General features: G+C 44.4%; 2 protein-coding genes across 5 annotated transcripts in view; both read left to right on the forward strand.

Annotated features, from left to right (window-relative positions):
* Positions 1–1,273: 1,273 nt before the first annotated feature.
* On the forward strand, positions 1,274–45,878 carry LOC133343472 (nucleosome assembly protein 1-like 1). 4 transcript variants are annotated; one of them, XM_061553138.1, is made up of 15 exons: positions 1,274–1,317; positions 5,888–5,942; positions 8,625–8,704; positions 9,753–9,858; positions 13,230–13,371; positions 14,875–14,961; positions 18,676–18,804; positions 20,040–20,111; positions 28,074–28,213; positions 36,904–37,049; positions 38,178–38,197; positions 43,479–43,598; positions 43,779–43,808; positions 44,614–44,670; positions 45,646–45,878. In XM_061553138.1, exons 2-14 carry the CDS (start codon positions 5,926–5,928, stop codon positions 44,665–44,667), a joined length of 1,143 nt encoding a protein of 380 aa, XP_061409122.1. In that variant the 5' UTR covers positions 1,274–1,317; positions 5,888–5,925; the 3' UTR covers positions 44,668–44,670; positions 45,646–45,878. The 4 variants fall into 4 exon arrangements, with proteins under 4 accessions (XP_061409122.1, XP_061409130.1, XP_061409113.1 ...); XM_061553146.1 differs by lacking the exon at positions 1,274–1,317 and adding an exon at positions 1,334–1,352; XM_061553129.1 differs by lacking the exon at positions 1,274–1,317 and adding an exon at positions 1,366–1,534.
* A 16,064-nt stretch (positions 45,879–61,942) lies between these two features.
* The window catches only part of LOC133343823 (pleckstrin homology-like domain family A member 2), a 10,922-nt gene continuing 775 nt past the window's right edge, over positions 61,943–72,089 (forward strand). The window contains exons 1-4 of the mRNA XM_061553709.1: positions 61,943–63,793; positions 66,704–66,972; positions 68,774–68,984; positions 71,403–72,089. The exon at positions 71,403–72,089 is cut by the window's right edge and continues 775 nt beyond it. Coding sequence (XP_061409693.1) covers positions 63,624–63,793; positions 66,704–66,972; positions 68,774–68,970 — 636 coding nt within the window. The 5' untranslated portion in view covers positions 61,943–63,623 and the 3' untranslated portion in view covers positions 68,971–68,984; positions 71,403–72,089. The remainder of the gene's footprint in view (positions 63,794–66,703; positions 66,973–68,773; positions 68,985–71,402) is intronic.

Genomic DNA, 72,089 nt, shown 5'->3' on the forward strand with positions numbered 1-72,089 from the left:
ATCCTGTCAATAAACTGTGTTACTGTGGTGTGTGGTGTACTCGTTTATTCTGCTGGGTGGACAGAGGTGGGAGACGTTTAATAAATTTGCCTCATTGGGTAAATTAACGAATATTCTATCAGATCTGTCAACCCCTTATCAGTGCCTAGCTTATTATAGACCAATTCAGACCTTAGTGGTCACCCCGTGCCATCATAAATCTCAACGTTCACCCTACAAAGTCTCATGACAAGTGTGAGAAACACAAAACATACACAAACATTTTTTTACTCAATTTCCCTGTATCGTATGGGTTAATAGCTGTGTTATTGTACAGGACTGCACCGTACACTTGCATGCATGTGCAGTATACCCGTGCATTGATGGTTTTGTGTAATCGGTGAATTTGATTTTGCATTAATGTGTACATCATGCAGCACCTGTAAAGTTAACACCAAACTAGATTTGAAGCTTTCGTGACTGCAAGGATTAATACTCTTAGTTTTTTTCGGTTCAAGTTCAAGTTCATTTATTAGGTATAGCCCTGTGAGCCATTCGGCTCTTGAATCGGGTGCAACCGCAACAAACAAAAAACAAAAACATGAACAAAAAACATCTTAAAGTGAATATATGACTGAGTGCAAACAGAAAATCCAAGAAAAGACAGCAAAATATTGCAAGTCACGTAGGGGAAAAATAAGTAAATAATAAAATATTAGAAATAATCATATTATTTAATTTCTATTATCTTATTATTTACTTATTTTTCACCTACGTGACTTTACCGAAAAAACCAAAGAGTATTAACACCAAACGTCGCGCATTGTAAAAAAAAATCACTTCTAATTAGTCGCGAATTCGACGCTTGTACGCGCGAGTCTATGTACAAGTCCGGCTGCACAACCCCTGCTGACACCCCGTGGCGTGGCGAGGTGTTCAACTTGAAGGCGAAATTATCAAATTAAAAAAAAGTTAATCAAAACAACGAAAAAAAATATTCCCAATCTTAATTATGGAGCTTTCGTGACTGCAGGAATTATTCTTTGGTTCTTTCGGTTAAGTCACGTCTAAAGATAAAATAATAAATCTAAAGATAAAATTTTAGTTTATTATTTTATCTTTAGACGTGACTTAACCGAAAGAACCAAAGAAGAAAAATATTCCCACTCAAGTCCCTTTAAACGCGGCGCTTGACAAATTAATGTTGAACGGAGTCTCACGCGGGGTCAATTAACGTGCGCCTCTAAACCCCGCCCCCTTCGCCTACGTCACGCGACCTCTGGGCCAATGGGAGGTGGCGTTGCTGCTTTGCCGCCATTTCTTGTCGCCCGCGGCCTGGTAAGAAGGAGGTGGAGGCGGCGTCGCGTTAATTTGTTGAGTGCCTCCCCACACCACCACCACCCCGCTTCTAAATTAACGCGAGTTTGTTTTGAATTCATCGTAAGCGTCGCAAAGTTGACTAACGTGCCCGCAGCAACCTGTGCCGGTTGTGTGACTTGTTACGAACGTCCCCACGCCAACCTACCACCACCACCACCCCTCACGCCGCCGCGAGGTTTGAGAATTTGTGGAGCGAGGCGCTTGCGATGATGGTCGGGTTCAGTGTCAAAAGTTTGACATTTATATGTTGCTAAACGTAAAGTGTATTTATTTGAATGAGTTAGAAACGAAATAGTGTCACGTGCCAGGAGTGCGGGTGGATGGGGGGGGGGTGCGGTGGTGGCTACTGCGTTGGGGATTAGGCCTTCATCCAACAGTGTGTAGAAGATGTGTAACTTTTTACTGTGCACCTAGCCTGGCACAAGCGGTGTGTGGTGGTTGTTTGAATGTGTACCGTGTGTGTGCGTGAGATGGGGAGTGACGAGGTCAGTTACTTCACTTGACGTGAGGTCGATCGCGGAATCGCAGCTTCGTGAATAAATGGTGACATCGTGGCGAGGCCTACAAGCAGTGGATAGAGCATGCCGATGGGTTAACTTTGAAAGAGTACATTTATGATAATTGGGTACCTAGAGACTTTTTTTTCCCCAGCAGAATTTGTTCAAGCAGGCAAACTGACAGGTTTCGATTAGTCTCAGAGACTCGGGCTGTTACATTCTGTTAGGTTACAGTTCTAAATGCACGCGATTGACCAACGGAGTTATGGTCGAGTGAACTTTGTACATGTGCGTTTGTCCAAGCGTGTCAATTATACACAAGGCATATGTATATATAAAAAAAATGTGTAGTGTGTGATATATACCCGTCATCGCTACACCGACATCAAAACACAGAAGCCTCCGCATTAGAAAACACTCATTACGGCTACGAACAAATTAAAGATATCCGGTCCACAGACTTCCATTTGCTCCAACAACAGCCGCCATTCGCCACTAAATGACGGGGAGCGGTGGCGCAGTGGTTAGCGCACTGCTATGAACCAGACCACAACCGAGTTCGATTCCCGCTCACAGCCAACATTGGTGGCGAATATCTCAACCGGTGCTGGGCCCTCCCAAGGCCTGTAATGGGTTCTTGGTGTGTTGTGTAGATGCCAGCACTGAGAAGACAGGCGGTGTTGGTGATGACTAATACCTCGTGTGCCGTTCCGGCCTTGATAGCTGCTCCAGATCAGCACTTGCCCCAAGTCTATTAAGGCTATAGAAGGATCGTACTATACAGTACATCTGTACGTGTGTGTGTGTGGGGGGGGGGTGTTCTTCAAGTGTACCTAGCCTGGAACAAGCGTCAGTGGGTGATGTTACCGTCATTTAGTGGCGAATCGCGGCTGATGTCTGCGTTGGAGCAAATGGCATTCTGCATGGGTAGACTAGAGAACTTTAATTTTATTTGTGGCTGTTTATACGGTGACTTTCCTGATGCCGAGGAGGCTGCCGTGTTCTTTGGGTCTAGTGATGTAAGTCTAGTTAGCCAGGTTCGGAGTTGGGGCTGATTTTGCTAGTCGTAGTCTTCACCAAAGTGGTGCAACAAGGTTAAACGTGGCTGTCTTTCAGGGTAATGTCCAATTTATGACACAATTCTTACAGCGATTCGCCAACATCAGTCGGGTGGACTGCGCCCCTTCATAGGAATGTGGAATTTCCGCCAATGAAGATGAGCACAGTGCACCGTTCGTTTGAGCATGAGGTCACATTGAATTAACTTTATTTACATTAAATCATTGCAGGTAGTCTACTTGTATAAAACATGCTTTGCACAATTGCGTGTAAATTCCATGCAATAGTGTATGTGTATGTATGTGCTGTATGTGTATTGTGCATATGTTTATTGATGTGCACTATACATGTATGTCTAATTAAAGTCAGTACTGCTTATGTAATATTTAATAGGTTAATTTGATGGTGTCATTAAAATCATGTGTTGATTAGAACAGTAATGTTATAGGTGTATTTTGATGACATCCATCTTGTTCATATGCTGCCTGTATATTACATGTTATACTAATAATTAATCGATTTGTTATATTGAATAATTATCGATTCGTTATGTTTGATGTATTGATTGGCTATTTGTGAAATCGTATCATATTACACATTCTTTTGTAAAAAAATAGAACGCGGGCACATTTTTCCCAGTGACTTAAGACCTTTCGCACATGCACCCACTGCAACTTTTGAGAGCTCGTGTGACATAACTGACCGTTGGCAGTTTTTAACTGGAACCCACTGTGCACGCGAACAGCTTACACGAGCGATTTCAACATCTGCATGCATAGTATTACAGCAACTATGAATAACTGCATTTTAACTGTTTTCTGGATCACCAACAGGGTATATAATGCCGTTGTGAAATATGTGACTTGCATTTTTCAAAGTACGTATAATTTTTAACGAATTTTGCCACCAACCATAATGGAAACATGGTACGGTTAAAAATATGAAGGGTACCAAACATCTGATAATATAATTTTTGTTTGGTTTTAGTTCTTCCCGTTTTTCTCTGGATACTCTGGTTTCCTTCCCCATGAATACAATACTCGTAAGAGGAACTTCCATTCATATCCGAGACAGAAGCCTCCATTGAATCCTTATTACTGTTTGAAAGACGTGCACTCCAATTGCGTAAACTTTTCTGAAATGTATAGACTCAAAGTCAAGTCAAATGGAGTTCTTGCTCAAATTGGCAGAGGCAGTGCTCATCTGTATTTTATTATGGTTTGCAGTTCTGAGCTATTGGTGGAAAGTCGACATTGCTAATGGTGGGGTTGAATCGCCATCAGACAACCACTGTTGATTTCTCCACAAAGTGTTACTGTATCAATCCTGGAAAGGTGATGGGTTCAGCTCCTAACAAGACTTTAAACTCCCAGCCTCCCTGTATGGTTGGCACACATCTGCCATCAGTCATTTTGGAGGTGCCTGGGTTTTGCGTCCGTCAGCAGGCGCAGCAAGGTGCCTCTACGAGTCAATAAAAAGCAAGTAGGTTACAGATATAAATAATCCACTGCTAAATTAAAGTCTTCCCAAGCTGTCACCATTTCTCATGGTCCTGTCATGTAACCATCCACTATATGGCAGGACCAGAATTTCGCCACTACATTTGTGCGGCAGATAGATAACCTTTCAGACGCGTTTTCTTTCTTGGCTGATTCTTGGTTGTTCTTATCAACCACCAGACATTATAGTTCCTCATTATTCGAATGTTTTCTCCAGCCACCTAACTGTACTCCCACGTGCAAAGATGAACAAATAAGTGAATTGACCTTGCATCCCAAGCATAACCCTCCTGAAAAAGTCTTGAGACTCCATAAAGCTGTTCTGGGTAAACATTTGTAGTATTCACAATGCAAGTACATTAGCTCGTGTTGCAGCTGTTATGCGATTTGCCTTTGTTAATGAGAATATATTTGAATATAGGCTATTGAAAGTAGACATCGATGTTTATTATTATTATGGTACAGCATGACCGCAGTGGATTGACATTACATATCAATGTGGAAACTCTTAACGCCAATGCATTTATTCTTTTCAAATGTGTATATTCATTACTTAGAGGTAAGAATTGAACATTGCCCAACGGTTATGTTGATGTAACCTTTTTTCCCATATCTTACAGAGCCTCATGGTGTAAGCACAAATTGTGGTTCATTTTCTGTTGGCCCCCACAATTGATTTGTATCTAAGCAGCGTATGTTAATGTATCACAGTTCTGTTCCTGGTGACGTGTGTATTAATGTAGATGTTCTGTCCGCAATCAGTTTTTCAGATGTTTTAATTTCATATGCAACATCTTTAACTGCATTCCAAAGGGGAGCATTCCTTCATGTCAAGCAAGGTGTTCTATTTAAAGCCCTACAGCAAGTAGGTTACATATGTAGCAGTGCCAAATTGGAGTGCTTTTTGTATGGATTCTGGTTTAAAATGCTAAACTTGTAACCATCTCAAGAAGGAATCTCCTGAAATGCTTTTGAGATTCAGCGTGCCCTTCCTGGGTAAATAAAGGACTTTTATTAAATATGGGATCTGATCGTACTTCCAATCATGTGGTATTGTGTGCGGTATGAAAATATCCGTTCAGCTGCTCCAAGCTGATAAGCTTCAATATTTGAAGTTTGTTCCTGTTTGTTTTCTGTTACATCTCTTAAATTTCACGCAATCCAAATTGTTCTACGAAGAAGGACCATTGCCCAATACATTGCCTTTTTTATTTTTCCTTTTTAGGCAGTGGAGAAATGGGCCAAGCCGTCCTGATTGGTTGCTTTCTATTGTTACCAGTGGCCCTGGTTGCAATCCAAGCCTTTGGTTTGTCCTCTTCGCATCATGTCCATGTTAATGGCCACAACTCCAGTTACACGAGTGAACACCTTTATCTGCAAGCGAAGGGGCACACAGTGCTACTGTTGCCAGGGTTACTGCTGACAGCTTCGACTGAGGTCACTTTAACGGCTTTATTTTATCTTTGCCCACAGGTTTTGTGAAAGAGAACCACACGGCGCTTACACCTGTAATGGCCAATCAAGACAGGTGCGGTCCATTGCAACGCATGCCACCGATGACTTTGGACATTACCACACTGCGCGACTACTTGGCACGAATGAAGGGCAATGTCCACTGTTCCAAGGGAATACGTGTAATTTTGCCTTCGATAAGATCACGCTGAATTTGCCCGATGTCGTCAGAATCTCGGATGCTCAGCAGGGCTAAGCCTGGTTAGTACTTGGATGGGGGGGGGAAGCTGCCTGGAAATATCAGGTGTAATACAAGCAAAAATAAGTCACCATTGCCTTATTGACTGCTTAAAGTGATAAAATTAGTGGTGTCTGGGCAGAATTATGTCCGTGCATTTAGTCATGGTTTCTCATGATTTGTTTAAAATATAAATGAAAGACTTACCCAGAAAATAATTTCCTTTTCTATTTAATAATTATTTTTAACATGCTCTGGTTTTGTAAACGGTAGGTGGATAATTTTATTTCCTAGTGATTTTATGAATTTCTATTCTTTGAGAGCGTGGTATGATGCAAGAGTAAGTTTTTTTCTTGTTAGTACTGTTTAATTTGTATTGTGTGTTTTGTCTTGTTTATGTTGCATGCCTTGTATCTCCTGTTTCGTTTTTCCTCATTCGTTCCATTTCCCTGAAGCTGCATTAGCACATGATTTGCATAAATCGTAAACTAATGATTTTTTAGAGGCTTGATTTGATGCATGTATTGGGAGCATTAATTGATTCACCCTTGCGTCTAGTACACAGCTACCTTAAAATTTCCCCGTCCGAAGTTCATGAAAGGGAATTAGCGCAATCCACACTTAATTTCTTATTCCTATTTTAAAAGGCACTAATTATTGTGTGTTACGAGTGGCAGGCACGCGGTTGTTTGGAATGACACCAGTGTTCTGCAATTTTCACACTGTACACGACGCTCTTTGATGCAAATGTGTGGGGCTCGAGTATTTGACAATGCAAACGTCGGCCGATTTGTAACGATGCTCACGCACTGAATGTCCGGCGGGAGAACAGAGAGCCATTGATTGTGTGGAAGTGGTCCTAAGCACATTCAGTCCAGCATTTTCCAGCATACGCGCTTGGAGTTTAACGTTGCAGTTGCATGCGTGCCCTTCCAAACCCCTGAATATGCTTACTGCCTGTATAGGTCTCGGTGCACGTGGTCGTGATTCAGTGACTTTGAGGCAGGGGCAATTGGTTGTTCAAGGATGTTGGTAAAAAGGGAGGGCGTATTTATCTGGTGGCGAGCTGCTACCAAAGTGTTGGGTCTCCATGCAACTGTGCAGCGATGGAGCTGTACATATTTAAAAGTGCTTGTTGTTTAGAGAGCACACTCCAAAATACGTTTATTAATTTACCTTTAACAGATTTGTCTTTGGATTGCTTTGCTTGCAGTTTGATGTTCTCATGATGGCTTGCTTCGTGATTCTTGTAAAGAATATTTCTAAGTTTCACGTCACGGTGGACATATTCGAAAAGCAGTTTTATAATAATTAAAATTTATTATGCACATTCCATCCCAGGACCATCCCAATGCGCAATGCATGAAAATCAGGAAACAAAAACAGAACCAGGACAACTGACCAAACTAAAGAGGGAAGGCCAGTTTAATGAAATGGCTTTCAAAGCACACTTAAATTTATCTACCTACTCTGATTGGCTATTTTCAAGTGGCAAGGCTTTTCATAGCAAATGGGTGCCACGCAAACAAAGAGAGCAATCTAGACCTGGACGTGCTGAACAGTTGGAGATCAGCATATCTTAAGGACCTTGATGAAATATATAAATGCATTTTATGGGTTTTATTTGTTCACAACAGAGGTGAACTGTCAGTCTCCCTTCTGTTTACCTGTTGATTTATCTCAAGTAAATGTTTTATTAATGTTTTTATATGTTTCACGGTGTGTTTGCTGTGCATCAGTCAACACCCTGGACATCCTTGCAAACCAAATGGGTCCATCTTGAGGGATTTTTGTCATGAAATATTTCATAATAACAAATTGTGTCCATATGAGCATTGGGTGGCATTGTCCCCATAGCATTGAACTCCTCTTCACCAGCCGTCTGTGCTGTTGAATTCCTGAGTCTTCCGTCTTCGGGTTAGGCCAGGGGTCGGCAACCAAAATAACAAGAGCCATTTCTTTCCAATTCGGTACAAAATTCAGTATTTCAAGAGCCGCAATGCATCTGAGTACATACTGTACATACGTACATATCGTCAAGAAGCAGCCCGTAAAGAGCCGCATGCGGCTCCGGAGCCGTAGGTTGCCGACCCCTGGGTTAGGCTAAATGTCACATTTTATTTACATTCGCATGCATCCAAAGTATTGGTTCTTTGACAATTCCATGTGTGTGGCGAGAATTTAAGAATGTGTTTTTAAAATCAAAAGCTGTCCCGTTACTTTATAATTTATTTATTTTACTTCTACTTGCCTCTCTTATACTATTTGTTGCGCACGTTTGGGCTTTGTTTTGCGCGCGGTTGCACTTAATTTTGCTCGGTCGGTGTCAGCTGCCGAGGTCGTCACAGGGTTTATTTTCTCATTCCTATTGCATGCCCCTCTGTACCGTTCCTGTCCCGTTGTAAATGGTGCATCGGTGCACATTTATTGAGGGCGATATTGGAACGTAAAATACATATTGATTTTAACCACTCGTCACCTTTTGTTCATCCCACCGACCCCCCCCCCCCTTCCCAATAGATCAATGGAGTCGACCGAATCGACGGAAGAGGTGGATGAAGTGTACGTGGACTTGGTTCACGGTGACGCAAACGCCACAGGTTGGTGTGCGGTGGCTGCCTGCGGTAGTGCTGTGGTTACACGTGCATTGGGCAATGCGTTAATGCTATGTCAGAGTTATGAAGGGCAGAGGTTGCAATCCATTGCTGTGACTTGAGCCATGGCCTGTAATTGGATTGGTATCAACATTTGTTGTTATTTTCAAGACAGTTGCTGGGCATAGGCCCAAAACATCACATGGCCAGCAACAAACGGCACGATCAAAGTTACACGAATAAAGAGTTAACAAATGTTTTTGAATTGAGCAAACATTTAAAATGAGCAATTTATGGCCGGTCTCTCTTTACCAGTTGTCCGGAATTCCTTACGTCAGAATTCCGGTGGGGAGCAAATAAAACCACAGACTGGCCAATCACATTTATGGTTTGTTTGCGCGAATATTCAATATTACTTTTAATTTAACATGTACCGTGTAATTCGCTCTGTTGTGCGGTGCAGGCCGTTTACTCGCGAGTTTGTGTTTAATCACGATACCTCATCATGGCGACATATTTTTACCAGCTTCAAGTTTTCTTCAACTTGTTGTCCAAAAATGGCATGTGCTGGGAAAAATCAGCCCAACGCGAATCAACTTAATTTGGCGGTCCCATGGAAACGAGTTTTCTATCGGTCAATCTTAATTTTATATCGTGACTTTTTTTAAAGGGATCGCTTCAAAGCACATTCACTAAAATGTAATAAAAATATATGAAACGATTGGAAATTGTTTCCATGACAAGGAGAAACACTTTTAAAAGGTAGTAAGAAGTGGAAATACATGCTTGTGTTGCAGTCGAAACGTCGTGAGAATTTGTATTGTTTTATATTTTTATTATTTTATTATTTCTCTTCTACGTGACTTTACCGAAAGAACCAAGAATATGAATCCCTGCAGTCACGAAAGCTTTAAATCAAAAATATTTTATAGATTTTAAAAAGATACCTCAGTGACATGCCTGACGGGTTGCTGGAAGGAAACATCTTGATTGAGGGTAATACCCAAGTGTGTATATTCACGTATTTACGTATTGAATGTTTCGTGTGTTGCAGATGCGATCGCGCTATCCGCCAAGATGATGCAGGATCCTCAGGCTCTCGTGGCCATGCAGGAACGAGGGGACACACGTACCACGTCGCCCTCAGTCTACATGGAGAGGTACACGGAGGGGATTGTCTCACCCGGTTGGTCGCCGCCTCTCCTAAGTGTATGCATACATTTCTAGACAGTTTTTGGCACAGCACGGGAGACATTCATTATTCTTTGCTACTGAGATAGTACGTTCTACGTTATGCCCCGTCGATAGAGCCGCATGTGGTGGACTAAAGAGCCGCATGTGGCTCGGGAGATGCCATTTGGCCACCGCTGGTCTCCATGGAGAGGTACACGGCCGGGATTTGTTCAGCTAGGAGGTCTGCGCACCTCCTTTGCTTGCCCTTGAGGCCTTGAACTCCCTCCCTGCCCCATAGCCACTACTGCATGAAATAAAGTCATAAGTCAAAGTGATTTCTCACTCAAACCAGCGTTTGAGGCATTGCTCAACTCTTTCCAGCCCTGAGCTAGTTGTGGAAAATATCCTCATTTACTTGATACAGCTGTCGTGGCTGTGACGGTTCCACCTGAAGACGGAAGCTTGTGTTGCCTCCGAAACGTCGTGATTTTTATTTTATTTTACTTTTATTAATTTTAATTTTAATGTTTTGCCTACGTGACTTTACCGGAAAAAAAACCTAAGAATATGAATCCTTGCAGTCACGAAAGCTTCAAATCTAGAAAGAAAATACACTTTCCTCGAACGGGAGTGAGGCTAGGCATAGGACAACCGCTGGTGACTTACCCACAAAGTGGTCCTCATTTTATCGACCGCCAAAGGAATGATGGGGTTGAGTCACCCCCCCAACCAAGAATATGAACTCGAAACCTTCCCATTGGGAGCTGCTTGCTGTACTGCTGAGCCCACCTGTTTTAAAATGGACCCCAATAATTGACAGCGCTTGTAATAACACATGATCCATTCGGGTGTAAAGTATAATAAAAAATGTTTACCTCCACCCATGCCTGTTCTCAAGCCTCCAGCCCAAACATCGAATTCCATGACATGTTGGTGCAAGTTTTAGCACGGCTACATACAGCAATGCCCGGCAGCCTGTTCTATGCACAGCCAAGCAACTCTTTGATGTATGTGGAGGTTGAGTACAACATTGGTGTTTGTGTTCGTGTGTACTCTGGTGTGACCTGCAACTCGCGGCTTTTGAAATGATCAATTAATCAATTGATTATTGCATTGATTAATGAAATAAAATGATAGCGTGTCATTTGTAAAAGTGAATCATTTCCAATCTCCAAGGCTTAAAACCAACACTGATGAAGTATAACAATCTAGATTTAAAGTTTTCGTGACTGCAGGGATCCACACTCACGCTTTCCTTTGTGGCACTTGACAAGGTTTCTTGAATTGCCCCCAGCAGTATAAATGGGTACACCACAGTCGATTGGCAGGTCACGTGTAGTGGGGTAAAGTGTGGGTACTCTTACCTTTTCTGAGATGTCTGGCAAGCATGGAAGGGTAGTCGAAAATACCGCCGAGAGCTGTCTTAGAGCTACCTGTAGTGGAGGCCCATCCGCCAGCAGTGGCACGAGCAAGTAATTGTAGGGCTGGACCTTGACCTTTCACCTATGAGGGCATACGGCGGTGTCTTATTTAGACACGGTGTCTTAGTTGGTGATGAGTTCTTATTTCAGGGAATGACTTAGGAAGGCGACACTAGCTCTGCTGGTGTTATGGATTGTTGACTTGTCATTTCCATGTATGTGGTGGGCACGCTGGTTTAAACTACTCACAAAACGTGTCCATCAACAAATTGACAAAACATCCCAAAGCTGGACCAACCTGAAAATATCTTGAAAATGTGCGTGGCTTTCCTGGGTGATTAATGAACACATTTTTTTAACAAACTTGAACGCATTTGTCAATAACACTACCCGAAAAGGAATATATAATGGCCCTTAATAGCTATGCCAATACAGTATCACAGTAAAGCGTTTCCTAGTGGATAAGACAGACAAAGTAATTTGTGTGGAGATAGTGTTTGGCAAATGATGCCCCCATCATGTTGATGGAGAAGGGGTTACCCAGCAGTGCCATCTATATTCGCCGTGATTGTGGAGTCAAGTTAATTGTTTAACCAGGTGGAGGACAGCTTTAAGTTGTAGATGTTAGTGAGTGAGCTGGCAAGATTTCCTGCCAGAGACGAGCAAGTTTTGCAGGCACGTGCAGCGTCAAAATGTTTAGGTTGCCTTTAAAGTAATCTGTCCTTTTTATTAGAAATAGTTTTGACATTGCAGAACTCAGCAACGCTACCCCTCACAGGTATTGACTTGCTGCCGCTGGATGGGCGGCAGACAAAGTTACAAACTTGCCTTGGTATGGAAGCCTCGTTCCAGTTGCAGTGTTGTATTTGTATTGTTATCCGAAGCCTTTCTTGGGTTGACCAACTTTTCACACAATTCTTCTTTATCACACAAGAGATTTTTGAAGTAACAGTTCAGTATTGATTGCTCTTTAACTGGGCTTGGAACCAGGATCTTAGGCGTGCCACCCCTATGTACTGGCACGTGCGTCAACCCGCTGGGACACCCAGGCCCAGTGCTTCAACTCGATGTTTAATGCCCGTTTTTCACTTGCACATACGTGTTGCGCCGGCATGGAGCCTGCTTGGGTCCAGTACACCGGTGGTTTTCCGCTTGCATCTTCCGGAGTCGAGCAGGAACAGAGCTGCCCTATGCTGGCTTCATTTGACATCTTTATCTGGCTTGGGTCCAAGCCATGCTAGGGATGAGGCTAATGATCCATGCGATGTATGTGATGTCAGTTGGAACACAACTCAAACCCGTTCACAAATCTCAGTGTGGTCTACCAATCAAACTTAATTTGGAGCTTTTGTGACTGCACGAATTACTCTTTGGTTCTTTCGGTAAAGTTATTTAATTTATTATTTTCTCTTTATATGTGACTTTACCGAAAGAACCAAAGAGTGGTCTACCAATCCTTGCCTTAAAAGCAATGGACAACAGTCCATGCATGCGCCACCACTCAAATTAATCGTTGGTACATTTGCTATTAGCATCATTCTTGTAGCAAGAAGGCTATCATCAAGGCGCTGTGTTTCACAGACAATTTGCAATAGTTTCGCAGTAGGGGGCAATGCTGCTATGTGTAATCTCAATTGAGTATTTTTTTCCGGGTAAAATTTCATAACAGTTATATTGTTGAGTAATTAAAGTCCACTTTGAAGCAGATGGCATGCAATTTATGGCTAATACACACTGCAATAACCAGGGTGGCCTGCAGGATTCGAACTGCGAACCCTCCCAAACAAGCAGCGAATGTGTTCCCCGCTGTATCATGTGCGGATGGATGGGCGAGCGAGCCTTGGGGTGGATGGGCGAGCGAGCCTTGGGGTGGACGAGCGAGCGATCGGGCAATCTGACGTCGGAGGGGGATGGCGTTCTTCCCGTGCGCATCCCAGTTTGCCCAAGGTTGTGAAGAGGCGCGTGAACGCGCTGAGGAACCTGCAGGTGAAGTGCGCGCACATCGAGGCCAAGTTCTACGAGGAGGTGCACGAATTGGAGAGGAAGTATGCCGCCCTCTACCAGCCGCACTTCAACAGGGTGAGGGACACGCGCGCGTGGCTGCCCCACGCACATTCGCTCACTCGCCTGCTCATATAAGAACTCGTACACACACATTACCAATGCTTGCGCTGGGAGTGAAAAGATGAGTTAACCCCTGAGCAGGATTTGAACTTGTGATATTGTTATGTAAAGAGTCATGAGAGTAGGTCATGGTTAAAGCTGCAGAAATAGATATTGGTATTGCAGTGAATGTTAGGTGGAATGCATATAATTTAATTATGCCTCAAGCACAAGACCATGAGTAAATTACCCAGAATGCTTTAGTTCTTGTCAGATCTTGCTTTCTAAGCAGGATAGTGCTTGAATGGGCATCCACCTTCCACGCCGGGTTGTCATTCACAGCTGAGATGCTGTACTACGTGGTGATGACCAGAGGGGCGTGCAGCAAAATGTATTGTTGTACTGTGCTCCTATGCTCCCAAGTTAATGCTTTCAATTTTCACCAGCCTGCACTGACCAGCTTGATGAAGTCTGGTCAAACAACCCCTGCCCACACCCCCCCTTATAAAAAATGAAACTTTTGACGTTGACATTTGGTTTGTCTGCCGAGTGCTGAGCGCTTTGTCAATATTGGCAGGGCAGCTATCGGCAACGAGTAGATCAACTGAGGCGTAATGGGTTGTTGTTGGCGGTGTTATACAAGCATGTGAAATGGCCGCTCCATTCGCCCAACATAAATTGTCCTAATATTGCTAAAAATAAATAATTGTACAAGCGTGTAACGCGATAATTGTTATGGTTTCAGCCCACCAGTAAATTGAACATATTCCAAAACCAAAGTTAGCAATTGTACACGGCAGTTCACTGAAAACTGCATCAAGCATCTTCTTGACCTCGTGGGTTTCTGTACTGACACCTACCCTGAATTGTAACAATGTCGACTTGTTGGAGGGGTGAATTGTTGCATCCCTAATCTTGATGTTAAGTGTACTGTACTTATAAAACAAAAAAATTCTAAATTTCGATTTAAAGCTTTCGTGACTGCAGGGATTCATCTTCTTGGTTCTTTCGGTAAAGTCACGTAGAATGGAAATAATAAAATAATAAAAATAAAACATACTTAAATAATTCTCACGACGTTTCGGCCACAACGCAAGCAGCCGTCCTCAGGTGAAGAACAGGTCAGACGCTGTCTTTCTGACAGCCCTGTTCTTCACCTGAGGACGGCTGCTTGCGTTGTGGCCGAAACGTCGTGAGAATTATTTTATTATGTTTTATTTTTATTATTTCCATTCTACGTGACTTTACCGAAAGAACCAAGAAGTTAAAATTTCTACATTTATTTTAGTGCCTTGCTCTCACCACTCCTTTTGCTTGTTGTATTTGTTGTTGTAACTTGGTGACCTCGCCCCCGGCTGGACATCTCTGAAAAAGAGCTTCACAGCTCATCGGATTCCTCCGGGATAAATGAAGATTCTGATCAAGTATCACGCCAGACCATTCTTCACGCGAGTGTTGATGTTTTATATTTACCTACAGAGGCGAGAGATCGTGAGCGGTGAGATTGAGCCCACAGACCAGGAGTGCGAGTGGGTGGAGGAGAAAGATGAAGATGCAGAACTTGCTGTGAGTATCTTTAGGGTCGAAGGATGGTGCAGCGGGTAACTCTTCGCCTCACAGTAATGTGGGCCTAGTTTCAATTCCCATCTCGGGATACCTTTCTGTGGAGTTTGTAAGTTCTCCTGTTCTGCATGGATTTCGTCCAGGTTGTTTGGTTTCCTCTCATGGCTAAAAGAAAACACATTGTAACTGCTATTGACAAAACAACTGGGATCACACATAGCAACATCACCCCCTGCTTAGATCGCACATCGTAACTAAAACTAAACTAAAAACTATTTTTTAATTTTACCAGGTAAGGCCTGGCCATAAATGATAGCTCAACGAAGTGGCTTATCTTGTGGAAATTTATAGCAGCCAAATAATCGAAATAAATGTCTCTAAATCTGGAGGGAAAAACTCTTGAACCCGGAGAAAAAGCCACGCATCCACGGGGAGAACATACAAACTCCAAATATACAGGCGTCAGGGTCGGGATCAAATCCACGACCTGCATACCGGGTGAGGTAGTTAACATCTCGCCACCGCAGCGCCCCCAATAACAACGATACTAACTGTTATCATCAAGCTATCGCTACGACCATTATTAGCTGGACAGATAAGATAAACATTGATAAGCAGGTAAGGAGCTCATTAACATCAGACGTCTCTAAGGGATATCTGAGTTTCAATAAGTACAGCAAAACAGCAAATCAAACAATACAATAAAGCAACACCACTTAATACATTTACAACAAAATTAAGAACACATTCACATTTTATGAATTCGACTCGCCTGCAGGTGCTCGGTAGATTATTACAGAGCAGAATCGTGAGTTGGCAGTGCCTTCAGTAGGGCTTCAACAAGGTATTAACAATGGCTAATGATATATTAGGCAATATACATGTCTTAATTTTGGCATCAATTTTATCACCATGTCTCCTGTGCTTGTTTAACACAGCCACCTTAATAAATTCTTGTCATTTATTTAAATAATCGTAACCAGAAGTCACACATTGACATTTTTAAAAGTTACGTTGACTTATTAGTTTTAACCCTTGCCGGGTAGGGAACCGACTGAACTTTTCGGTAACAATTTCAGCCAAACTGCCCCAAGGCAATGCTCGACACAAATAACAGCTTCAATTGCGAGCTACGTCAGCACTGCATTCATTCTCCCCCCACCCCGCCGGACCCTCCCACCGCGAAGTTACTATGACATTTCATGATCACTAGGTGGCAGCACCGGTCCCTTTAATGCAGAAACAGACTAAATAAGCCGACATTGTGTCCTTCATACATCTCTCTCTCCACGTAAAAAAGTATGTTATTTTGTCACTTATATGCCTCGGCTGAATGAGACACTGAATGCCGAAAGCAGTCCAGAATTTTCTTGCACTTTAATCAATTACGTGGCCTCACCCAAACATTAAACTATGACTCTTAAACACCCCATGACGTGATTTACAAGAGAAGGACACAGTGTGCTGCGTTCATGGGCCCTATCCCAAATCACAGTAGAAATCAAAACTTTTTTTCTATTTATTACCATTATAAAAGTGTGTTTTGTCGTAAAATATGTTAGGTTCTTACCTGCTGAAATCAACTACATGAATTAATTTAATCGCCATTCCCTACAAAATTGTGACATGCATTGTTTCATTTACAGCCCTTTGTTAATGAGCTGCTGGTTGAAGGCCTCTCTCATGCTGTTTGTCTTGGGCTAGTTGTTTCACCATCCTTTACAACTCTAGCCAGTTCATGTTGGTGAGGCAACATTGCCAGGACCGGTTCAGCTATCACTCGTCACTGACGTTAGCCGTGGCTGGGTGTCAGAGCTCAAAAAGCCAAAGTGCACTGTGAACACGGCACACATGAGTTTGATTCCCCGCCACAGCTAGGGTCATTGACGAGCGATATCTGAACCTCCATGTAATTCGGAGTGTTGGTGACTCCATGGCATAGGGGCGGCTAATTCTCTGTTACAGCACTGAGCCTGCAATGCTGGTATTCTGGGTTCTATTCTGAGCGGCCACTTAGCAATAAATGGGGTTCTCAGATGTAGTGAGTGATGGTCTCAGCCCAGTTTTCAATTACTGCACAAAAACCCGGAATTTGAAGTGTATTTTTCATGGTATTTGGCTTCTTGCATCTGAGTACTGGTGAATTAACACGTAACGGACACTTTTTTGTGGGACATATAAAATGTGCTCCCCCGGTGTGACGACAGTGGCCTATTGAAAAGACTTGAGGAAGTAGTTATCTTATATTACCTTCTACAGCTCAATACAATGCCGATAGCACAGCGGGATGTCAAATGGGACATCAAACAATGAACCTAGCATTTTAGACAAAGGCCCCTTATCATGGCTCTCAACAGTGACAATCGTGTAAATGCACCCGATCGCAATCTGCCTATTTCTGTGTTATACAGCAGTGGTAAAAAAAAAAGTCTACACCTTATTCATTATTTATTATCACGGCATCACCGCCTCCGGAAAATATTCTTTCCGAGTCTGAAAGCTTGCCCATGCTTACGTGCGGTTTGCCCAGGCAGCTGCCCAAAGCGTGGTTTCATTTGAGGTAACGCTGCATGGCCATCTGTGTGCAACACAAACACACATTCTCGCGTCAAAAAGACCGGCAGACGCTCTTTAGCGTTACAACACTACCTTTGTTTAAATAAACACGATAGGTTTTTTCCGTTCCGGTGGTTCTGTTGTTGATAGTTATCGCTGACAGGTGATTGCAATGTGGCGGGGAGCCGTGTGTTGTTTTTTCCAGTGTTGCCTGCATTGGGCGGGACCAAATGTTACCTAAGCAGCAGCTCCAAGGTTAGAGCAGTTGGAGTGCTCGGCCCCTAATTGAAAGGTCATGTGAGGTCAAATAGCAGTCAAGGTCAAATCACACTGATGTCCCTGTGGGGGTGGACAATACTCGTCCTGCCATTATTACCATTAGGGATGCGAACGACAACTGGTCAACCAGTAACCAGGTTTCATCGTGGATTATAACTGGTTCTGAAAGTCAGAAACTGGTTTCACCAATTTAAGTTTAATTCTAGTAATGAATGCACTGATTGGTACGTGCTGATGTGCAAGCAGCATGGTGGCCTAAACCATCGTGGCCTAAGCCCCCCACCGTGCTTTACCCTTTTCTTCTTGTTTCTCAGTCGAGAGGTAAAGAGGCAACCCCCTGCAGTTAGTTTATTGGTTGCTCACGCCACTACTGGCGTTTCCACTGGAGGGAGCTGCGGATGATATTTGGTCTAATTTTCCATGCTGACCAGACGTTATGGAAAGAGATCGGCATGCCCACATTTCACCCCACCATACCATGATCTGCTCACCATTACACTGCTGTAACTGCCTTTGTTTCCCAGTTAATAGTACATTTTTTTGTTAGAGCTGAAGCCAGAGTACCCAAATTAATCCATGCATACGATGGAATTAAAACTGGAAGCTCTACCTTCGATAGCTTTAGGAATTCATTTCTGTACCACTTATCTGACCATCTTGAACACCTGGTGTTCCCATCCAGCTATGAACTGGGCTTGACCCTCCGATTAACGCGATTTGCTACATGCGGTGCGAAAGAAGTTCAACATGCATCTTGACGAGATTAGGTGCATCCAGATGATTGGGTGACAGGCTTGGGAGACCTCGGGTCTGCTTGGCTCACAGGGCTGACGTGTGCCTTGTGTTCCACGTGCTTGTTTTTGCGTGCGTATGGGGCGACAGGACGACGTGAAGGAGAAAGTGAAACTGAGCGAGGAGCAGAATGACGCCGAGAGTGCCAACCCCAACGGTATTCCCGAGTTCTGGCTCACCGTCTTCAGGAACGTCGATCTGCTCAGTGACATGGTGCAGGTATGTGTCGCACAAGGTCAAGGGGTCAGCGTCTCGCGGTGTCGAGATGTAAACTACCTCGCCTGGTGTACAGGAGGTCGTGGGTTTGTTCGTGGCCCTGTTGCATATTTGGAGTTTGCCTGTTTCTCCCCATGGTAGCATGGATTTTTTTCTCCATGTCCTATTTTTCCCTCCACATTTTAAATCAACGTACGTTTAGAGTATTTGGCTACTATACATTTCCACGTGATAAGCCACTTCGTTGGCCTATCATTTGTGGCCAGATTGCTTCTGAAAAAGAGCTGTATAGCTCGGTGACCCTTACCTGGTCAAATAAAAATAGTTTTTAGTCTAAGTTCTAAATTATATTTGAGAATTTGTAGCGCGAACAGTTTTCATTCCCTCTCGGAGAGAGAGATTCAGAGGCGTGGAAAGCCACTGACAAGCAGCCAGAACCGGTGCCAACAATCGCCCGAGATCTGTGGTCCTATTTTGGGATGTTTAGCCAACTCTTAGTTTTTACACATGAGGCAGGTAACTGGAGTACCTGGATAAAACTCATGCTTGCGGTGGGGGGGGTACAGAGTGTATACATGTTGAAATTAACCCACTTGCTGCCGTACTCGCCGTACCATGGCAAGCCAGGAGATGAGGACCTTGATGCCCACGGGTAGGGAAAGAGTTTGACGAGTTTGTATGGTCCATTTTAGTTTGTTTTCCTTTCCCACACCTTTGATTAGCAATGTTGGATACGTAGTACGGTGCGAAAGAAGTTCTACGTACACACATACAACCCTTGCCTCTACAGTGTTGGATTACAGGCATGTGGCATAGTCACCAGTGTGCGCTGCCACTTTCCAGCAGTTATTGACTTTGCCACATTCTTCACATAAAGCACAACGTTCTGTGTTAAATACTTTTTGGCTTTGTATGCTTCTGCGTTACGACACAGCTGCAGTTATTGAGGCACTGCATGGAATATTTGTCCATGTTTGTGATCATTAATGCAGCAGAGGCATTCACAGACGTCTACACCCGAGCAGATGAGCCGTGCAGCTTGGTCGCATGTGTTCTCCTTTGTTCCGCACAGACAGCTGTCATCAGGGGGGTCTCCCCTCTGCTAAAACAGAAAAAAAACTAGGTGGACGTTTGAATGATTCTAAGATTAGATGTATGATATAAGGTGCTTTAAGTGCTGGTATATTTGAGGTGCCGAATAAATGCAAATCCTTCTTCATAATTCGCTTGCTTTTCAGGAACACGACGAGCCTATCTTGAGGCATCTGCATGACATCAAAGTGAAGTTCTCAGAGCAAGGGATACCGATGGTAAGAAAACAAAATGCGCGGTGCTCGGACGCTGCGTAGCATGCTTGGCAGTCTCCCTTATAGCTACCAGTAACCACGTATGGAATGTAAGTAAGACATTCGGTGTGGTCAGGTGGCTAATTGTTTTATTTCTTTTATTTCCACTACTGGCTCAGGGCTGGTAAGCAGGAAGATCGAGGACCGCCTCAAAGCTATGCACTTTTAAATCTAGATTTGAGACTAATTTCTTCAGAACTGCTTATTGTGTGTCGTTGTCCTTCCCCGCACCTCCAATTTGCACAGTTGACTACGTACAGTGAGAAAGAAGTTCAACATACACACGTACAATTGAGCAGGAAAGCACTTAATTTTTGTTACTTTGTTAAACACATATGCAGCGTTGGTCGTTGCATTTATTTCGTGCAGCAACGTTTCGCGTTCTTCATAACTGAATTGAAATTGATGACATCCGAAAAGGAAATCAATTGGCTCTCCGTCAACGGTTGATGCACGTTGCGTGCGCTCGGGAGTTTTGCCTCTGCGCGGCCGCTCTCGCTGCCGTGCCGTGTGCGTGCGCAGCCTTAATCGCCGCGTGTCATTGTCACGTCTGCGCGGCGGATAAGGCGGCTTTATTTGGCGAATGCTTGTGTTTGGCGTGTGCGGAATTTGCGTTGCGGCCGCCCCACGTCGGTCCAATCTCGCCTTCCCCGGCCCGCGGGCGTTCGCTTGCTCATTCCGTGCGTTCCTCCCTGCCCAGAGACGCGTTGGCTCCTCCGCTGTCATCCCGTCGCCCCCCCCCCCCCACCGCATCGTCCAACCTAAACCCCCTACCCCATCACATGCACCTCCGTTTTCGTGGCATTTTCTTGCCTATAATTTTTTTATGCTTTTGTTTCTTATTTTCACTTGTATCTCGACAACATAAAAACACACAGCACCTGGGCACACATGTTCCAAGCATCTGTAGCAACATGATTATTATCATTGTCCTCAGCTGTGATCTACTCATGACTGAAAGAGAAGTGAGAGGAAGAGAAAAGGATGAAAGAGGTTGATAGAAATGAAAAATAATCGGGAAAGAACGAGGGGCAAAAAGAACATGAAAGTTAAATCCTGAATGAATCAACAAACGATGACAATCTCGCTTTGTAATTTATTTTACAGTTGGGCCTCATGATGATCTGGCCAAATTTCAAGGCCCCCCTCCACCTCCCGAGGTGGCCAAACAAATAAAATTGTTACGGGTACAAGATGTACATGTCGTTTGTATTCCCTGGGTTTCGGGCACTGGCTGAGCTCTTGGCTCCGATTTAGAACGTTGGAAGTTCAAATCCTGTTGGGGTTTCATTCAGCCAACCAACTATGACATTGTTAGAAAGAGTACCTCTGCGTGGAGACAGTAGTTATATGCATAAACCCGGCCTCGTCAAAGGAATGTGGAATTTACAACATTGGCTCAGAGCCACCAATGCGGGTGAGCACACCCTTAACCTTTTTGGAGGCACTCGGCTTGGCAACATAAGCAAAACTCAATGTCCAAGCCAACTTACAGTATAGAGTGGAAGTAAAGTTGAGGGCAGGAGTGGTGGCGCAGTGGTTGGCGCGCTGCGATATGAACCTGCCAACCTTATTTTAATTGGCGACCGATATCTGAATTGGTCCCTCACCAACCGGCACTATTGACAAAGCCTGGTTAAGTATGATGAAACAAACCACCACAACCACCATGGCACGGGCAAGCCTCGATCCAGAAATCAATTGACAAAGGGTACAATTATTATTATTTGGAAAGACAAACCGATCATTAAATGGTATCCATGTACATCGACGACAAATATGTATCGATGACGTTCAAGTGTGCAGATGGTGGAATGGTTGAAGTACTAGCTGCAGCCTTTCCGCACTAAAAAGGTCGACTTAATTTTATGTTTACGCAAGCCCTCACAATTTGAAGACCGCGCGTGAAGCTCGCATGCACGCACGCGACGCCACATTTGACTGCAAATTAGAGGTTGCATTCAGGTGCCTGCATGAGCAAAAATCTGACAATCCTTCCCACAAGCACGCGATGCTATCTGCCCACAAAACTCGGGCAAAAACCCCAGCTCTTAAGTCGGGGCGCATACCTTTGGTTTAGATGGTATGTGGCCTTTAAGTCGGTACATCCCTTTTTATCAGTCCGAGCCCATTGGGGCATATCTGCTGTGAAATGCAAGGTTTGTTGTTGTTTAATGAGAACTCCAGAAACCAGGATAGTCTCGTTTGTAAGAGTGACCTGCAGCATTAAGTCTGCCAGTAGGGAGCAATGAATATCCTAAATGAGTGTTTGATACCTCCTTTGCCAGTACCAAAATATGAGAATAGGTTTTCTCATATTTTGATACTGGCAAAGGAGGTCCCATGATAAAGATGCTCACCCCGAGCCCTCATTACTCTGATAGTGCATTGTCTTTGTGCTGTACGTCTTTTGGCGTCCTCTGGTCTAACACCGTTTGAGACGAGGCTCAAAAGAAAGCTGTCTCTGGTATGGACCAATCAGTTTCAAAGACAATGCACATATTATCAGAGTACTTTGTTTTTGCATTCTGACCACAAGTATTGTGGTTAATGCAGACATAATTCTTTGTAAAGGTTTCAGTTTTGGTGTTTTAATATCTGAACACCATACTCTTTGGTTCTTTCGGTTAGTCACGTTGGTAGAAAAAAATATATGTCACAATATGCTATGAGTAGCGAGACTACGCTTAAAGAATTGCAGTTGACGTTCCTCTGGGGTGAATAACATTTGTACCATAGCATGTAGGTTTTTGCAACCAATATGAAATTTGTATCCTGGAATATGAAAAACAAATACAGCAATGCAGTGTAAAAGTTAATAGCATCAATGTGTATCTCATCTTCAACAAGCACTGCGTTGGTGTTCATCTCTATTGACGATCCTCAGATATTGGAGGAATTCTCACCACCACCACCAGGACCAGCTGATGACTAGCCTGTGGATGAGTCCTCACACAGGACGATCAATATTGACATACGACAGATAGTATTATTATTGATTTTGGGTTAGGCCGAAATATACATACATAAAAGACTTTCTTTCGAACAGCTTTTTGTTTTAATTTGTCCTTCCACCGCACCTCCGATTACCACGGTTGGCTACGTACGGTGCGAAAGAAGTGCAACATAGATGCAGGCCATGTACTGCTGTGTCTTTTAAAAAGTGTACATATATTTATAACAGATCTTCGAAATACCAACACTAGATATAACGTTTGACAAAAAAAACTCCATTTAGATATTTTATTTTTTAAACACTGCACTTGAGCAGTATGCCTAGAGGTTCTTGTTAGCTTGTGTTTAGATTTCACACTGGAGACTACACCATTCCTGAATGCACGCACTCAGTAAGTTGCATAACATTCCCAATTGGTGTCATGAGACACCTTGTAAAACAACTAATGTTGGGTAATTTTGAAAGACGAAAGTCTTTTTATATCGACATAAACAGTCAATACTCCCAACCGCAACAATATATATAAACCATGCAATTGGAACCAGATAATAAAACCTCAATTACTCATTGCCAAATCTGGGTAGACGCTGGCAACATCTGAATCGTAAAAATGTGGAGGCTCACATAACACATTCCTGCGGAGGGAGCTGGTAGGAACGTTGGGTTGCTCTGTCAATGGCCAGGGTCAACGGCGGCGTGGTGTATTCCGCAAATATGCCCGACTGTGAGGGCGGGCACAAGCCGGCGTGAGTAGGTTAAACGTTGAGTTTTTTAAGGGCACCACGGGGTGACCAGCCCCTCCCCACCCAGCCCCTCCCCACCCCACCCAGCTTCTCCTCACCCTCCCCACCCAGCCCGTTCCCACCCAGCCCTTCCCTCCCCACCCAGCCTCTCCCTGCACGACGGACAGACGGACACAATAATCCCCTGTGGGCTGGTGTAACCAGGAGGCTCCTACCAGTATAAACCACTGATTAGCACGCCGTAGATGTGGCAGCCTTCATGGGCAGCTGAATGCAGAAAAACATGAATCACTTCACTCTATTGTCCTTCCGTAACTTTCTATTGGAACACAACATTTAAATAGTGAGCTTGTTAATGATAATTAATTTCTGATCGAGGAAAGTTTCTCATTGAGTCTGAAGACACTTTCTCAAGATAGTCCTGTACAGTAAACCCTTGTTTATTCGGCACATGGTGCTCTGGCCTTGCCGAATTATCCAATATTCCGAATTGTATACAATGGTACTCCCCAGTGCTTCCTGCCCTAATAATATTTTTTTCCGAATTTGTTTTCCAAACTCTTCACACACCATTCACATTGTGACACACACCCTGCATCAATTCCATCCAAAGCTTTGGATTTGTCTCGCAGACTAATCGATTTATGCTTCAGTCCCTTTCTATTACTTCTTGATGTAGGTGTAGATTTCTGAGAGGGTTGGCTTGCACAGAGTGCATAAACAAGATGAAGTCCAAAGCAACAGGTCTGCACTAACGCTCACCATGCGCGCCAGTACGAGACTGAGTGGTTGTTTTGGTTGGCGGCGCGTGGCGGCGCTCCACGTGTATGCCGAAATTGGAGCATTCGGTACGGCAATTCGGCTCGTTGGGAATGACTAGTACTGTATATATGCCGAAAGCGCAGCCGTGCCGAATTGTCCCAAATTAAGAATTATCAAATCCTGAAATAACGAGGGTTTACAGTATTGGGATTTTTTTCCTTCCAATTTCATTCATACGAGGAGGGCAACACTGGAAGCGCCATGCAGATACATTTAGGGATGAATTGCTGTACTGCCATTTCTTGACCGTCTCACAACCTGAGTCTACAACACCTGGTTATTCCCAGGCAGTTACCATCCAAGAATTGACCATGCTTAACTCTGATTAGCTTGTGAGACCTAGCTTTGATGAGTTAATTCATGGTTTTTTGGCCTCGCTCAAAAGCCTGCACTTATGGGTCAGCAACCAATTTTTTTTTGCTGCTACATCCACATACAAATCTGTTTGAACCCCCACCAACATCTGCCTCCAAGATAGCAGATGTGCGTCACTGCACCCAACTCATAAGTTTGATATCTTGTTAAGATGTACATATCTTGGTGGGGTAAACTCATTTCATGAACTCTTATCGCGATAAAATTATATAACTCGTGGTATGTCAACACGAGTCATCCTATGGATGCACTGGTCCCCCACCATAGCAATATGGAATTTACACTTGCTTCTAGACCATCAAGTATTGACGTGCACACAGAAGTGAAATGCCATATTTGCACAGCCGCAAGCCTGTTCAGTTTTTGAGAGCACTTTTTTACCGTTAGAGCAGACCTGTAAATTAATCGCTCGTCAATATTAATTGTCGACAGCGTCGGAGTGATGTGACTGAGGTTTGCCAGTCGCTCGAGGTTACCGTGGACATTTGTCGGTTTACATGCCGTGGCAGCCTGCGTCACTTGCAATGCCTCCCTGGGGCTGTGTCACAAATCACGTGGTCGCTAGCCATGTAACAATTCACCCCGCACTACTATTCGTTGATCTATTTTATTTTACCAGGTAAGGCCCACTGAGTTGTTATAGCTCTTTTCAGAAGCGACCTAGCCACAAATGATAGCTCAATGAAGTGGCTTATCATATGGAACTTTATAGCAGCTAAATACTCTAAACGCACGTTTCTAAATGTGGAAGGACATATCGGAGGATCTGGGAAGAACATGCAAACTCCAAATATACAACAGGCTTCAGGGTCAGGATCAAACCCACAAACTCCTGTATACCAGGCGAGGGAGTTAACATCTCCCCACCTCAGCACCTATTTTTTGTTATGATTCGGAGTCATCGCTATTCAGTTTTAAACTCGATTAATTTATTTTTCCTTCTGTGCTACCTGTCCTGTCCGTCTTTACTGTCTTTTTTATGTTGTCCTTTGTTTACTATCCGTCTCATTAGTGTAGTCTGTGTCATCTGTACTGGAGGGCAGTAGATTGAGATGAGTGCGTGGAGGGGAGTGGAGTGACATGAAAGTGGAGAGGTAGGAGAGTGCGTAGAGTCGATGGGATGAGCGTGTGGAGGTAGGTCAGGGAGAAATTTCATGTGGGATCTTGAAGACGGTGAGTGCGATCTTGAAATTGATCCAGGATCACATTGGGAGCCCATGGAGAGATGGGAGTATTGTGCCGATGCTGTCGTTTAATCGATTCGCGGCCATCCCCCCCAAAAATACTACAGCACTATCTTCATAGGGCGCCGTGTTGGCAAGATGTTAATTCCCTCCCCTGGTATGCAGGAGGTTGTGGGTTCTATTTCGACCCCAACGCCTGTATTTTTGGAGTTTTCGTATCTCTCCCCGTACCCGCGTGGATTTTTTTACAGGTCCTCAGGTTTTTTTCCCTCCACATTTAGAATCAACATGCGTTTTCGAGTATTTGGCTGCTATAAATTTCCGCTTAAGCCACTTTGTTGAGCTATCATTTGTGGACAGGTCACTTCTGAAAAGAGCTGTATAGCTCAGTGGGCCTTACCTGGTAAAATAAAAAAAATAGTTTAGTAAATAGTAGTTGCAGTGCGATTCACGTCACGGTGTGCCCGATTGGTCAAGGGACGTGCATGTGATGTGCGATGGCGATGCATTCGATTTGGCGGCTGCGCATCCGCCCCGGGTGGTGCGCGCGGTCTAGCGTCGCGTGACGGGCGGCGGGGTCCCCGTGGCACTGATCGCGTGCGTAATGTGGAGTTCCGCGGCTGATGGATGGCTCTGGGTGTGTGTCGGATTTACAACCGGGGCGCAACCAACATCCACTGGAGTGAAACTCGATCCTGCGTCAAAATGAACATAAAAAACTGCCAACGGCACAAAAACCAGTTTCTGTGAAATTTTAAGACAAATAATTATAATGGACACGTAACCCCACCCAGTGCAGTGAGATCCCTTGATGTCAGGAGAGATTGCACGTGAGTGGGTTTCATGGATTTTTAAATCCTGTGTGTTTTGAGACTGAGTTATTGAACCATAGAGAGTTTACAATTGTTACAGGTAATTATTTGGCCAGTGTTTTTTCAGTTTTATACAGAATCAGAATCTGAATATGTATTCATACTGAAGGAATTCGATGTGCTATAAAGCTATTTTTCATAGATGTCCAGTCGGGGCTAGTAATACTGTTACAACAATACAAAAAACATGATAGTTGGGCAAGTACAAGAAAGTTAAACAAAGAATATGTAAACAAATCATCCACAAACATACAAATAAAACTAAACCATCCCCATCCTACCAGGGAAAGCCCACTGATGATATTAACTTATTTTTCAGAAGCTACCTATCCATGAGGAACGCTACAACGCATGTTACAATAGCTTTTAGAGTTTTTAGAATTATATTATGAATGTTTGTAACGCCCCCACCCCACAATTTGTGCTCGTGTATATTTGATAGTGGTAGCAGGGTGTGGTGCTGACCAAGCCGAGCCTTATTCATGTGGCTGCTTGCCGGAACAGGCGAGTGCCAGCGGCATTTGCCCCCGACAGTCCATAAGTCTTTGTGGCGGCTTTTTGTGTTTCCATCCCTTGTTTTGGACCTGACCCACCATCTGTGTTTCATTCCTGCCCATGATGCGTTACACGAATAGCAATCGGTGCCTCGGTTGAAAAAACGCATACCCATGACATCTGGTGCAGTGTTTAGTGCACTATGCTACAGACCTGGCAAACTGAGTTTAATTCCCAGCCACCGCTAAGATTCGCGGACAAATATCTGAACCGGTCATTTGGGCCTCACCTAGATCTAGATCAACTCCGCCTTAAGTGAGCAGGAGCCATGCGTGTGGTGCTGGTCATACCATCCCCTAGTACGCTATGGTGGCCTCGATAGGAGCTCGCTAACATCACTTGCCCTGACATCCTGTTAAAGGCTGTGCGTGTTGTCTTTGTGTGCGTGCGTGCGTGCCCATGTGTTTGATCATGAACAGAGCTTCACGCTGGACTTTTGCTTCAGCCCCAATGAGTACTTCACGAACGCTGTGCTCACAAAAACATACGTCATGAAGTCTGAGCCCGACGCCAGCGACCCCTTCTCCTTCGAAGGGCCCGAGATCGTCTCTTGCACAGGGTGAGTTGCGGGAGTTCAGTCCAAGTCCTTGAGTATATTCTACCCTTACCTTTCTGTACAATCAACCCTTACATGTCAGTACATGCATCCTTACCTCCCTGTAAATACACCATTACCGGTCTGTCTATACACCATTATCTCTATGTACACGCACCCTCTCCTCTCTTTTAATGCACCCTTACCTGTCATTTTAGAGTGATGCATGTGCACATGTTGTAAATGCGTACGTGCGATTGGGGGAGTTTAACGTTAACCAGGAACCGTTTTCAGGATTCATCACTGGTTTTGAAGGTTAGGAACCAGACGGGTAATCATTTTTCACCAGTGTATTTTTTTTAGTAATGAATGCCGTCGTTTGGCGTGTCCTCGAACGTACAAATGGGATGGCAATCTAAGTCACCGTGTGGTACTTGTTTGAAAGTCGAGCGTGCTAACCATTCCACTGCAGCAGCAGCAGCAACCTTTTTTTTTATCTAAAGCGGTTTATTACAAGACACGTCTGGCAAACCTGATCACCGGTGTTTTTCATGCAGTTACTGGTAATGCAATTTTTTTTTATCTTAACAACCTTACTACACATATACACTGGCATGATAAGTAATTTTTATGTAAGAGCGGCCTGGTGTCGCAGTAGTAACACTTGTATCTCACAGCAAGGAAAACCTCGGGGCTCTTTTTTGTGTGGCCTTTGTATGGTTCCTGCAAGATATGCAGTGTGTGAGTCTGTGTGAATGTGTGGAGTTTTTATATTCTCTTGTGCATGGGTTTTCTTCCAGATTCTCCGGTTTCCTCTCCTTGCTAACCCCTCCCACCCCACAAGCAATGTAATGGGTACTGGCCAAACATCCCAATGCTGAAAAATGGATTAAACATAGCTGCAGTGCCCACGAATGCAAAAACTTCGCAGGACCCTCCTGAAAAAGTATTCAGACTCGGTGAGGCTTTTCTGGGTAAAGTAGTGTAATAATAAATAATACAACTATTTAGTGATGTAATTCTAATCATCCAACTACCACTGTCACTACGGTCATTATTATACTGTGGGTTGGCGCTTGCCAAACTATGCAGTAAATTGCAGCTCCTTTAATTGCTGCTACCTCTACTGAGGCTTGTGCCAGTGTGCAAGGTTGATGACCCAGCAGTTAATATGCGAGCGGTGATGATGACACTAAGGTAGCGAGAGGTGGAGGTGTGCGCATTTGTGGTATTTGGTTAAAAGAATTGAAAGAGGAATTGAATGGAACCCTGAGTAAAGAGGATCACGGTATTATCGTCAGTCGTGACAAACGGGGGGAGCTCCGTGAAGCCTGGAGTGCAGTTGTGGTGTTCCTTTTTTTGACACGATCTCAAAGCAAAGGCCCAAAACATCAAGCGGCCAGGAACAGACAGCACGATCAAAGTTGTAATGGATGAGAGTTAAGACGTTTGGTGAATTTAGTTACAGGAGTTTGAGAGAAAAAAGCCTCCCACCGCTTTCACGAACGAGCTCTGGCACAGCTCTCCGCACCTCCTATTAGCACGCTTGGCTACGTACGCTGCGAAAGAAGTTCAACGTGAATTCGTACAGCTCAACGGCGCAGCCCTTTGTGATGCGTGTCCTGTCATTAGGGCAATTTTCTCTTGTTGTGAAGTGTTAATTCTTGACCGCAGTGTGCATCCGACCAGCACCGGCGCGTTCACGGGCCCGCCGCCGCCGAACATAAACTGGCTTTGACGTCACAACCCCTCCCCCCACCCCCCAACCCTGAACGTCGCCACCGCTCAGGCGATCCCTGCACGCAACCACAGTTGTTTTGAAGGAGTGGAGCGTTTCCGATCGCACGCGACGCCAAATCCTCGCCCGGGGGTGGGGGGGGGGTGCCATGTCGTTCAGTCCCATTGTCCGCACGCGAAGTCCAAGCCCTGCCTCCCTCCACTACCCTCTCCGCGGTGTGGTTACGTAACCTGCAGCCAGACGAGCGCGAGCGTGCACTGCTCCAGGTTGGCCACCGCTGTTGTGTGCTGGAGACACGAGACGGGCGTTCCGGTCGACAGCGTTGAGACTAAGTGAATTGCCGCCTTTCGTGTGAGTGATGTTATTACAGATATCACATGTAATTGCAGTCCCCTTCCTTCCCCTTTCCTTCACCGATGAGTTGAAGATTGTTGTCTCCATAGAGCAAGCCCATTACCGCTCTTTCACAATGTCTAATTAAAATCATAACCGCTGCTCCTTTTACTTATTTCTACTATTGTATTCTCAGGATTATAAGACGCACCAATTTCTCTGCTGTATTTTAGGATAAAAATTTTGGGGGGTGCATTTTTAAATCCTTTAGTTGTGTGTGTGCGTAACAGGATGTGTATTACTTTATTGACACTAGGCACAAGTTTGAGGGCTGAGTCTTATTCAGAAGATACAGCAACACGCTCTATCCGCTGAGCCACTTTGCGGCCGGTATAAAAACGAAATAAGCCAGAAAAACACATTTTTGTCTTAGGAAGGAGAGACTTATTTTTTTGTCTCAGACCTTTTTTCGAGCAAATTTTTTCTTTTTATGATCTCCGCAAAAGAGAAATTCCTAAGTTTTAAGCGGGGTCATTAAGTAAACTGCATTGACGTACATCTGTAAAAAAAAAAATGCCCCGGGCATTGGAGTCTTATTACAGGCAGTCGCACGGTAGTTTTGTCTGCAAATGTCAACCCCTGGTGTATTTTTATAATTGACAGAAATGGGTGTAATGGCAGTCTTTATCAAAAGCTAAATAAAAAATATATTTTTTTCAGCTTTTTCAAGTTCTTTTTGGCCCTTAATTACATCCAATAGGTGCTGCAGTGGCGAGGTGTTATTTCTTCTTCCTTGCCTGGTTTGCAGGACGTCGTGGATCCGATCCCGACCGTGACGCCTGGATATTTGGAGTTAGCTTGTTCTCATGTGGTGCCCGGCCACCTCTTTAAAAAAACTAATAGCTCCGTGGGCTTTTAACTCGTAAAATACACTAGTTTAGTTTTTAGTTTATAAATATGTTCTATCTGAGCCCTTTAAAAGACAAACATCCTTCTGGAACGCGATAAAACGCAAGTTACTAGTTTTTGATGACTCCATTAATGAACATTTTACGGTGCACTTGGGGTACTTTTAATTTTGAAAAATATTTTATTGCCGCATGGTGGGTCCGTAAAAACAGTGTGAGGGGTTGACTGGTTCACGGGGTCCCTCTGAGGTTGGAAACCACTGGTTTAATGAATAGCAACTCAAAGATTGATATCCAAGTTTGAAAGCCACACGACAGCCATAGGTGAGCCTGAATGAATCGCTGCTGTGTGTTCGTTGAATTGACGAAATTGATGGCTGTTTACGATGTGGTTTTCACATTGGTCCGGGTCAGTCAGCGCCGTTGCATTTCAGCCCTTCTTTGTGTAGCGGCCACCAATGAAGGTGGTGACCGCATCTCGCTTGGGCCCGTGCAGATTTGGATTGAGTGTGCTCCATTGTTTTAGGGGGTGGTTGGCACCAGATGGTTTTTGTGAACTTCGCCTTACATCGTATAAAAGCTATCGCGTGTAGCGTGATCTGAACCCCCACACCTCCCCCCACCAGGTCAAGGGTACCATGCGGTTTGTCCACAGCACTTTACCACATGACTGCCTCCCCAATGGGACTACTTTGACAGTGGTGTACTTACTCGCTACCATTATGAGGAATGCTGCCATGTAACCGAAACCCATAATGCATGCTGGCGGTTTATACTAATGAAACATATGTTGTGATTTTAAAATACCCCAACTTTGAGGAAGGGCTTTTATTTTATGAATTAAACAAGAGAAATATGAATGGTCCAATCCATATATTAAATGTTATCTTACGCTTGCAATACTTAAGCTTAAAGGTGTGGGCATGCCAAAAATGTCCTGATAATAAAAAAAAAATAACTTTGTGGGGGTGGCAATGGATTTTTAAAATTATTATTCAAGAATTGTTTTCCTATAATTATCTGGGTGGTACTGTGGTTAGACCACTTGTCTTTCAGTTTAAAAGTCGAGTTAAAATCTTGGTCAGAAGTTAATTGCTGCACTGCCAATGCAATGGGTTTCTCCTTGCATGCGATATGAGCAATGATTGTCTTGTAATAGTCACTGGTCCTCTTCCCCATAAGAATGTGGATTTTCCACTCTTTTAAAGGCAACACATCCTGACTCCTCCCTTTTCCTTACGTCTAGCTACCATAGCCGAACACATTAGCCTACCAAGTGTTTTCCGCTCGTACACCGCTAGTTAATGACAGTCGTCTGTCTAGGTTTTTTCAGTTTTGCTGTACAGCTTTGCTACATGTTTTCAATTTATACCTGTTTTATTTGGCATGATGTTTTGCTCCATGTGTGTGGGAGCTTCTTCAGGAACTTAAGAGATGGAATTTAGTATTTTTGAGAAGAAGCTCCCCAGAACGTGGGGCGGCACGTTGCGCGTTGTGCCAGAGAACTTGCGGTACGACCTGGAAGCGTTTCGGATGACGGTCATGTGGCATTTCTGGTGCTAAAGCTTTGATGACATTATTAGCAAGAGTTGGCCATTGTACACCCGTGCCACGACTAACATTGGGCTCGCGAGCGCCTGCAACGCCAACCGTCTTCGTCCGACAAAAAGTAATCCCACCTGGGTTGACTTTAAACAACTGAAGCTGCAATTTTTTTGCGCGGGGGTCTTCATCGCGGTGAAAACACATTTTGCAACCCCGACGTTTTAACGCAAGCGTGACATCGACACAATTTTTGGAGGGGACACACGCTTTTAAGCCTCTCGGCCGAAAACACGTAGGAAAGAAAAGACCCAAAAAAAAGCAAGCATGCGAGCGAGCCAGCGAAGAATTGAAATAAATAAGGGGAATCAGAATTGTTGTGCCCAGTTAAATTCGGCCCCCGGTGAGCGCATTGTGTTGCACGCTCGGGTCCTGGTGGGTGTGTGCCGCATCTATTGTTCCCGGGTGCTAACAATAGTTTTGGTCGCCGTGTGCATTGCACTGCGATTTAAGCGACGTTGAATGGATCGCGTGCGCCAGAGCGAAAACTTTAGGAGGGGGTGGGCAGGGGTTGGGGGGTGCTTTTGCGTGAGCATTAAATTACCTCGAGGGTAGTTGTACAATTTCAGACGTAGATTTCATACACGTGTACTCACGAAACTGGTTAAGCAGACTTGTTGCATGCATTTTAAATCGGTCGTGCTTCTAAATGTAATTTTTGTCCTTCCCCCGCACCTCCGATTAGCACGGTTGGCTATGTACGGTGCGAAATACATTCTACATACATTCTTCAACCGTGCTTACTTATTACAGAAGCCGTAGCGAAATGCTTGAGCTGACCGAGCTCTCAGAAAATTCGGGATGGTGGAAATGGGGTCCTTCCGTTCGTACGTTCTGAAGTCCGTCTTCTTGAGTGGCAGTCAAACGGGACGGTGCAGAAACAGTCGGGGAAGTTTCGTGACAGGACGATTCATATTCGGCATTCACTTCTTTATTGAGCGCAGGTGAGAGGAACGCTCAAGGGCTGAGAGCATTGGGAAGCCAGCTGTCAGCAGACGATCAGTTGACACATCCTAGAAGTGGAGATTTGTGTTTTGGCAGCAGACTGTCGGCACAGATCGATTGCTTCTGCAGGAATCCAGTAGTGCAAATAGAGATGTGCATGAGCAGCCTTTGCAGGCTTAAACTTGTATCATTATTAATCATCAGCCTTTCATAAAGGTTTGTAATGGGTCTATTTGTTTAAACAAGGTGCATGCCACAAAACAAATAGCATGTGCTATGGATTATAATATAAATCAGAGGTTTAGGGGGTGGGAGGGAATTGGTGTGTCTTATAATCTGGAAGTCGTTTGCGTGTGTGGTCAAATGTGTATAACTTTATTGATGCCGGACACACGTCTGTGGTGTAATCTTACTCTCCGGAATGTCTTATAACCCAGATAACATGTTTGCTCTTGTAAATGCGTATCTATCTGCATTGCGGGTTTTCCGTTAGGAGATTAAATCTTCATGAGGCACGTTATCACTCTTATGAAGTCACTTTTACATTGCTTCTCTAGGTGTTAATATGTAATTATACCAATGGCACTATACAAAAATGATGGGTCATCTGATGGTGATTTAAAAGTATTTTTTTCTCTTGCGAAGCTGCCAACTTTGGCTTGACAGCTCAGGAAGCATATAATTTGTGCATTTCCACAAGGTAATCGATGTTTGGTGGGGGTTTTTTTGGCCTGCATCTACTATTGAGGCCTGTGACCGAATTGCCTGTGAATGCGCCTCATCTCCTGAGGTCTCGGTAGCAAAGGAGGGGGGGTTGAGCCTTGGATATAGCTTGGATGGCGACCTATCATGCACGGCTCGTTGTTATAGTTCCTATGATCACTGTTTCATTGCTTTCATGGCTTTATTTTGGTGATTTCGAAAAGTGTATTGGTTTAGCCATGTTTGTTTGTTGTAGTACAGAGATGGCCTTAATCAAAGTTGTCTTGTGGTTGTTGTTGGTTGTTTGACTTGCATCCCACTGGGATTTTTGCACACAGCGTTGGTGTACGGTGATTTTTTTTCTGCAATGTTTTGCTGTCTTTTCTTGGATTTTCTGTTTGCACTTAGTCACATAGTCACTTTAAGATGTTTTTTGTTCGTGTTTTTGTTTTTTGTTTGTTGCGGTTGTACCAGATTCAAGAGCCGAATGGCTCACAGGGCTATACCTAATTAATGAACTTGAACTACTACGGAGCCATACAGTGGTCACCAGAGGGCAATGTGACAAAATCCACTGTCGTACTCATATTCTGTGCTCCACACCTTTGGCAGCCCACACTGGCCAGCGTGGTGAAGTATGGCCAAATAAGCCTCCATGATCTAGAGTTGAAGTTTTCGTGACCTCAGGGATCAATACTCTTTGGTTCTTTCGGTAAAGTCACGTAGCTATAAACAATATTTTTTTTTATACCTACGTGACTTTATCGAAATAACCAAAGAGTATAAGCCTCCACGAATTGCACAGTGTGGATGGGGAGTACCTCATCCAGCAGTGGATTAACAAAGAGGGCTGGACATTTCGATTTAAAGCTTTCGTGACTGTAGGGATTAATCTTCTTGGTTCTTTCGGTAAAGTCACGTAGAAGGGAAATAATAAAATAATAAAAATAAAACCTAATAAAATAATTATCACGACGTTTCGGCCACAACGCAAGCAGCCGTCCTCAGGTGAAGACGGCTGCTTGCGTTGTAGCCGAAACGTCGTGAGAATGATTTTATTATGCTTTATTTTTATTATTTTATTACTTCCCTTCTACGTGACTTTACCGAAAGAACCAAGAAGAAGGGTTGGACATGTTATTAATTATTGTTATGCAGTAGAGGCTCACCGAATCTCAAGGCTCATTTTCAGGAAAGTCCTGCCAAGTAGTTGCAGTCGGGGATCCCAATTGAGCAATTTGCAGGAACAGTTTCAGCAATGGGATGTTGGGCCAATACCAGCTGCAATGTGTGTGTGCGCGTGGGTGTGTTTTTTTGAGCATGCACCATCCAGAAGTCGGCTATGCGCTTATAGTACATGAGGTGAAAGTAGCGGTGGGGTAGTCGGATGATGGCACAGAGGGATAGATCGAAGCAGTCGTGGCACATAATCATCCGCATTGCTCCGCTGAATAGCAACGCGCACCACCCTCGGCTGCCTGGGTCTCCGAGCCCTCTAGAGATGTCCCCGGGTTGCTTACCTCAATTGGAATCCGGTGATAACAAGAGGTGATAAGAGCTTGGCAAAACAAATGGTCCTTATCTGCAAAGCGTGGCTGTAAAGTGACATAGATAGATGTGTGGGTGGTATTTTTTTAGCGAAGGTGTCAACGTACGCTTAGACTGCATTAGGATGCGGCTGCCTATCCGTGTCTAGACACGCCTTTTCACCAGATGCCCAAAGAGTGAAGCGTTGGCTACACGATCCATCAAAATTTTCATCGTTAGCCAAGATCTATCCACTGCTGGAAGAAGGCCATCCAGCGACCACCCATTGAGCAAAGGACATGCGAGTCCAAATTACGTACGGGCTGCTTGTATTTAAAATTAAATCCCAAACAAAGGTGGATTAAAATTCTTGCATTTTGGTGTGTGTGTGTTAATGCATGTGATTGGCACACTGTTTCAAATCCCTCAAGCTGTTGACACCAGAGGCAAGTGGTTTCTTTACCTGTTTTGGGTTATTCCCGAAGTCAACTCGGGCTTAAATGCTGGGGATGAAGGGCATGGTGTTAGTTGCACCATTGTGACTTTGTTTTTACATAAATCGGAGATGTAGGGGTTTGCATATTATTCTTCAAACCAGGCAGCTGCATGAGATTCTTCGCCTGCACATCATCGGCAATTGGGATCTGAAACTGGTTGGGACCGCCCGTAGGTCGACTCGGCCAAAAACATTGCAGTACTAGGTCCACCAATGATCGGTACAACTGCTGTATATATAATTACGGCGCTGCATTTCGTTGTACAAATGCATCGATCGTCTGTGAAAATATGCCGTCACCGTCCAGTGCATGTGCCGTCTATCCTTCCTTTTGGTGAGGTTCAACATGCTGCCATGTTCGCATGGTATTTGATAATGGTGTCAAATAACATCTGTTGCGAACTTGAGCCCCGCAGACCGCTCGCGCTCACGATGAGCCACCTGTGCACGGGTCTGTCGCCAGGTCCCAGATCGACTGGAAGAAGGGCAAGGACGTGACGGTGAAGGTGATCAAGAAGAAGCAGAAGCACAAGGGCCGTGGCACGGTGCGCACGCTCACCAAGACCGTGCCCAACGACTCCTTCTTCAACTTCTTTAACCCCCCGCAAGGTATGGGCACGCAAAGACAAAGATCCCCCGCATAGCCTTAACAGACTGTTGAGGCAAGTGCTGTTAGCGAGTGGCATCTATGAAGCCCAGCACGGCACACGAGAGGGGAGTGGGTGGCCAGCACCAAGCCCAGGCACCTTTGTCTCCCCATTGGGCAATGTTTACATACAACACCGGGTATTTATTTGAGGCTGAGTTGATCTCAGGCATATACACACATATACACAACAACAACAACAACCGCCATTCGCCACTAACTGGCGGTGACGTCACCACGACGCTTGTCACACAGGCATGTACACACACACAGGCACGTACACACACACAGGCACATACACACACACAGGCACGTACACACACACAGGCACGTACACACACACAGGCACGTACACACACACAGGCACGTACACACACACAGGCACGTACACACACACAGGCATGTACACACACACAGGCACGTACACACACACAGGCACGTACACACACACAGGCACGTACACGCCCGTACACACGTGGGCGAACGTGGGCAGGTGGGTGGATCTGATACAAAAGTACACAGCTACCGGCGCCCAGACTTGAATTGACGGAGTGCTGCAGACCAGAGGCGGCTGAGCATTTAGTCGAATCCAGAGAGTCGTCCCCGCTTCCGCTAAGTGTTTTTAGCCAAGACAGTGCCCCCTTCTCCCACCCCGAATTGAGAGACAATATTTCACGTGTGACACATTAGTATCATTCACCCAGAGAACACACACGTCCAATCTCTGGGTTGGTGCGTGGATGAATGGCCTCTGTTCCACACAGTAGGGGGCAGCACTTTCCCACCGCTTTGCGTGAGGTTAATGTCCATTGCAAGATGGTCACACTGATATTTTGAAGTCTGAATTTATCCAAATTAAGTGTGGAAATACATATAATGTAATGTTTATTTTTTGCAGTCATTGGTGGGCAGGCTTAGACCAATCAGCTCACTGCACTTGAGAAGCTAGTTTTATTACAGGCTGTGGTCTTTATATTTTCAGTGGGCTATTTGCTAAGAATCTTACAAGCCCCATTGTAATGGTGGCGGTGGTAGTAATCGTATTATACATATTAACTTCTATTGTTGGGTGTTTTTGTTTCTCATTACAGTGGCTGAAGGAGAAGAGCTGGTAAGTTATTTTTTTTTCTATTTTTTGGTTTTCCTTTGTGGGGGTTATATTTCGTTTTTAGAAGTCAAGGCGATAATTTTTCATTTAATTTGAACATTTTATACACTGCATTTACTTGCCAATTCCCTATGGAGACACACACGTTTGCCAGTATTTTTTTCACTTACAAAATGACTGAGGTATTTTTTGCACGTGGTGAATACGAGATGGTGGTCTTTAATAAATAACATGACAAAACGGTCCTTGAAAGAGGCCCGCTGCATTCGGCTCCAACGCCGCGGGGTTGCCAACTCCTGCAACTAGAACAACCACTCGTTGCCATCGGCAGCAGCCACGATCATTCGACTTGTAGCAAAAGGCGTCAAGCCGCCACCATCTCTCTCGGTCCTGCGATGTAATGATGAACTTGGCACCTGCAACACAAACACTGGTATCTTTGTGCCATATCCGCAGTGGACGTTCATTTGGGCGCGTTCCATTCCTTGGCTGCCACCCCATTGCTATTCTTGAGCATTGTCAGTTGTCACTGCTGCTACCTCGACTGGTATACAGGAGGTTGTGGGTTCGAACCCGACCCTGACGCCTGTTGTATATTTGGAGTTTGCACGTCTCTCCCCGTGGGCGTGTGGATTATTCTTTGGGTTCTCTGGTTTTCTCCTTCGCATTTAGAATAAACATGCGGTTTAGAGTTCTAGATTTGAAGCTTTCGTGACTGCAATGATTCATATCCTTAGGTTTTTTCGGTAAAGTCACGTAGGTAAAAACATTAAAAAGTAAAATAAAATAAAAATCACGACGTTTCGGAGGCAACACAAGCTTCCGTCTTCAGGTGGTACCGTCACAGCCACAACAGCTGTATCAAGTAACTCCTGAAATCTCTCATTTACTTGATACAGCTGTTGTGGCTGTGACGGTACCACCTGAAGACGGAAGCTTGTGTTGCCTCCGAAACGTCGTGATTTTTATTTTATTTTACTTTTTAATGTTTTTACCTACGTGACTTTACCGAAAAAACCTAAGGATATGCGTTTTAGAGCTTTTGGCTGCTATAGTTTCCAGACAAGCCACTTTGTTGAGCTATCGTTTGTGGCCGGGTGGCTTCTGAAATAGAGCTCTATATGTTAGTGGGCATTACCTGGTAAAATAAAATGTAGTTTATAGTATACCTACTGTTATAGTTTTCATGCCGTCTTTAACACGCGGATGTTGTGTAATCCACGCATTGCTTTTTCCGTGTCTCGGTGTAATTCCGATCATGCATTTCTCCACGCTTCTATGCACGCTTTTCTGTGTTTTTCTGTCTCTTTCCGTTAATGACCATCTCTCCGAGCCATGTTTCATTCATCATTTCCAAATATGGTTGCTAGTTAGACAGAATTAAAAAAACATTTGCGAAAATAGAATTGCATTGCTGCACGAGGGTACAATCGCGTATGAATCGTAACATTGGGCGCAAAAAAACCTACACAGTAGGTTTTCTGTAAAATGTTTCCGTTGACGACGTGACGTTCTGTTGAAGCCAAGAAGTTGTAAAGTGGTGACCTTGCAGTATAACGTGTGCCCTCCCAGTGAACCGCCATCCGCTCAGCGCAAAAGAACTTCGCACCGTGCGGAGATTAACTGCTTTCGGTTGTGCAATAAACCCTATCGGAAAAGCCACCAATCTGAATGGCAGAGCTGTACTTGGATTTGAAGTAGAGGTTGGTAGAAATATGCGAATGCCCTGATTAGACATTGAGTTTTGCGATGATTCACACAAGTAATTGACTGCACACACGCTGCTGTTGCTGTGCGTTCGGTTAATATATTTTTGAGACGTCGTATTGTCAGGAGTGTAAAGGGGTGGCTAACCTCGCGGAAGACTTCCGCAATTTCTTTAGTTGGGCATTAACCTCTAGAATAGCTGTTTTAGTGTCACTAAAAAGTTATGAAACCGCAAACTTCCTGTGTAACGATATCTGGTAAAGTTTTTTTTAGGTTGGATGATGGATATTCTGTGTGTTTAAGCTAAGGATCACATATCTGGTATTCACCGTGTATTTAAAGATTTTGTGGGGCAAGAGAACATTTTGCAGCATTGACAGTCAATGAGAGAGGGACCAATCCGTGAACACGTTGTTGCTCTGCGCAATGTTTAACTGCCGTAGCATTCTCTTAGGTTATTTTTGTTGTCCTTCCCCCGCACCTCCAATTTCTTCCCCTGCACCTCCGATTCCCTTCCCCCGCACCTCCAATGAACGCGATTGGCTACGTACGGTGCGACAAAAAGTTTAAACGTACATACTTGCGCTGCAATGAATACCTGGATGACTGTACCTCCATCGACTCGCAAATCATAACCGTTGCGAGTTCAAATCCTGGTTCTGGGTTTATCCCAGCCCATCGTTCCTGTGTTGCCGATAAATAAGTGCCGCTCAATGGGGAAGTCACCAGTGGTTCTCCTCTGGTTAGACTCATCCCCATGATAGGAATGTGGAATTTACACCACCGGCTCTGGGCTGTGAACAGCAGAGCACCGCCTCAGTGTTTCATTTGAGCAGGAAATCACTTTATCTTTTAATGCCCACCAGAAACTCGTGCCCTTGTGTGGTTGTGATTTTACATAAACGCTACTGGACATCTGTGGAAAAGAGCTTCATAGCCCATCGGATTCCTCCAGTATAAATAAAGATTCTGATTCTTGAACATTTATAAAAAAAATCTGCTCCTGTCTTTTTCACATTTATGGTTGGTAACAATCGGTGGAATTGTAAATATGACAAGTTTACGGGCCGCAGAGCAGATAATAATTCGAGTTGTCGAGCTCGCTGTTGGGTGGATTTTGACCAGACACGTCTTCGCTTGATGGAATGCCAGTAGATGATCGCTGGGGAAATGCTCTTAAAGGAACGTTCAGCGGGGAGATTAGCGGCGCTGCAAGGTCATTTATCGGTGCAAGAATTTGCGACTGGGCGTGGTGGTGGTGTGCACACGTAATCCCACGCTTGGGAGATGATGGTCGGTGGATCCCTGCGTTTAAAAACTATTTAAGGATGTGGGGGTTGGTGATACATTCACTGCCCTATGCACCCGCCAACGTGAGGTTGATTCCTGGCCATGGCAAACATCTCTGACAGTGCGATATCAGGAGGAGGTTCTGCCTTCTCACCCCCCAACATTTCCCAGTGTGGTGAAGTATGGTAAAAACAACTCTCATGAGCGACATGGCTTGGGAAGGCCTTCATTGATTGAGAATGGTTGGAATTTTTATTATGACTATACCCGGCTCATTATTTCAATCCTCCAAATACATTTTTGGACGAGCAGTTTTAGCGAATGACTTTATAAAACTAAACTAAACTTTGTATTTTACCAGGTTAGGCCCACTGAGCTTTATAGCTCTTTTTTAGAAGTGACCTGGGCACAAATGCTAGAACGACAAAGTCGCTTATATGGAAATTTATAGCAGCCAAATGTTGATTCTAAATGTGGAGGGAAAAACTGGAGGACTCGGAGAAAAGTCCACGTGGCCATGGGGAGAGAGACACGCAAAATATACTGGCATCAGAGTCGGGATCGCACTCACTACCTCCTGTACACCAGGCGAGGTAGTTAACATGTCGCCACCATGGCGAGATGTACATTATGCCTCAAGGCCACGCTGGCCTTTCAACAGAGGAAACTTGAAGCAGTCGTGTTAAAATAATAATAAAAAACATCTTTGAAAGAGGAAATGGCTGTTATCTTTACTACGTCGTTAAGGCAGTGTTGAGGACAAAGGTACAGGTATTTACGATTGACGGTGATGTATAACTTTGCAAACTTGAACCACATTCAAATTTTCTCGTGTGAGACTGCAAAATTATTTTATGGATTTCAAAGGTCTGTCATTCAAGCCTGCAGCATTTGGACCTCTGTCCCAAATAGTTGCACATGTTAGATGGTTAAGTGATGTGAAATTGGATGGCAATGTTAAGACGCATTTTGTTCCCCAGAAGAATTGCATTCGTAGCTATCTGCCCAGATTGTCGAACGCACACGTGTGTGTGTGTGCGTATTTTCTCATCTAAAACGTGAGGCATTAATTAGTTGTGAGGTGTCTGTGCTATGGTGTCTATACCTTGATAAGTTCTTCTAAAATGAGTAACAAGATACAATATTGTACCCATCATTGTCATGTGGCGACAAAGCTGTGCGTGCGTGTGGTGTTGGCCACACCGCACCCTCCTCATGTGCCGTGCTAGCTCACGAACAGCGTTTATGCACCCATGGATCTCGGAAGGCAAAAAAACGCAGGATATTTTCTCGACTCATTGACAAAGCAGCAGCGACACCGACACAGAAACGGAGCTCGCTTAAAACAAGCCGGTGTGATTGGTCATTTGGCTGGGTGTTACATCACGTTACGTAAAGCAATGCAATGTAATTCTGTACGATATAGAGCGGTGGTTCCTCACCCCTTGGGGCACAAACCACGGCGGGGGGTTGGGGGGGTGATGCAGGCTCTGGCATGGATACCGTGCAGGAGAAATTTCAGTTGTACACGGAAAATGTTTGCGCTACGTCGCAGTGAACAACACACAAAGCACTCCGATTAAAAATATGAACATATGCCTGAATTACTCTGTATTCTACAAGTGTGGACATGTGATCCCTCTGCACATTGTGACGAGTAACCAGTGTTCTTTAGTAGGGGACTGTCAAACCAACAAGGTTTAGGATTGCTTATATATCATGTTCTACTGAGTAGCTTCTACCCAATTCTATTTGGTCCTTTTGTGATGAACGATGAATAACTGCACTTGTCAACTTATGCATCATGGCCATCCCTCAATCGTTTGGTCTCACGACCTTTGGGGTCCCGTCTGCTCCTGCTATTGCTGCGTCAATTCAGGCACATGTCTCAGGCATGGCCTCTAGGTAGCACGCTTATTGCAGGGGTTGATGGTTCGAAATCTAGTAGCCGCTCCAGTTAATACTGCGGGTGCATCGAGCATAAAAATGCTCACTGTCAGCTTCACAGCAGACGTTAAAAGTCCCCGATTAGGCTGCTGTGTGCTGGTATCGGGGTGCGTATATATATTTTAAAAAAATTTACATTACCCACACATTACACAAATAGAATTGTGCATAGCAGGCATTGCCCCCTACAGGCAGACTGATGTGCCTGGCTACTCTTGCAAATAAGACTATATCTGGGTCTATCTTATGTTCTCACCTGGATAAACAAAATAAACTTGAAAGGTGAACTCTTATACCTCGCTGAGCCATTTTTTCCCTTTGTGTTTCCCGCGCCGCTCAGGACGAGGACTCGGAGGTGATTCTGACGGCCGATTTTGAGATCGGACATTTTTTCCGAGAACGCGTGGTGCCAAGGGCAGTGCTCTATTTCACGGGAGAGGCCATCGAGGATGAGGAGGAGGTGAGCACGAGCGCCTTGGCTCCGAATATATCTTTCGTCGTCATCATCATGATTGTCACGATCATCATGTTGAGATACGGTTATGTTTACGCACGACATCCATCTGAAATTGTAATTTAAGGTGGCGAGTGGCAGTATTCGACCATCGTTTGACTCGTTGCTGTACGTTATTATTTGCAGTATGAAGAGGAGGAGGAAGAAGATGACGAGGTAAGATAGCTGCCCTTACACGTGGAGACCGACAAGAGCTATGCAGAAATGTCTTGACTCTCACTGTGTGCAGACTGGTGTTTGCTTCATAGTCAACGTTTTTGGATTACATCGCGTTATTTATAATTGTGTCGTAACCCTCCACCACCCGACACGGCCAATCAGCAAAAAAAGTCAGGTTGACAAAAGACAAATAGTTCACTGCCAGAATTCACCATTCTGGCGAATTGCCCGATGATGCTGGATACAATTACCAGCGAAACGTCGTACTCACAAATTGTAAATGTTGTGGTTTCACACTTCAACACACCGGTGGGCTAAAGCAGTGAACTATTTTGTCTTTTGTCAACGTGACACTTTTTTTGCTGATTGGCCGTGTCGGGTGGTGGAGGGTTACGACACATTTATAAATAACGCGATCTAAACCCAAAAACGTTGATTATGAATAATATTGGTCGCGAAAGCCTTCGTGTTAAACTGGTGTTGGCTTGCTCAAAGAAGCATTGAGGCGACGCTCATCTCTTGTTTACAGCCCTGTGCCAGTGGTGCAGCTTCTGAATTCTTGTGGCAGGGTTAAGTCGATCCATGTATCAACTATTGTTGACTTCCCCATGAAGTGCTACTTGTGTTATCGACACAAATAATATTGGTGTATGCCTGTGGGAGAAAATGTTAAATTAGCCTTTGCCAATCTGTGTACGGGAAGCCCAAGGTATGGCCAAGTTTGCTTCACTTTGCAATTGGCGGTTTTCCCTGACGTGAATGTGCGAGAACTCCCCCTTGACAGAGTTGTGCTCTGTCTCAGGATGGCCAGGAGGAAGAGGGGGATGAAGACGATGACGAGGATGAGAAGAAATGAAACGTGAGACGCTTTGGTGCACGCTCGCGCGCGCGCGCGCGTGTGTGTGTCAGCGATTCGGCACGCCCACGCCGAGCTGTGAATCTGTCTGCCCCCTTGATAATGGTGATGGCGTTACGTTTGGCAGGCTAATGAGTGGCACTATATATAGCCCGCTTGCCCTGCGCTGCGATACATTAGACGTGGTTGAGCGTGACATGAGCTCGATTATTTTGGGAGCGAGCTGTGGCGGCGCTAATTGCTACACTCGTGTGCTGATGACTCCCTTTGTTTATTGCTGTTGCTGTAATGCTCGTTTTTAGGATTTTAAATGAGTAAAGGTGCAGCCCTGCTTTTCTTAGCTTACGCAACTGTTGGTGGAGGGCCCTGTGCTCGAAGGGGGAAGCCACGGTGGCTAGGAGATGTTTAAGTACCTCGCCTGGTATACAGGAGGTTGTGGGTTCGAACCCTTCCCTGGCGCCTGCTTCATATTTGGAGTTTGCGTGTCTCCCCGTGGTCAAGTGGATTTTTCTCCGGGTCCTCCGGTTTTACCCTCCACATTTAGAATCGGCAAGCGTTTGTCTTGCTTAGATTGTTTTACTGCGATAAATTTGCACGCGATAAGCTACTTAGTTGAGCTATCATTTGTGGTCAGATCGCTTCTGAAAAAGAGCTATACGGCTCGGTGAGCCTTAACTAGTAAATATGTTTTAAATCGTTTTTATAGTTAAGACCTCTTCCACGCTAGCGTGGCATATTGTGCGATGCCAGGGCATACCCACGCTATACACCCCACCACTCGCATCATCGTTGCAAATGCTGCATCCCCCGCTTTTGTTCGCCCAGAAAACAAAGTTACAAGGCTTGTGATGCACCCTTTTGGATTGTGCGATGTATTCGAAAATACCGAGCGATATTTATTTGCGGCAAATGTGCGAGCGGATAGCGTTGTAAATGTTAACACGGTTTGTGTGGTGGTGTGCGTTTTTATTGTTTCAGCTCAATATTTACCGGGGGCAGGGTGGGGGAAGATACAAGCATAAACTAAAAAATTGTGAACGTGCGACAAAGAAAAATGTAAAAAAAAGAAGAAAAAAATATAAAAATTTAAAACAACTCAAAAAACATGAAATTGTTGTCTCCATTGGTGGAGGTCCAAAGAAGATTGTTAGGTTTTAATTTAACGTTCGCTTAACAAGCTTTGTAACAATAAAAACATTTACAGGTCACGACATTTCGAATGGCACATTTTTTTGTGTTTTGTTTCGTATTCCGTCTTCACCGTTCCACGTGAATTTGCGCCATTCATGGCGAGAGTTTTATGGTCATGCGAACAAGGGATGGGTTTAAAGTTCACTTTAGTTTGCAATCAGTCCATTCGTCACAGCTGCTGCATTTCCAACCCGTTTTGAGAGTACAGTAACATCACATGCCTAATATAGTAATTGTTTATTTTTATTTGAGTTGTGCTTTGTTTCTCTGTTTTTTTCCTGCATTTAATGTTTGGCACTCCACATCCATCACATGAGCATAATCTGCCATGAATCCTCCATACGTTTTTGAATCTCAAACATTTTGACATGAACCTTACCACGGAATCGCTGGGCAGTCATTGGTGTAGCAGAGCGACAGAATCAAAATATACTGGAGGAATCTGACTAGCTACAAAGCTCTCTCTCAAAGATGTCCGGTAGGGTTCGGTCAGAACGTTACAACAACAAACAATACAAAAACACGATAAGAGTGCACAATATAAGAAAGGTGAGCAAATCACAAAAAAATATATAGCAAACACATTCCTGCGGAGGGAGCTGGTAGGAACGTTGGGTTGCTTGGTCAATGGCCAGGGTCAACGGCGGCGTGGTGTATTCCGCAAATATGCCCGACTGAGGGGGGTGGGCACAAGCCGGTGTGAGTAGGTTAAACGTTGAGTTTTAGAAGGGCACCACGGGGTGACCAGCCCCTCCCCACCCAGCCCCACCCCTCCCACCCCCCACCCAGCTGCTCCCCACCCTCCCCACCCAGCTTCTCCCCACCCTCCCCTCTCCGCCCAGCCCCACCCCTCCCATTTTTGATGCACGACGGACGGACACAATAATCCCCTGTGGGCTGGTGGAACCAGGAAGTTCCCACCAGTATAAAACTCAACTATTTTGTTTCTTACCAGCTAAAACTCACTGAGCTATTAGCTTCTTTTTCCAAAGCGAATTGGCCACAAATGATAGCTCAATGAAGTGGGCTTATCACGTGGAAATTTACAGCAGCAAAATAATCTAGACGGAACCCAGCAAAGAGAAACGACAAATTTTTTCTCTGCACTGTGGCATGCAGAGTTATCTGAAAGGCTCCCATCGTTTTCCTTGCTTTAGTGACCTCAGCGCCTGAGGTAGGCGAAGTTCATCTTTAGCTCTCGGGCACAGTTTAGTTGACCCGGCGTTAGAGCGAGCGGCTGGCAATCAAGACGGTGGTGAGTTCACGTCCTGGTTGGAGGTTAACTCGGTCCAGTCATCCCTCTGGGGTCGATAAAAAATGAGTGCCACTGGGGAAATCGGCAGCGGCTGACCTGTGGACAGAATAGTCCTCACCGTAAGAATTTTTAATTTACACCACTGGCTCCAGAGCTGTTACGTGGAGGTGGGCAACGCCCTCTGCGCATTTGAGCAGGAAATCATTGACGTGTTTGTGTTTGATGACAATTTAGAGGTTCATATTCTTTGGGTCTTTCGGTAAAGTCACGTAGATAGGTTCAAAGAAAATAACCTATCTACCTATCTTAGTGACTTTACCGAAAGACCCAAAGAATATGAATTCCCTCAGTCACGTAAGCTTTAAGTCCAGATTTAAATCAGAGGTTGTTTCACTCCGGGTGTCGGTTATTCCAGCAGCTCGTGGCGGCGAGCACATCACCAGACTATAGCCCGTGGTTACACTTTACCATGCGGTTGCACTCCGAGCCTTTCCACGACGTGTTTATCAGGGACTTCACCCTCCAGATTCATCTGCCTCGGCACTGGACACGACCTGGACGATTGCAACAACCACTGTGGACATGTGCAAAGCAGACACGTGGGCGAGATTCCATCAATACCTTTGAGGGGGCACTAGGTTTTGGTGCCCTCACGTTGGCTGAAGCAGCCTTTTGGGGAAGGCTGTCTTGTCAGCTGTGTTCTAGTTGTCTCATGAGCCGTCACTCCACCCACCCATCTGCAAGCAAGCTGTGATAGGAATGCTCATTCTACTTATTTACACAGCAAAGCCAGGCTGAGTGAGAATACTCTTTCTAGAGGGTCCCGCTAAATTGGGATGTTTTGTCCGACACCAATTTCAATCTTGATTTGAAGCTTTCGTGACTGTAGGAATCCATACTCTTTGCTTCTTTCGGTAAAGTCAGGGTATATGATAAAATAAATCACGACCTGATCACCTGATGACGGATGCTTGTGTTGCGCCCGAAACGTGATTTATTTGATATTTATGTGACTCTACTGAAAGAACCAAAGAGTACCAATTTCCATCTTTATTTCTATAGCTGTGGGAAGAAACCGCAAACAACTGGGGGAAACCCATGCAGGTCAAAGGGGAGAACATACGCACATTCACACAGAATCGCGCCCAAGTCAAGAATCGAACCCAGGTAGATCGTGCCGTGAAGCACACGTGTTACCCACTGTGCCACCCTGCCAACCACATTTGATGGATGCCAGATATTTATGCAGGAAAAAAAATATTGGTCTAACTTCGTTGATGTTTCTTCAAATTCATGTCGGCATTCGCGGTGAACACTCCAATCCTGCCCGTGATAGCCTACGAGAAGTATCATCATCATCCGTATAGGCCATGATTAATCTACTTCCCAAGTTGTCGCCATCTCACACTCTTAAGAGGTTGTTGGCACTTAAATCAGGCTTGTGACCTTTCGTCACACCAGATTCGATCGCTGCCATTTGGCGTTTGTGATACGTGTCAATTATTGGGTTAAAATTCCTTCACAAGCTTCTGCTTTTTTGTAGAATGGACACGTGCAAGATTTACCTATATGTTGCGTTTTGTTTTAATGGCATGTCATTAATTGAACGCGTTTTAAGTTGCGCGTTAAATGTTACCGTGTCGATTCGTGTGACGGAATATCAATTTGGAGCTGCAAGATTATCCAATGAGCATCGTCAGAAATCGTTCCCATGTGACGACAGCTTTCAAAGCGCCATCCAGACCCCATCTTCTGTTCACGACGTTATTGCCATTAATTTACCGTTACATTTACAAGGCTTTCGTTACAGGAAGAGTGGCGCTTCCTCCCTCTCTGTGGCAAGGATAGCTGCCTCTTTTGGAGTGCCTATGAACTATTATTTCATTCTCTAGACCGAAGCTGCAAGTGTCGGGGAGAATATTTTGTCTGATAGATGTATGGAGGTTCCGACATTGATTGGGAAAAAACATTAATTTGAGGTTCAGAGAAATTATTAACTACCTTTATTGATTTACTTTACAAGTTACCGTCACGAGGCTACCTATCCAAACTTGTTCATTAGACTTATTAATTGTTGAGCAATTTTTTTATGAAATTGTAATTAAAAGGCAACTCAAAGGTGTCATGTTTTGAAGTTAACGTTCTAATTTCATTCAGACATTTCATATATTGATTTTCAAGTGGTCCATGTTTTATTTTATTAATGCGGGCTTAAACAAAATTAAAATGTGTTGGCAACGTATATGACCAGGTGATTGCTGTGCATTTTTTTGTAGATAAAAAACGGATTTAAAAGTGTGTCTTGAATTAAACGTCAAGGCTCGTGCCTGTGAGGCCCTTGTGAACAATCACATTGCATAATTCTCCTTTGATCTGACCCATCGCCTATTTCTCTTTCCTTTCTGCCTGCCCACCCACGCTTGGTTCCTTAGACCAGTCTTTCTCGCAATACATTTCCCTTAAGCACGGTTAATCTAATCTCTTAAATGAAGTAACCATCTATCGATCAAAATAAATGAGCAGACAATACACCTTCCCAGTATCTGTCCCTCCACGTAAAAATTTAAAGGGGATTTAATTTTTCCACTCGGTCAGCCCATATGGTGTCTGGGAGTGCATAATATTAGCAGCATTAGTTCCAGCAAAAGCAAGCTCTCCCAGTATGTTGTCGATATTCAGTGTCTCATCCGACATCCCTTCAATTAAGGCTGTTGCACTGCCAGCTGTTTATCGGAAAATATTTTCAAGTGGAAGGTCACTTGGGGGGGTGGAGGTTTGTTGTTGGATTATTTTGCTTAGACCCTCCACATCACGTCGACGCTGTGTTATTATTTCCCATTCGACGTCTTTTCACGACGTCATTTTTTGCAAACGCACTTTAACTCGTCTTCTTGGTTCTTTCGGTAAAGTCACGTAGAAGGGAAATAATAAAATAATTAAAATTAAACAGTATAATACAATTCTCACGACGTTTCGGCCACAAGCAAGCAGCCGTCCTCAGGCGAAGAACAGGTCTGTCGGAAAGACAGCGTCTGAATGAACACCACCAAGCTTGGCAGCGTATTTTTAAGCTGGGTTAGGGGGGGAAGGGCGCCTTGACAATTATTATTTCCCTTCTACGTGACTTTACCGAAAGAACCAAGAAGATGAATCCTTGCAGTCACGAAAGCTTTAAATCCACTTTAACTCAATAGCTTTGCCGCTGGCTACCCATTCACTCTTGTTAACGCCGCCCTCCTCGTGCCACCGATCTCATTGTTCGCACCTCCGATTAGCACTGTTGGCTACGTACGGTGCGAAAGAAGTTGAACACGCGCACGTTAATTATGGCTTCTTGGTGACGCCACCTATTACCCTCGGCTCTGTGGACAGTTCAGTCCGTTCTCTGTTACCCCCATGAGTTTTCATTCTCTGGTTCTTTCGATAAAGTCACGTAGATAGAAAAAAAAATCAAAGAAAACACGACGTTTCGGTCACAACACAAGCGGCCGAAACGTGTTTTCTTTTATTATTTTTTCTATCTATCTACGAGACTTTCCCGAAAGAACCATAGAGTATGGATTCCTGCAGTCACGAAAGCTTCAAATCATCATTTTTCATCTTTATCCCTCTGTTTAAACACTTGCTCAAAACCTACCTCTTCACTTGAACTTGTCTGCCTCCCATCTCCGATTTCTCCCGTGCATGCATGCAGTCATTCCTTGCGTTGTCAACCATTGCTCATCTCTTGCATAACTCCCGATGCATCCGTTCGCTTCGTCTCGTTTCACAACGCACATCTCCCCACCTTTGTACGAAGTCTCGAGGCGTTAAGTGCATTTGGATGATCTTCTTGGTTCTTTCGGTAAAGTCACGTAGAAGGGAAATAATAAAATAAAATAAATAACCATAATAAAATTTAATTCTCACGACGTTTCGGCCACAACGCAAGCAGCCGTCCTCGGGTGAAGAACAGGGCTGTCGGAAAGACAGCATCCGAATGAACACCACCATGCTTGGCAGCGTATATTTAAGCTGGTTTAGAGGAGGAGAGCGCCTTGACAAAGGAATTTACATGACTTTACCGAAAGAACCAAGCAGATGAATCCCTGCAGTCACGAAAGCTTTAAATCGAAATGCATTTGGATGGTTTATAAATTCAACTTGCGATGTCAGTCGTTTGCTCATTTGTGCTCCAAGGGTTCGTTTTGTCATATGATGATTTTGCTGGCCAAATGGAACTTCATTTTTTGAAGCGTTGCTCGTTAGACCCCCCCCCCCCTTCCCCAAATTCCTGCCAAAAAACATCCACGTAAAACAATGCATATGTAACTGACTTTTTTATGTTGCAAAAAAGTACAAATCCCCACCAAACACCCTCAGTGCGCTTCAGACCTTGACTCCTCAGGAAACCAGAGCCGGTGGTGTAAATTCCACATTCCTATGGCGAGATCTGGCCTCTTACACTCCGTGGCTGGTGCAGCTTCACGAGGTGCCGCTCATTCTATTGGCTCCCAAGTCGCCGATAGGTCGAGTCCTACGTGAAAGGTGATTCCACGAAATCGGTCGTACCTTTGAGATGCTGAACACGTGGTGTGGGGGGGTGATGGTGAGTTCGAGTCGTGAGATGGCGTTTTACTTGGGCGCAGCGTCAACTGCTGCATTTGGGACTGTAATTCAGATGGATAATAGTTTGCCGTTCGTGATGAGGGAGAAATAATCATATACAGAGACTCCTCTACTTATGAACATTCGTCTTACGAACGTTCAAAGATACGAACAAACCTGTTCGTATGTCCAGTTGCCTGTTAGGACCGAGAGTCTGTAAGTTCAACCACCGCGCAATTTTGGGCAGCGGTGGCATCTACATTTACAAGGTTTGAAGCCATTCCCCTTGTTTAGTGTACACTCCGTACAACAAGTTTGGAATCGACAGGAGTAAAGTTGGACTTGCAAACAAGTGGACTTACGAACAGACCTCTGGAACCTAACTCGTTCGCAAGTAGAGGAGTCCCTGTACCAGTGTTTGACTTACTTTGACAGAACGGACTTTTTCTTCCGCGCTGGGATGGTGAATGATGCTTCGTTCGTCCGTCAAAACCACCGCTGAATGAGAGCCTCACCACACCATTCAGGTCGTGGGCTTTATTTGACTATACTTCACCACGTTGGTCAGCGTGGGTTAAAGAAGGCAAGGAGCACAGAAGTGCATTTAGAAAAATCCACATTTTCTTCAACTAGAGGTGATTGCCTTAAAATGTACACCCCAAATGCATTCTTAAAATACGTTTAATTTAAAAAAAACTTTGCTTGAGGCCTAATTTGTGGAACTGCTCTCAAAGGACATTTGAACCGTCGACTCGATTTAATCTTTCTACGCTGCAATGCATAACATTATTTATCTGCCGGTGTTAAAGTTTGACTTTATAGCCTATTCTCTATATCCAGGCTTTACATTGGTCTGGTAATAAAATTATTGTATTGTCACGCGGTTTTATTTAGATTTCTGCACTATGCATAATTTGCACGCCAGACAATTTGGTTAAAAAAAAACAATGCCCTTGCCAAATCTGTCCCCAATTACTTCGTCAGCTGAATGATTTAATAGCTTCTAAGGAAGTACACTTGGTTCCTACGCTCGAAAGTGCTATGCAGTTAATTAGCAATTGGGCTCACGCCTAACGCGCCTTAGCGAAATGGTCAATTCACCGCATCTCGTAACGTCCACGAATGCTTTATCGCCATTGCCATGCCACGTGTTACATTTAACGCCGTAGATTGTGTGCTTTATTCATGAGATATTTGCTCAGGAAGTCAATGCAACTCATGTACCGACTGAATGGAACTGCTCTGCACATGGATGTGCATTTATTTGGGTCGCCAAATCGTCCGAATTGTGGTCCAGGTGACGGCTACACCGGGTCCATCAAACCAATTCGTTGCTACATTTGGTCGTTTTGCCATCCTCGGCACACGGCTATCACGAAGGCAACATGTTGCACGTGCAGCTATGGTTTGCAGTAGTTGCGAAGTAGTAGATTTTGCGGTGTATTTTACCCAATGAAGTTATTTGTTAATAATTTGGACCGTGACACGCACACATTCCCTACTCTTTCAATTGACGTCATGGAATCTTTTTAACATCGACTGTGAAGGAGGTGGCGCATTATCGTGATGATACAGTATTAAACGGGGTGATCTCTGGGCTCCAACTGCGAATCGCTGCAACACGCGTCAAAAATGCTGCTTTTGGGCCATGTCACCATCTCCAGAGTAGATCATTATATTCCTTTAATAGAGCCTGGTAATTGTACAGGGATTCATCAACGTGTGCCGTCACCTGCTCCTGCAAGATCCGATTTGTCACACTTTGTTTTATTCAATTTACAATAGACTCGATGCAACATTTAATAATAGTAATTACAAACGATGAGTGTAAACATATTGGCCGTGATGTATTCATGAACAGTTGAAGCCTTGTGTATGAATCTCGAAGGCAAGTTTGTGTCCGAAGTGGTCTTCATCAAACAGATTGTCACTTGGAGTACAGGGTCGGCTTTTCGACGGGTGTCTTGTTTAACAAATATACATTATGTAATATCAATGAGAATGATTGCTCCTGTAAAAACGGTGGCCACTTCCAAAGTGGGCCCTCATTAAAAAAAAAGGAGTGGCTCTTAAGCTGCAGCAACCAAAACTCCCTCTGCATTCCCTCTGTTCTTTCGTGTGGTGGGAGTTTTACCAGCAACGTTTATGCAACGTGTCAATGTCAACGAGTTCTAGATTTGAAGCTTTCGTGACTGCAAGGATTCATACTCTTAGGTTTTTCGGTAAAGTCACGTGGGTAAAAAATAAATAAATAGTTAAAATTATAGAAGTAAAATAATAAATCACGACGTTTCGGAGGCAACACAAGTCTCCGTCATCAGGTGGGACAGTCACAGCTAGATTTACTGTAACCAGTGATTACAGTAACGTCGTGATTTATGATTTTATTTCAATGATTTTATTTTGTATTTATTACCTACGTGACTTTACCGAAAAACCTAAGAGTATAATGTTAACGAGGTTGATGCGGGCGAACCAGTGGTGGTGACGACTTCACGAGTAGCCTGGTGAAGGTTCTGAAATGATCGAATTTGGGCGTTGGTCGACCATGGTTCGAGATTACTGACTATACACCGTGGGCTGTTGTTAATCTACATTGAAAACTCATTTCTTGAGAAGTGCTTTGTGTGTTTCGTTTGTTGTCCTTTCCACCCGCGCGCACCTCCAATGAACACGGTTGGTTATATCCAGTGCGATAGAACTTCAACATACATGCATGCAGTTTGCTCTTGGCAGTAAGAGATAGTGGCATCCGCCTTGCGATGTTCTGATGCATGCAATTCGGTATACAGATTCGTCTGCATTTGCACAAGGTAACGACGAGATTCTGACCAGGGCTCTACCTAACGGGAACACTTGTCCAATTCTTGAGTTATTAGTAACTAAATCTTGGCCTGTGTTGTTTGGGAAACTGGCCAATGCAATAAAGCTCTGCCAGGTACCCCTTCCAACCTCACATTTGGAGTTGGTGACCACATAAGTTAACCAATTTGCCCATCAAACACACCGTCTAGAGGACTGCTTTGGCTTCCTAACCGCTTCTCTTAAGAATACGCCAGCAAATTAGTAATTGATTTTATTCGTTCAATATTGTTTTGCTGTGATCTGTTGTGTGTTTGTTTTAAGCGTCCTTGGGGCGAGAGTTGTGGCGCAGTGGTTAGAGCACTCTGCTGTGAACCAGAGGTCGCAACCGAGTACCCGATACCCGTACCCTACCCGATACCCGGCTACCCGTACCCGATCGGGTACGGGTACGGGTAGCCGTTTGCGACCCTGGTGCGGCCGGGTACGGGTACGGGTAGGCCGTGAGTCACTGGTGAGTAGCCGTTTGTCACTCATTTCGGGTAGGGTACGGGTAGGGAACGGCTACCCATACCCGGCCGGGTACGGTACGGGTACCCATTTGCGACCCTGGTGCGGCCGGGTACGTGTACGGGTAGGCCATGAGTCACTGGTGAGTAGCCGTTTGTCACTCATTTCGGGTAGGGTACGGGTATGGAACGGCTACCCGTACCCGGGTACGGGTACCCATTTGCGACCCTGGTGCGGCCGGGTACGGGTAAGGAATCAAAACCCGTTTGCAACCTCTGCTGTGAAGCCAACGACTTTGAGTCAGATTCCCAGTCGCGACGAGTGGTCGTGAGTAATGTTCGCAACGTTCCTGGGCTCCCATTTGACTGTTGCGCACTGCCCAGCGTGGTGAAGTATGGTCAAACAAACCTCCATGGCCAATATGCTGTGGGGAGGCTTTCAGCAGTGGATTACAAAAATACTTAATAAGCTCCACAGTATAATGATAGTCTCATCCATGTGTTTGTGGGAACACAAAAAAAAGTCTTACTACTTTTAACAAATTTATATTTATATTCTTAGGTTTTTTCGGTAAAGTCACGTAGGTAAAAAAAAAATTAATTAATAAAAGTAAAATAAAACAAAATAAAATATCACGACGTTTCGGAAGCAACACAAGCTTCCGTCTTCAGGTGGAACCGTCACAGCCACGACAGCTGTCGTGGCTGTATTTTTTTTATTTGGTTTTATTTTACTTTTATTAATTTAAATTTTTACCTACGTGACTTTACCGAAAAAAACTAAGAATATGAATCCTTGCAGTCACGAAAGCTTCAAATCTAGAATTAAATTTATATTTCTGTCCAATGTTGGTGCGCTCTCTCGTGCCACACCGCTGCTAAGAGGAGGCCTTTCGCGTCTCAGCTTCGTTGCAGAAGACCGCGGTTTCATCAGTCGGCACGCCAACTCGTCAGGGTATAGACGCACAAGGTTTTGTCATTCCACGAGGTGAGCAAATGGCGATTTGCTCATTTAATATTTAACTTCGCATACCGGTTTGAGAAATGTTTCCCGCTGTATTGCAAAAAACTTGTTAACAAAATAATACAAACTTTCAACTTCCCCCCCCCCCCCACAACTCCTTACCCAACTTTCTTGTTCACGATTTATGAAGGCTGTCATCAATATTGCGCATGCCAGTTTGAAAGAGGATTTATTTTGGGGGATTTACCAGTCCCTCCAGAAAAACGCGATTATGCGATCGCAAGATTCCACGCAAAATCAGCCAAAGTCCGCATATTTATGCGGGGGCGCGTTTTTTCAAATACGCCGCACTTTCGCCGCATAAATTGCAGATTTCCGCGCGCAAAATATGCGGGCTTGCATGATTTCATAATCCCCGCATTTTCGTTGCAAAAAGTCACATATATCTTAGCAGAAAGTTGAAAAATGTTGCGTTTACTTCACACAAGCGCAGCCATTTCCCCTATTGCCATGGGAACGTTATGAAGTGTTAGAGGCTACGTAGTTAGTTTTATTCAGGAGTTTATGCAACTTTACAGTTGTAAGATTGCACTTTCTTGTTAGTAGTATGTAAATTTACATTACTGTAAGACTACTGTTACTGTATTGCTTACGTTACTGTGCACTGAAAACACTTATGTTTAACAGAAGATGTCTGTTTTGTATAGCTACCTCTGTAAAACAGGAAGCACATATTTTATTTTTTAACATTTTATTTATTCATTTTTACAGAAGTTGTAGCATATTCATTTTGTAAAGCTACAGAACTTGTTCGACTCAATGTTTTGTAAGTTTGAGCCATCTGTTTGTTAAGGTCTGAAATAAAACAAGATGAGAACTTAAATATTCCCAGCACTTTCTGTGATGTAGTATGCTTGCTTATCATAGGAAGTAATAAGAAATGACTCTTTACATTAAAGTAGTAGCCTAGTGAATAGGGTGTTGGGGGAATCACTTTTTTTTCTCTTTTTCATCAAACCGCAGTTTTTGCAAGTTTCCGCAATTTAATCGCATACAATTGCATAAATATCCCGCATATTCCATCGCATTTTTTAAGAAAACGTGCCGCATAATCAACGATTTTTGCCCGCAACAATCACCAAAAAACTCCGCGTTTTTCTGGAGGGACTGATTTACCGCAAAATGATATTTAAAGTGATCATCGCACTGCGCTACGGGCCTGGCGACCCGAGTTCAATTCCCGGCCAGGGTTAACGTCGGTGTTGAGTGATATTTAAATCGGTTCTGCACCCCCCCCCCCCCCCCCTGCGTCAATTCGAACTGACCAGCGTGGTGAAAGTATGTTTTTTTTTTTAAAACACCCTCAAGGTGGATTAAGAACGGCTGAACTTTACGTTTGGGGCCGTCCATAAATGACCATGTACGCACCTGGGGGGGGGGGGGGGGGGGGTCAGACATTTGTGACGATGTGTGACGAGGGGGGAGGGGGTTGAGAAATGTGACGTCACATCAAAATGCGCAACTTTAAATAAATATAGACAACACTTTCTACTTAATTAAATAGACTTTTAAATAAATGTTTTCTCCTACAACATCAGAGTGCAGCGTGACATTAAATACGCACTACAATGACAATTGTTTAAAGCGATTTGAAGCATGTTTTATTTTCAAAATGGAAATTTGGTTTTGGGGGGGGGGGGGGGGGGCAGAGCTTTGTGACGTCATATTTGAGGGGGGTCTGCCTTTTTTGTGACGCCGTGTGACGAGGAGAAACATGCGGCCGGTGATGTGAGCAAATTGCTTGACTAGCGGACTGGGTGGCGAAATGAATTAGGCCAGTGTTCTTCACTAATTTTCAGAGCGATGCCACTTTCGCCGAGAAAACATCAGATCAGTGTTCAAAGTTCAAAGTTCATTTATTAGGTAGGTAGCCCTGTGAGCCATTCGGCTCTTGAATCGGTTGCAACCGCAACAAACAAAAAACATGAACAAGAAAACATCTTAAAGTGACTATGTGCAAACAGAAAATCCAAGAAAAGACAGCAAAATATTGCAGAAAAAATCACCGTACACCAACCCTGTGCAAATATCCCAGTGGGATGCAAGTCAAACAACAACAACAACCACAAGACAACTTAGATTAAGGCCATCAGTGTGAGGGCCGCCACACTGCCTGCAAGGGACGTTTTCACATTTGTGCATTGTCGGGGGGGGGGGGGGGCACACCCAGAAGCCGCCAGCGCCCCCCGGGCCTTGCAATGAAGAACAACGATTTACGCAATCGGATGCAAGAAAGAGGGCCTTCCAGCCAGAATCAGACCTTGTTTTTACCGCAACGCCGACACAATGCGTGTCACTCACAATGTTGTGGGATGCTTCACATCCGTACGGATTGTCTGACGCAGGGGGTTTGTTCCGTAATGACCCGGCAAGCAAATTACTCGGAGCCCAGAGTCAACAAAACTTTGCTCTGCCTACTTGCGAGCCCCTGGGGCTCACTGCGTTATTGCACAGGTGTACCACGAAGGGGTCGGCAAAAGAATGCAGTAACTGCGATAATTATGATCCCTGGGTTTAAGTGTGAGCCCAGCATTGCATGCTGAAGTGACATCAAGAGGCGTTTTCTCTTGTTTTGAATGTAGATTGTTAAAATGAATGGCTTTTGTCAAATTCTAATTACGTATATATTTTTTAATCTCAGCCGAGAAGATCTCGCAAGGCGTTCAACAATTGATTTTAGGATGTTCCTGGTTGGATGTTTGGTCAGTCTCGAAATATAATTATATGGAGAGGAAAATTAAATCTCTGGAGAAGACCCGTTTGTACAAAGGGAGCTACAGTCACACCGTGTGGAAGTAACTTTTTAAAAAAATCTTAATGGAGGTGTTTTGAGTTAGTCGCGTAAATATAAATGTGTCGTTCAACCCGCCACCACCCGACACAGCCAATTAGTAAGGGTTTGTCACGTAAACAGAACATGCCAATTCGTTACTAGCACAGCACACTGGTGTGTTGGAGAGAGTAAACCCACAACATTTAAATTTCGCCAGTAATTACAACAAACAGCATCATCAGGCGACAGCCAGAGTTGTGGGGAAATCCTCCCGTTTCGGTCTTAAATAGAGGGATATCTGTGAAATGTGATGTCGATAAATGTGATGTCGATCTAACTCAAAAAACCTCTTATGGATAATATTGGTCGCGAAATCCTACGTCTTAAGCTATTAAAAACCTACTCACTTTCCTCGGGGCTTCTTGTCGTCCTACAGATGGACCCTCTGACACAGTGGCCCTTGTTAACCGAAAAGTGATTCATAATTGATTGTCGGCTCAGATCTCAAATAAGTAATATTTAAAAAAAACTACAGCCAACGTCAGTTGAGCGTGGACAATTAGACCCAAGCCGAAACATAACATATAAAAAATAATGTTTACAAATATTTTATTTTATTTTTAATGATATAATATAGTATTGTCATCAGTACGACATAAGTATACCAAGTTTGCAGTCGATACCACATTGGGAAGTGGGTAAAAATTTAGTTACAAGATTTGACGATACAACAGCCAGGGTTAATAAAAAGCGTGTAATAAAATAAGATTTTTATTTCGATTTAAAGCTTTCGTGACTGCAGGGATTCATCTTCTTGGTTCTTTCGGTAAAGTCACGTAGAAGGGAAATAATAAAATAATAAAAATAAAACATAATAAAATAATTCTCACGACGTTTCGGCCACAACGCAAGCAGCCGTCCTCAGGTGAAGAACAGGTCTGTCGGAAAGACAGCGTCTGAATGAACACCACCATATTTAAGCTGGGTTGGAGGGGGAAGAGCGCCTTGACAAAATAATTTGCATATCAAGATGAATTTAGCATATTTATGGGAAATGCAGATATGGGATTAGTCACTACTTGTGAAATGCGTAGGAGGTGGGCGGGGGGTTTCAAAGTCATATTATGCCCGTGCATTATGCAGGATTAGCAGCATCAATAAAAATAAGATGCCATCGTTGCCGTTGTAGAGACCTCCTCGGAGGGCTGCCTTCGTGGCCCACGTGCGCGTGACACCCAACTCGTTTCACTGAGCCCCCGATGACAGATCAATGTGTAACACGCAGTGGGCTTTCGCGATCAATATCACCCATAAGAAAGGTTTTTGTGGGTTAGATCGCGTAAATGTGTGTCGTTAAACCCGCCACCACCCGCCACCAACGGACAGCCAATTCGTAAGGTTTTTCACGTAAACAGAACGTGTCAATTTGTTACTAGAAATGACACGTTATGTTGACGTGACAAACCTTACTAATCGGCTGTGTCGGGTGGTGACGGGTTTAACGACACATTTATATATTTACGCGATTTAACCCCAAAAACATGTATGATTGATTCATATGCTAGGTTCTTTCGGTAAAGTCACGTAGAAGGGAAATAATAAAAATAAAACAATAAAATTCTCACGACGTTTCGATTGCAACACAAGCAATCATCATCAGGTGTGAAAACCACAGCAAGAACATAAAAAAAAATTATTTCTGTGTTTTTTTTCAAAACATTTCTTGCTGTGGTTTTCACACCTGATGATGATTGCTTGTGTTGCAATCGAAACGTCGTGAGAATTTTATTGTTTTATTTGCATTATTTTATTATTTCCCTTCTACGTGACTTTACCGAAAGAACCAAGAATATGAATCCCTGCAGTCATGAAAGCTTTAAATCAAAAACATGCTATTATGGAGTTCAATGTCAATGTCCCATTTTCATTGAGGGACTGCTGTGAGCTGTCTTGGTGTGGTCTGGGACTGTTTTGTTGGGTTTTTTTGCTGCCTTGCCCCAACCTTGAAAAATCCGACTTATATAAGTAAAAAGATGATGTCACCCTGCTGCTGCTCTATTTAAGACCGGGAGCAACAGGAGAGCTTCACCATTCTTGCCCGATGAAGCTGATTGTAATTACCAGCGAAACGTCGTTCTACTCAAATTTAAAAATGATGTTGATTCTCTCTTCAACACACCGGTGGGCTAAAGAAGTGAATTATTTTGTCCTTTGAAAAACGTGACGCATTTTTTGTTACCGTTTGGCCGTGTCGGGTGGTGGAGGGTTACGACACATTTATAAATAACGCGATCTGACCCAAAAACCTATATTATGAATAATATTGGTCGCGAAAGCGTTACACTTATACAAGTAACTAATGTTTTAGCTATTTTTTGATTTACATTTAGTTAATTGCTTACCTTTTTAAATCCTTTATATTAAGTTCACTTGCTTGCTTGCTTGCGCGCTTACGACCGTGCAAATCTTTCGGTCGTTTTTTAACCCACTTCCCGTGATCCAATCGAGCTGACATTTTGCACACAGACTCGTTGTGCGTGACAATTTATTTTCGTGAAAAGTTTTTTCCAAAATTTTACACTTTTTAGGAAAATTTTTTTATATTTAATTACCAATTGCTTAATGGTGCCAGGCAATCATCTGACCCATAGGTGGCAGCCATCTCAAGCCAGAGTACGAGAGGACTCTAGCCGCCACGCATATAAAGGATTTATAGTGAAAAACTTAGTTTTTACGGGTTAATTTTGTATCTACTTTGCACCCCCCTATCGTTTAAAACATTTTTTTGGCATCATCGTTTTTTTGTTGCCGCTGTAACTCGCTGACTCCACCCCGCCCGCCCCCGCGCGGGGCCCCACAATGCTTAACACCTGTGTCAAAGAGCTTCATAGCTCATCGGATTCCTCGAGAGTAGTACACTACAGATTCCTGAATCTTCGTCCGGGCGTGGCGTGGGTGGGTGGGGGGGCGTGGAGGGCGGGGGCGTGTGGGGGTGGGTGCGGGGGGGGGCTGTAATTGCCACCTACGTCACGCGCGACCTTTCCCATATAAGGAGCGCACGCCCTTATAAGGAGCGCCTCGCCATATAAGGCGCTGCAGGCCGCGGTCTTTAATCGGTCGCGCGTACGGTGGGCGGCGTTGTTGTTGCTGCTGCTGCTGCTGCTCGCGTCCACCACGGACGCACGGATTTCACCTCACTGCGTTCACCTCACGGAGTTTGTCCCACGGCCGTCTCGTTTCGTCTCCGTCTGTCGCTTCTCTATCGCTTCTCTCCGCGTCTCTGTCGCCCGCTGGCTCGCTCCGTCACTGGGTTTACGCAGCGCGACCGACTTTGTGCGTTGGAGCACAAAAAAAACCGAAACCGACGCGAATAAATTAATGAAAAGCTTGCGAAACCACCACGACGACGAAGAAGAATTAGTAGAATTAGAAGCGTGTTCTAGTTTAGTCGACGGGGTTTGTCGTCGCGGGTGGGTGTTGTGAGGCGATCGGTTGGGGCCGCTGTCGTTTTTTTGTTTTCCCGCCATTTGCGTTTCTTAGGGTTTCTGAAGCAGCTGATTGCTGCTATTTGTTAAAATTGTAATTTATTAAGACGTATAATGGTAGGGTGAATGTAACGGAGTGTCATGCGGCGGTTGAATTGGAATGTGTGAATAGTTAATGATGCTGAGCAGATGAGGAAACGTTGCTTTGGCTTAGTGTTGAACATGCCGAATGAGGCAACACATTTATTTGCGATTCTGATGTTAATTAAACATAAATAAGAATTATCACACTGCATTAAAATACGCTTAATGCAATGTGAAGGCGCAAGAGACATTTGACAGCCGATAAAGTAACGTCGATAATTTTAGTATTGTACAGTATATACACAACAAATTTACAAAATTAAAAAAAATACAAATCTACTTGTTAAATATAGTGGGGGGGAAATTAACATCGCACTGTAGTGCTAGTGTTGTACGACAATTATATAGCTTTTTTATATTGACAATTATATAGATTTATATATTGACAATTGATCCTCCAATCAGAGGAGACGTTCGCGTCAGTAGTGAGGAATTAGTCTGCTACAGATCGATTTAGCTTCATAGGCATTGAGTAGCCCTATCCAGCAGCAGTGAAGACATCATCAACATCAGCAGCAACATTGAGTAGATCTATCCAGCAGCAGTGAAGACATCAGCAGCGGACATTGAATAACCCTATCCAGCAGTGTGAAGACATCAACATCAGTAGCAGCGACATTGAGTAGCCCTATCCAGCAGCAGTGAAGACATCAACATCATCAACATCAGCAGTGGCATTGAGTAGCTCTATCCAGCAGCAGTGTTGAGACATCAACAACATCAGCATTGAGTAGCTCTATCCAGCAGCCGTGTAAAGACATCAACAACAACATCAGCATTGAGTAGCCCTATCCAGCAGCAGCAGTGTAAAGACTTCATCAACATCATCAACAACATCAGCAAGGACATTGAGTAGCCCTGTCCAGCAGCAGTGAAGACATCAACATCAGCAGCGGACATTGAATATCCATATCCAGCAGTGTGAAGACATCAACATTATCAACATCAGCAGTGGCATTGAGTAGCCCTATCCAGCAGCAGCAGTGTGAAGACTTCATGAACATCATCAACAACATCAGCAAGGACATTGAGTAGCCCTATCCAGCAGCAAGCAGTGTGAGACATCAACAACATCAGCATTGAGTAGCTCTATCCAGCAGCAGCAGCAGTAAAGACATCAACAACATCATCATCAGCAGTAGGAAGGAATACGAAGGGGGGTGGTGGTGGTGGGGTGGTGAGAAAGATGAGGCCACACTGCGAGGTCGTGCAGGAGGAGGCCCTCAAGGAAGGCGAGATTGAGAAACGTAGCGACGGCTTTCTGCAGCAGTGGAAGAAGAAACGCTGCGTCCTCACCAGCGATGGTCTCATGCTCTTCCCGTGTGACTCCGGCTCCACATCGTCCGGGTCCATCATGTGAGTGGGTCCCTCTCTCTATCTCTCTCTGTGTGTGGGGGGGTCTCGTTGCTTGATTCAGGCCCCGCGTTTTGTTGTTTTCGTTTAGGCCTCCCGTGGTTCGTGTGAACTACCTCCTCTTCGCCTGGTGTGTGTGGGTTGCGCTTGTGGGTTTGATCGTGAACCTCTGGTGTCTGCTGCGGTATATTTGGAGTTTGCGTGTCTCTCTCTCATCATCATCACGGTGGCTAGAAGATGTTAACTACCTCGCCTGGTGTGCAGGAGATCGTGGGTTCGATTCTGACCCTGACACCTGCGGTATATTTGGAATTTGCGTGTCTCTCATCATCATCACGGTGGCTAAGAGACTGTTAACTACCTCGCCTGGTATGCAGGAGATCGTGGGTTCGATCCCGACCCTGACGCCTGCTGCTGTATATTTGGAGTTTGCGTGTCTCTCACAATCACGGTGGCTAAGAGATGTTAACTACCTCGCCTGGTATGCAGGAGAGCGTGGGTTCGATGTCGAACCATGATGTCTGCTGCTGTATATTTGGAGTTTGCGTGTCTCTCTCACAATCATCACGGTGGCTAAGAGATGTTAACTACCTCGCCTGGTGTGCAGGAGAGCGTGGGTTCGATGTCGACCCCTGATGTCTGCTGCTGTATATTTGGAGTTTGTGTGTCTCTCTCTCATAATCATCACGGTGGCTCGGAGATGTTAACTGCCTCGCCTGGTGTGCAGGAGAGCGTGGGTTCGATCCTGATCCTGACGCCTGCTGCTGTATATTTAGAGTTTGCGTGTCTCTCTCACAATCATCACGGTGGCTAGGAGATGTTAACTACCTCGCCTGGTGTGCAGGAGAGCGTGGGTTCGATCCTGATCCTGACGCCTGCTGCTGTATATTTAGAGTTTGCGTGTCTCTCTCACAATCATCACGGTGGCTAGGAGATGTTAACTACCTCGCCTGGTGTGCAGGAGATCGTGGGTTCGATGTCGACCCCTGACGCCTGCTGCTGTATATTTGGAGTTTGCGTGTCTCTCTCGCCGTGGTCGCGTGGATTTTTCTCCGGGTCCTTCGGTGTTCCCCCCCCCCCTCCTCTCTCTACATTAAAATCAACATCACGCGTTTAGAATATTTAGCTACTGCTATAATGATAAGCCTCTTTCGCTGAGCTATCATTTGTCATGGCCAGGTCGCTTCTGAAACAAAGAGTTACATAGCTTAGTTGGGCTCTTATCTGCTAAAATAAAAAATAAATTGGTTATTTCATAGCCCGTGTTATTTATTAATCCCCCTTATTAGCCGTAGTTTATGGCCTAGACCCAGTGTTCTTCACTAATTTTCAGAGGGTGGTGGAGTAGGGGGGCCTACTCTTTCCCCGAGAAGACATCAGGGCGTGAGGGCCGCCACACATTTGAAACCCATTGGATGTGACAGCGCGACGATCATGATGGGGGGGGGGGGGTGTTTTAAAATCGAGTGAATTGTTGGGGGGCGGGGGGGCCACACTAAAGGCCACCACGAGCCTTGCAATGAAGACCATCGGGCTTAGAAAGCAGACGGTACACGATTCGAGTCGAGCCTGCCGCCATGATTATCACTGCGGTTGTGGCAAGCCGTGCTTCTTGATGGGTTAAAACGCGCCGCTTGCCCTGCACACGCGGTGGAGTTTAAACGATCCTCCGATGTCGTTTTTGCAAGATGAGGCAGTCAAATTGTTTCGTAAGTGTCGCGGGCCCAACATTAAAAAATTATACCCGCAAAGTTTTACTTAATTGGGATTATACATAGCGTTCATCGCCACCCAAAGAAGCCAATTAAAACTAACCCATGACCCTATTTAGCCTCGCGTGGACAAGGGGGGTTAACCTTGAATGAATCTCGAAAGTCAGTTCTGTATCTTCTTTCCGCGGGGCCGTTCTCTCTAACACGGGGTTGATGCACTGCCCTGGAAGAGTTCGAGTACGTAGATAAGTAGAAGTAGACGCGAAATGATATGCGGACGAGAGGCGTCGAGTGGCAAATTGAACATTCTATCCACGTTGATCCCAGAGGTGAAGGCGAATTCATCCCGTTCGCGCATGAGTCGCACGGCATTGGGTCTCCCCCACATGCAAGTTCAAGTTTATTTGTTTAACCAGCTGAGATATGAAAGGCCCAGGGGTAGTCTGATTTTGCCAGAGTGACTTGGGTAATCTCTAAGAAATATGTTTGGATAATCGTCCGTGACTTGGCGAATACAACTTGTTACGCTTGAGAACATAGTTTAACTAAGGGTGGCGAAAACCCGAATTTAAATCCAGGATCTCAGTGGTGCTTTCTGAGTGCTTTTATTGAGCCTGACCTGGCCATGGTCAAAAGTAGTAAATGTCCTCTTGTGTGCATTTCATCCTTTGACTGCCCCTGCTGTTACAACGTCTTGAGTAAGAATACATACTTTTCTTCAGTCAATATGCTGCCTTTAACTAGCATATGTTCTCAAATACTTGTGTTCTGGAATCCATAAATTAAGTCAAACCTTCAATAGTCACCTTCCTTGAAGAAGAAAATTCTATACCCCTTTCCCAATGACACATCCAAGTTGGATTGGTGTGGGCCCCTCACTTTACCGATTATTTCCACGGACTGGTTTCTGAGCCGAGCCAGAACCACAGCATGAAACTCTTGAGCTCACAAGGCATCTGAATTTGACTTTGGGCCAAGCAGGGTCGAGGGTGGATGGTAAGGACATTTCATCACACGAAAAATATATTAATGTAATGTCAGCAACACGGCTTCGGGTTCTGCAGTGAACACAACAACTCCTGAGTGTCTGGCTGGCTCGGCATGACCCAAACGCGGCTCGGTTGTGGCAGTTGAAAATAGATTATAAGCCCCACTGGGGCTTTCATCTACCATAAATAATTGACCTCTCATGTTTGCACAGCTCCGTGTCGCACGGGGATGGCGTGGGCCATGGCAACAGGAGGAAGGCCCCCAAATCCCTGCGCTTCGACGCAGTGAAGACACTGGACTGCGTCGACCGCAAAGGCCGCTTCGTCTACTTCACCATCGTGACGGCATCCAACCGCGAGATCGACTTCAGGTGCCTGGAGGACACGACATGGAGCGCCGAGATCACGCTGGCCCTCGTCGGATTCAAGAACCGCCAAGCGCTACGCGATCGCGACCAGAAGAAGATGCTGGCGGCGCGAGGTGATGGCAGTGGTGGTGACGGATGCGGGGAAGATGTGACAATGGTGATGGTGAACGTAGAGAGGATATTGAACTTAGAACACTTTCACGTGGTGGACTGTGATGTTAAATGGGATGGTGGAGGTGGTGTTGACCGTAATGATAACGATGGCTATTATGAATGTGGGTGTGAGTGTTGAAATAAGAAGTTTGTGGTGAATGGTGGTGATAGTGGACATGGAGGAATAGTGTGTTGGTGGATGTGCAAAGTGAAGTGGGGGAGATGTGGTGTTGGTGGGAGACATGGAGGTGATGTAGAACATGGTGGTGGTATTGATAATCATAGTGGATTTGTCATGAGTGTCGAATGTGTTTGTGGATGTGGGGAAGATGTAGACTGTGGTTTTGGATGTGGTGGAGATGTGAAACGTAGATGTGGAGATTGTGATAAAGGAAACGGTGTTAAATATGCAGAGTGCTGTAGAATGTGGTCATTGTGAACTTGGGGGAGGAATTTTAACTTGGTGGTGGACATGGAGATGAATGCATGGGGCCAGGTGTAGCCACTGTCATGACACATGATGATGGTAGTGGACATGGAGATGGTAGATGTGGATTAGATAGAGGACACGGTGATTGTGGTGGACAGGAAAGAGTCGTAGGATGTGGTGAAGGTGATTATGGTGATCATGGAGGTTGATCAGACATGGTCATGGTTATATCTTGACTTAAAGCTTTCGTGACTGCAGGAATTAATATTCTTTGGGTCTTTCAGTAATAGTCACGTAGATAGGTTAGATCGCAACACAAGCGGTTGTCATCTATCTATGTGACTTTACCGAAAGACCCAAAGAATATGGTCATGGTTGTGATGGTGTTGATGTAATTGAAGATAACAATGGAAGGAGATGGACGATATGAATGAAGTATTTGGCCCTAATTGTCACGATGTGAATTTGGTACCCATATTGAGCCAGCAATATGGGAACAGTTTTAAATGCAATTAAACGTTGACAGTTTAAGCTTGCACAACGGCAATTTATTCCATGCAGGAATTCAGAAAATTGGTATATTTGACAGGTTTGGTATTAATATCAAAAATATGAAAATAATATCAGATATATATTCTTGGTTCTTTTGGTAAAGTCACTAGAAGGGAAATAAAATAATATAAATATTAAACAATAAAAATTATCACAACGTTTCGACTGCAACACAAACAATCGTCATCAGGTGTGAAATCCACAGCAAGAAAATTCAAGAATATGAATTCCTGCAGTCACGAAAGCTTTAAATAGAAAAATATCAGATATGTAATCACAATTCACACAAATAACTTTATAAAAAATAACCAATTAAAAATATAAATTCACACCTCTAATAATGAAAAAAACCTAACCAATAATTAATCATTTGCACAACAAGAACTATATTGCGATACGGGAAGAAAATCATGTTGACTTGCTTTGCCTTCATTCTTGAGCGTCTCTCTTTGAAATTAGCTCTCCAGAATTGGAAAACACCCTCTCACTTGGCAGTGTTGTCGCTGGCATACACAGGTGTTTTTACGCCAGCTTCATCAGATGGGTAAAACCTGATCCCTTTCCTGTATCCATGTTCCAAAGCTGAAGAGGACACCTTTCTTAAAAAAATAAATTGTGTAATTTCGTATCAAAAATAGTACTAGAAATCGATTCCTCTGCATATGACTCCCCATCCCTGCGTGCAGGCGGTAGTCGGTGGTGGACTTCAATATTTTCAGGGCATGAAAGTTTTACCAGAATTTAAAATAATGAAGAACGTTTCTGTTGTGGTCGTGCAGTGGCTGTCGAACGTGGCGACGATGGAGGCAGAATTAATGGACGCGGAAGAGATGGTGGAGGTGGTGGAGATCGTGGAGGTGGTTTTGGAGGTCGTGGTGGTGTTGGAGGAGGTGTCTGGGCTGAAGGCGCGGCAGTCGCCGGCCCAGTGGGAGGGCTTTATCACACTCCGCAGCAGCAGCGACATCGCTCCGGTTAAATCAAGAAAGCCTGGTATGTTGGAGAGGCATTTGGTCATGCCTCGCTTCTTCAAATTGTGACACTTTATTGAATCGAAATTTCGATTTAAAGCTTTCGTGACTGCAGGGATTCATCTTCTTGGTTCTTTCGGTAAAGTCACGTAGAGGGGAAATAATAAAATAATAAAAATTAAACATAAAATTCTCACGACGTTTCAGCCACAACGCAAGCAGCCGTCCTCAGGTGAAGAGCAGGTCTGTCGGAAAGACAGCGTCTGAATGAACACCACCAAGCTTGGCAGCGTATATTTAAGCTGGGTTAGGGGAGGAAGGGCTCCTTGGCAAAGGAATTTGCTCATCAACAGAGGAATTTAGCATATTTATGGTAAATGCAGATATGGGATTAGTTACTACTTGTGGAATGCGTAGGAGGTGGGGGGGTCTCCCATATCTGCATTTTCCATAAATATGCTAAATTCCTCTGTTGATATGTAAATTCCTTTGTCAAGTCGCCATTCCTCCTCTAACCCAGCTTAAATATACGCTTCCAAGATTGGTGGTGCTCATTCATACGCTGTCTTTCAAACAGACCTGTTCTTCACCTGAGGACGGCTGCTTGCAGTTGTGGCTGAAACGTCGTGAGAATTGTATTTTATTTTATTATTTCCCTTCTACGTGACTTTACCAAAAGAACCAAGAAGATATATTGAATCGCTTTGGCGATGAATTTGTGCTTGCTATAGGCTAAAGCATATTTGTGGTCTTTCTTCCAGGATATGATGTCCTATTCAATTGTTATAGTCCAAAGCAGATATGTTCAAGTATTCACTTTGCACTACTTTCGCGTTAATGTAACGTTGACACAATTTACATACAAGTACAAAAAACGAATTCGCTGGCGTCCAATTTCATGCGTGTATCTCATGCATCGTGGGCATACGAAATTATATATTTTTTTTAATCCACACGAGCCGTGGAGAAAAACAGCACGTACATGCCCTCTGTTGACGTCTACGAGCATAGCATTTTGACTTTAAAAAATCAATGTCATGTCGTCGTACGTAAAGAGGCATCAAGGCCCTCAGGGGATGGGGGGCCGCCCAAAGCCAATCATACGAGGTCACTAAGAGGCCTTTCGAGGTCAAATAGGTTGTATTGTCATTTGACCTTTACAAGGCTGTTGGGTGACGCTAAATGTGACTGCTTGCCACCATCCCCTGTTGGCCTTTTGCATCCGCTCTAATATATTGACTTGTCATCAGGCCCTGCCTCTGGCCTCTGGCAGTGTCAGGATGTCTACCAACAGTTTTTTTTGGCAATTGTAATTAATGTTGTTATAAATGCAACATGTGTAACTTCTTCTCACCAGTGTCATGCATCATGCTATTTTGGATAGCTATCTAGATTTCCATACGTTGTTCTGGTTGTGTATTACTCGTGTTAATAACATGTCCCTGCTGTTCTACAAACCTGCTGTAAACAATCCCTTCCCCACATAACGTGCTTGACATTTTGAAAAAAAGCCTCTTAGCTCAATGGACCTTACCCAAATTAAACTGGCTATCCACGAGGTATTGCCAATCAATGACAGTAGTACATATATTGATTTGCTAGTTTATTGGACTCAACATTTCAGAGGGTTTGGAATCAATTTCTGGTTGAGTTGGTAAAAACTTTAGCAAATTACTTAATTCACACTTGATTAAATCAAGCCAAAGTATCTTCCTGTTAATTAGCATTTATCTTGTGCTCATCTGCATATGCCTTCCTCAGCCATTGCTTAACGTTTAATTATTTTAATTGGCAGGTGCCATTCCATATGTATGATGACTGCAGGTTGACTTGCCATGAAGTTTTGCTCATTTTATCAACTCAGAAAGGATTGCGCTGAGTCAACCCCTGACTGAGATTTTAATGAATCGATGGATTACTGAGCAATGGGGCCCTCTGTGACCGATTAGTCAAAGGCACATTGTCTCACTGCTGATCTAATCATAGGACGTTGCTCATCTCGTTTAGGAGGCCTTAGCCAGTGGTGTAAATACCTATTGTTAGGGCCAGTCTATTTGACAGCCACTTTGTAAGGCTCATTGCCCACATGTGAACCAAGCCGGGTGGTTCGGCCCTAGAGCGAGTGGCCCGCAATTTGAAAGTTGCATGTTCAAATCCCGTTTGGGGGGGTTGACTTGGCGCATCCTTACAGGGGCTCGATACAAATGAGTGCCATTTTGTCAGGGAAGTCAACAGTGGTTGTCCTTTCGAGAGACACACCCCTGTGCTAGGAATGTGGAGTTTCCACCACTGGCTCAGAGCTCTGAACAGTCGATGAGCACTGCCGCAACGCCCGTTTAAGGAAGAATCACTTTTGCTTTGCATTTACTCGTTTGTAAGGCAGGTGCGTATTTCACATGTCCACGGCCTCAGTAACCGCTCTGTGTGTTTATGCCTGCAGGATTGCGAGAGTGATTAAATGCCGCTTTTGTTGACCGAGCTGGATTACCAGACGCTGCCAAGGCCTCGTCGCGAGAGGGCAGCAGTGCTGCTTCCTTTCCTCGCTGCGTTCCTGAACACTTCATCTGAACGTCTGATCCACACCTTCCAGACCATCATAATAAGTACAGTGAATTCCTCAAAGACTTGCTGCAACGATGGCAAGGATATGTTTTGCGCGCGTCGGTGGCGCCTGGGTGCTGTAACGCGCAAAATCGACAAACATCTCTGCACGACGCTCATTCACGACAGCAAGAATATTATCGCGAGCGGAGAGCAACTCTTGAATAATGAAAAACGACGGACGCCTCCCATGTTTTGGCTTGCGCTGCCGAGTCTTGGATTTACGCCTGAGGCCTGCATACAACATGGATGGAAGTGCATCTGGCTGGACTGGTTGCCGGCCGATCGCCAAACTGTGATGATGAATTCACGGCGTTTTAACGAAGCACATAACTTGTGCAGATGGGAATGAGGATGTAACGAGTGAACACTTGTGCATAACCAGGGACTTTTAGTCACAGTGTCGAATTATAAATGTACACTTTATCGTTACGCATAGATTGACAACAATTAAAGGAGCTCGTGAAAGCTTCCTTGGCTAATTGCTGGTATTTTCACAGACTAGTATGGCAATGTCTTAGTGGCT

Source organism: Lethenteron reissneri, chromosome 2 (assembly GCF_015708825.2).
Source record: "Lethenteron reissneri isolate LAM-NWPU_2019-01 chromosome 2, ASM1570882v1, whole genome shotgun sequence".
NCBI lineage: Eukaryota > Metazoa > Chordata > Hyperoartia > Petromyzontiformes > Petromyzontidae > Lethenteron > Lethenteron reissneri.

What these genes read in the sequence shown, in the direction of transcription:
- LOC133343472 (XM_061553121.1), top strand. Translation starts at nt 5,651, where the DNA reads ATGGGCCAAGCCGTCCTGATTGGTTGCTTTCTATTGTTACCAGTGGCC. An exon ending in TGGCTGAAGGAGAAGAGCTG is followed by an intron (nt 38,198 to 43,478) that starts GTAAGTTATTTT and finishes CGCGCCGCTCAG; the next exon opens with GACGAGGACTCGGAGGTGAT. An exon ending in AGGAGGAAGAAGATGACGAG is followed by an intron (nt 43,809 to 44,613) that starts GTAAGATAGCTG and finishes GCTCTGTCTCAG; the next exon opens with GATGGCCAGGAGGAAGAGGG.